Source organism: Tenrec ecaudatus, chromosome 6, assembly GCF_050624435.1.
Source record: "Tenrec ecaudatus isolate mTenEca1 chromosome 6, mTenEca1.hap1, whole genome shotgun sequence".
Taxonomy (NCBI): domain Eukaryota; kingdom Metazoa; phylum Chordata; class Mammalia; order Afrosoricida; family Tenrecidae; genus Tenrec; species Tenrec ecaudatus.
The window spans coordinates 61,252,650-61,324,738 of NC_134535.1; the positions used below are offsets into that span (position 1 = coordinate 61,252,650).

The window sequence follows — 72,089 nt, forward strand, 5'->3', positions numbered from 1 at the left end:
GTTTGTTGTTTTACATCATGTTACTAAGTCACAAAAACAAGAACGTGTTTGCTTACGGGGTAGTAGCGAGACCTAGGTCTGCAGCAGGAACCGCAGCGGCAGGGACCCTGCAGACCCACCTGACCCAGTGATACGTGGGAATCTGATCCCCTACAGATGCCCAACTTCCTGCAAAACTACTTCCCTAGGCACAAGGTGTGCGAGAAGGTGGCCACACAGCAGCAGATAGACGTCGAGCTGGTGCTGCCGCAATACTGCGCCCACTACCTCATGCGGCTGGCTCGTGCAAGTCCGACAGCTTCCCCAACATCTTGGTCTGCAAGCACAAGCAGGACTGGGACTAGGGCAGGCACCTCAGACTATGTGAGACCCATGAATTGAGTCTGAGCAGGAGTGGTGGCAGCTGCAGGGAAGCAGCAATGGGAAACGAGGTAGGCGGCTGCAGCCAGGGGACAGGATGGGGAAGTAGCCCCGTAGGAACCTGTTGCCTGCCACCCACCCCGTGGACCAAATAAACATCTCTAGATCTTCTGAACAAAAAGAACTAGAAAACCTGCTGCACCCCCCACTCACCATTCTGCTAGTGAAAACTGACCAACCTCTGAACCTTTCCCAGTTTAGCCTACAAGAGAAGCCTTTTGAAATGCCGATCGAATTGTGATACTTCACCTTTATATGGCTCTTAGGACCATCTTTAATATGAAGTTCAAGGCCTAGAGTCAGGCCTGGCCTACCCTTCTGGAGCCCTATTTACAGACTACAGTTGTCTCTGCTTTAAATAGATTCCTAGAAAAATACAATCCGAAGGTAAAGGAGTTTTGCAAGACCTTGTTGAAGCTGCCTCTTGCCCAAGTCTCTTGGCAACCCTCCTTGCCCAGGTACTTCCCTGCCCCTCACCAAATTTTCATTCCTTCATGAAAAGCCTGTTGACTGGAAATTATGCTATATTCCACTTTCCTATTAAAAAATCCTGTTAAAGTACATATGTGTGTATACACTGGTTACACGCTGGTCTATGATTCCCAAGGTCAACACAAAACCAGCATGCTTCTTTAGAGAGCGACAGGGCTTTCCATTCCCCTAAGTTAGTCTCGGAAACCTACCGGGCAGTTCTTCCCTGCCTTAAAGTGATGCGACGAATCAGCATTAACTGGATGACAGTCAGCTTATACATGTAATAATGTATGGACACTGGAAGCTGTGGCTAACATTTCTGGTTTCATGGCTATGGTCAGTAAATAAAAGTGGGGAAAATGGGACAATCTTGCTTATAAACCATTTTGGGGGCTCAGGGCTCTCATTAAATGAAGTCGCTAACTCCAGTGAAGTTTGGTTAAAAAGGTGCTCCTAATCTTGTCTTCCAGTGAGATGTAAATGCTTTCTCCTTCTATTGGGGTGACAACTTATTCCAGGCAAGTGCTGATCAACGAATAAAATCCTCTTTAAAAGACAAAAACAATCTTAACGGGGGAATTGGAAGTGGTCCCAGCACCAAGATTTCTCCCATGGTTTTTAAGTTTGCAGGCAAGATGTTGAGACCTGAATATAATTTGTTACTGTTACAAATACTTTGCTTGCACCCTAGAAATATATTTTACTTGAGTCTAGGGAGGTTAATGCTCTAAGATTAGCAAATTTTTTCCCCTGAATTTAACCATAGCAAAGTATCCTAGAAATAAGTTTTTCTTATTCTAATTCTGTAGTCCACCCAAATGCTCACAATCATGAGAGGTTAACTTAAAACAGACAACTCAAACGTTTACTTCAGCCTATGAAGATATATGACAAGTAACTAAAAATATAAATTATTCAAAACCAGAAGTCACCAAACTATAAATCAAACAAAATAAGGACAAAACACAAAATATTATCAAAACTGTACTTTATTTTTCAATACAAGATAAATACCATGCTTGTTACTAGTGCAGTTTTAAGACCAACATTGGCCATATAGCAAACTGCTCAACAGTCACCTAAAGGCTAAAGAAAGAGGACAGAAAGAAAACATTAAACACAGAAACTGCAGTTACAAGTAAGTTAATCAATGGAATGACCTTTTTTAGAAGCTATGGAAGTCTAGTTCTCAGACATCCAAACAGATGCCTATTTAATCAAACATCACCTTACCTTTGCACAGAAATCTTATTGTGAAGTCACCATCATGTGAACAGCTACAATTCTAAGACTGTCTTTGGCCTTCTGGTATCAGACAAATTATTTATAAACTGATTCATAATAATTCATAGATACTGGTGATGTGATATTATACATTTTTTGTTGTTAAGGGCTTTCCGTTTAAAATTGTGTTAACAACTTTATAAGGCTGTACAGAGTTGTAAACTACTCTACTAAAATACCATGGGATGAAGAACGAATGAGTAAGAATAGACCTTTTTTAAGGCGAAAGTCATTAATGTTATAGAGCATTCCTTAGAATACATTATGATTTACCCAAAAAGGATCCTTTCCCATTAAATACCACCTGAGTACTACAATTTTCAAAGTAAAAAAATAAACGTGAATTTACCATTGTATTTTAAAATAACTTACAGAATGCTGAGAAGTGTTACGCAGTAACACCGTGGCAAAAAGAACACCTTTAAAATGAAATGTTTTTACTAACTGCAGGGTCTGCCCAATTATGAAATCAATGTAAGACATTTACACCCATGGTGGAGTTGTAGGACACTCCCACATGAAGAACTCTTGGTAGTATTTACTATCTGTAATTACCATTTCAAAATTTATGTGACTTCAATTAAATGCTAATTTTAGGACTCCCATCACAACGTTAATTGATAGAGCAGGAAGTCTTTATGAAGCTAAAGTATATTTATACCTAAGTATTTATATGTCCCTAACAAAAACCGTAGTAGCTGCATACTCAGATAGTGAATGCTAACCACCTGAAAATTTAAATAACATTAAGACAAACCTAAATCAATTTGAATAAGATACAATTGCCTGAATATTTTTAATATTCATATAAATTCATATTGCTTCTTTCTAATGCCAAGAAAGAAGAGTATAAGACCTTCCTCCCAGAAGCCTAGACATCAGTACGTTTTCTTATTTAACTTATAATAAAAACTTTAATCCTGAATCTTTAGGTTTCTCAAAGTAAGAAAATCTCATTACAAACACAAGGAATGCCATATGTAAGGCCACATCTTAATAAATTTATAATTTTTGGTTGCGTATAAGAAAATTAGTCTAAGGCTTCTCAGAGTCAAGTTGCTAAAAAACAAATACACCAGTGTTTAAACGGCATAATTAAAAAAAAAACCACTGTAAAAGATCAGAATAGAATGATTTGCTACAAAAATCCCACTTAATATATTTTAGCACAAAAAACATCTAATATGTACAATGGATAAGCGTGCACAGGGGTACATACAACTGGAGGAAACATTCACAACAGAGGGCTGTGGGATGCAAATGAACTTAATGAATAGAATTTGAAAAGCAGTTTTCTATAAAACAGTGAGAATCTCAGTAAAGAATGAGAAAATAAACTCCCTCTTAAAAGAATGTAAGCTGAAGCTTAAACACAAATTTTAGCCATCTCATAAGATACAGAAAATGCAATGATCATTGAGGTATAAAAAAACCAAAACATTAAGAACACTCCAACAGAAAAGTCTAGTAGTAGCATATCATTGTATAAAACAGTATGTATTTAGGTTACTGGCACATTTAAATACATATGGGAAAGAGAAAGTCTTTGCCCTTTCAACAATTTACCTCCTTTACTACAAAACAGTATACAACATTCATCAAAACCTCCATGTTTAAAACTGACCTTAAACTATTAAAAAAAAGTAATATTCTCCACAGGAGAATTAAATAAAAATATCGATACAATCCAAATAAGTTCTTTGAGGGCCTCTGAAATTGCAATTAACTGCTTAACTTTCTAGGTAGAAGAGTCACCACATGGGGTAAACTATTATCAATAGCCATGGCAACTTAAATCAAATCTTGCTTATGAAAATGGAAAATAAAGAAGCACTTTCAAACTTACACTGGAATATCCTTTCGACAATATACTTCCTTTTACCAAAAGCAGCAATTTAGAATCTACAGCACTGCTTCAGAAGCAATAATTATTCAGAATTTTACTGGTTGAAAGGCATGTGTCTTACACACCTAACTCCGTGTGCTATGATTTACAATTAAATTCGCTTTCATACCTAATAAATTATTTTCAATTAAAAGGTCTCTAAGACTTAATGTTTTGGTGTTTATGCAAGAATGTATCTCTTTGGATTGTTTTTACACATCAAAAAAAAAGGAGTTTTCATATAACACCAGACCATAAACAATGGAAGGGTTATGCAAAATTTTTGATTTTTTTTTTCAAAAAGGCTTACAATTTTCATCTTTACTGGTATACATTCATCAATTAATCAGGGAGAGAAAGACTTGGCAAAATTACTTGGTTAAACCCAGTTCTTTCTTTCTGAAAACACTAGGAACCATTCTAACTCCTCACATTGTCTGAAACAAAAGTGATGGAATGAGAACGACCAAGTGGGGAAAGGAGTGTCGGAGGATGAGCAATTAAAAGGTTGCACTGATACAAATGAGAAGATAAAAGGTAAATGAAGGACTTAGCTAGCACAAAAATTTCCAGTTTTCATTTCAAGTTCAAGTGCAGTTAGATTTTTGTTATTCCACTTTAAAACTGCTCAGAGAAAAATTTACTATAATGGACATTTTACTTACCTGTTAATTATTAACTAATTTCCCTTGTTATGTCCATACTTCCTCCCATTATATTTTTAATTAAAATATGAGAAAGCCAAGAAATGCCAAAAACTATCAACACTTACACACAAAATCAATCACAACTCTCAAAAATGTTTAAAAGGGGAGGAGGGGAAATTGAATTGCTACCAAAATACTTAAAATCACTGGCGAGCAATAGTTCTAATAAATACCAATATATAATCCAATCACAAATGTTTTAAAATGAAACCGACAATAATATGGGCAGTTCAAAGCCGTGATTTTTGTGGGAAGTCGCTTTGAAGGAGACAGGATGAGATTAAGGACTGTGGTGCAAACAGCTAACAAGCTCCTTCTATACAGATGCATGTTACAACAGATGCATGTTACAATTCAGGGGACTTTTAAGCACTAAAAAATTGGCTACTCTTTCAAAACCAATGTGTGTTATCAGAAGATCACTCAATCTGATCTTTAAAACAAAGGACCTTCCTTCAAAAATGCTTAATTAGGCTGATGCTGTTAATTTTGCAATTAAGAACACGTGCTATTGGGTGCTTTTAATATGGACTTATGAGTCTGAAAAAATATTTTTAAAAATACTAGCATGAATCAAACAAATCACCTATACACAAAACTCCTTATAAACTGTGGAGCTACAGTGCTCCTATGATCTCCCATTACAAATACAAGAGTATTCAACCCAATGTTATAAACATGACACCCTCCAGAAATCTATAGCTGCTGGAAAACCACACTCAGGCTCTCTTTATTTAGCCTTAGTACCCGCTGCACAGCTGTTATCACCTTGCCTATGGTTTTAGAATTCAACCACAAGCATCATCTAGGAAACAGCAATTAACTGCAGCATCAAATCAGAACTATCAAAGCAAAATCTGCTACCAGCTTACAATTCAGTATTTCATACATCTGTGTTTCCATTAAGCTGCATGGCTGTAGCAATTAACATACAAGTTTTTGCTACAATGTTAAAACCACAAATCTTTTGACCCCAACACATTGACTGAATTGTTAATCCATCAAATTTCAATTTTTACAAGCGAACATACCATTCAGCAAAGTCACAAGCTAGCTAGATAAAAATAGCTAAAAAAGCAGAATATAGAAATGTTAAATATCCATGGAATCACCTATTCTAATATCAAAATCAAGGGCAAAAGACACTTAATTAGTATGTTTAATTCACTGAACGCAAGATTAGATTGATGCATATCCAAAAAACGCTATTGCAATGCTTTTTAAAGGACAGTATAAATGTTGTCATAGTAACATTATCTTTAGATATTGCTGAACACAAGACTTTCCCTGAGGTGTAAACATCAAATAACTTGAACAGCTTTACACATCAGCCCCATTAAACAGTTTATTACAACACTACATCTATTGTAATCAAAGTGGTGCTGTTTACAGACATTATCATATGAACATTTTAACAAGAACAAACTACTATAAAAACAAGCATTTACTCGACTTTTTGTTTCCAATTGCTTGCACATTATAATGGCCAAATGTATATAACCAGTAATAAAGTTGCAAAAGCTTTAACTTTTTAAATCACACAGGTATCCTTCAAATAAAACAGTTAAGCAACATATAAAGTAAAAGTAGAGCTACTGGTTACCATTTATGCAGATTTGCTTTATTCAGATCTATTCCTGTTCATTTTATCCATGAATCCTTACAGGGTCAGTTCAATCACAAGAAGCAAACTGCTGCACAAGCGTCATTTCCCCCATGAAGACTGTTTTGTCTTGGAAGGTGTTCCTCTTCCTTCAGCTGTAATGTGTCAAAATTTGTGATGTAGATTTTGCTATTCCCCAGAATACACAGAAAAACGCTGGCTTAACCATACATACATACATACATACACAAGCCGTGCATCTACTTCACTTATATATTCTAACACATAATAAGGATTATCTGAAGCAGTAGCTGCCTTTGTAGTGGAGAAATGCTCCCAATTTATCTGGTGCTTTGATGATAATGGAGGCATTGTGGAATCATTCTTCTTAGAGACGATTGCCTTATCAATTTAGTGACTAAAGCAAGAAATGAAAAAAACAGCTACTGCTTCTGTGATGATGGAAACATTTATAAGTCTTTTTCTAGAGTGTTGCACACTACAAAATTAATGGAAATAAGCTTGGATGACTTTAATGTAAATAATTTTCATTCACCCGCATATCAATTCTATATTAACTCTGAACAATTAAATGTTGAATTGAATGTAAAATGTAGCAAGTTATTTTACAAATTAGTTGCATTTATTTCACACCATACAGGAACTTCTCCAATAATAAATCAAATGTTACAAAATTTGTAAGTGAAATTGATAAATAGGTAGCTAAGTTTGGGCATTTAGATAAATGACACCCACATACAAATCTTTAGATATCATACACATCTTAAAACACTTAATTTTCCTCAACTTCACCTATCTCAAAGTGCCTAGAATATAAAAACTCACCAAGAGCAAGCTACATGTGAATCTACAGTGATATCTCATTGAAACGTCCGTAAAGAAAAATATACAAGATATATTTGATAAACTAAAATTTCAAGACTACATAAATATGCAGATTTCATTAAGAAGTTCACAATTGAAACATTCCATTAACTTGGATATAAAAGATACCTGAAACACATCAATGACTTTAAGTGCAAATTCCAAGAACATTTTAATAAATTTGAGTCAAAATGGCCCATGGTCAGTGATAATTTACCATAGGAATTTAAAAACATTTTGTTCTATAATTAACGAATAATTTACCACAACTATAAGTCACATTTTATGTCCTTTCCTATCTGGCCTATATATAAGCATCAGTACCCATATGTATCCTCAATTGTCCAAAAAAACCCCTAAATTTGATAACTGGGAATCAGAATCCTGAATTTCTCTCTTAGTTTTGGGGTACCTGTGTAGTTTTCAGAGATACTTGGACCATGTTACCCAGCTCTTACAATGTTACCCTCATATTATGATAAGGAAACTACTAATATTTTAAAAGCTAAAATGGCAGCATTCAAATGTTTTGGTGCTTATACTTCTTCAAACTGATAAACTATTAAACAGAGACAAAGTATATATCTGTATCTGACAAAATGACTACTGGGAATTCAAGAAACCTTACTGCAAAACACTGCTATCATCTCATATTAGCTTAAAATTTATTGTGCTACCAGGAATTAAAAATTTCCAACCTTTCCCCCCAAAATACATACGGCCAAGTTTTATTATTCAATGCACCAATGGAAAATTTTACCTGTCTTGCTATAGCTAATTCTGTTCATTAAATTATAATACCCATTACCCAGGATGAAGATTAATCTTTTGCTTGATTATTCTTTAGGTACAAATCTTTTCTATTTATTCTCCCATTTTCACCACACAAACAAAATCTAAAGAATATTCCAGTAGTTTTTAAACACCTATTTCTGAACACTTCACATTTATCCATTTGGAAATACAAAATTTACAATCCCAAGCAGAAGCAAATTTGAAGGCAATACATCCCATTTCCAATAACCAAATTCTACAGTGAAGTCTTAAATGTCTAAGTAGACATCTACATAAAAAAGACATCAGAAAGAAGTTTAAAATGAACATACATTCAATGCCCATGTTTCCAGAATTGCCATTTGGTCAAATCTGTGCTGTCAAAGCCATACAATAACTTTCTTTAGCTCTCATTTATAAAAGATCTGTGTAAACAATTAAAACAACTAAGACAACAAATGGAATCTATAGTCCTTTAATGAAAACAGTAAACCTGAAGACTAAAATTCCAACACAGAAGAAATTCCTCCATTTTGATGCAATGCAAGACCAAGTCAATATTAACAGCTCAAATTATGAGTTTCTCCTAAGGTCACGATTGAGTTCATCTTTCATGTAAAAATTCAAATATATGGGGGACTTCAAAAGTTGATGGAATTAAAAAGACTGTAGAATTTTCTCTCGTTTTTGGAAGCTCCCTCACGTACTTGATATGGTTTGTAGGTTTCCTTATTAATAAATAGAATTAGTGGCGTAGCGGCTTACACACACTCAGCTAACTGCAAGTTCAGCACTTCAAAACCACTAGAAAGACATGGGTTTCCACTCCCATTCAGTTACACTCTCAAAAGCCCATAGGGGGCAGTTCTGCTGAGTGTTGCTGTGTCGGAATAGTCTATATGACAAGGAGTTCAGTTTGGTTATGTAATGAGATACACTTTAATCAATTTAATAAAAATTTTTTTTATTTTTTCCTATCTGAAAATTTCTCCACTTAATGAGGGGAACAGTGATGGGCAAAATAAACACTATCTAAATACAAGGGAATGCAATTCCTTCTTGTATGGGACAGGGCTTATTCCACAAACAATTTTATGTGGAGATTTACAAAAGTCCCTTTTATTATCATTTAATGTCTTCAGCTTTTTTAATTTGGACATAGACTTACCTCATTTTAACTACAGCACTTTATTACAGTATAATATATACATACACAACTGCTGCTTGACTCTAGGTAGTCCACTAAATATACTAGAAACATACTTCATCACACACAAAAAATTAGCTTTGCCCCAAGAGATTCATAAAATGGACCTTTCAAAACAGGCTGTTTTTTAGCTAGAATCCTTTGCAGTAGTTAAATTATGCTATCACAAAAATTAGTAAAGTTGGATAGCACAGGTGGTAACCTTAGCCTCATTTTTGGTAGTAAGATTTTATTTAAGCAACGGTAACTAAATGTTTATTCAATGCCTTCAAATTTACAAACTAAAGCAATGGTAGTGGATTTCACAATGAGATGAGGTGAGAGAGCAAGGTGAACTTCACTGGCACTGAAATAAATTTGTAAACAGGGAACATTAACCATTTATAAACAAAATATTCTTAAACCACAGTGAGCAAAACACTACACACATCCACTCAAGCAATCACTTCCTCTCCTCTTGTCACTTGAACTACATAACTGTGTACAGAGGCCGGTTAAGGAAACTCGAACTACACAATGCAGAGCTAGCATATCTAGATGAAGGCGTTAAAGACATACAAAACAGGGCCGGGAAATATTAGGATGGTCTTAGGTGACCCCAGGTGCAGAAATAAAAATGTAATCTTATTAATAACAATTACTATCAGTCATCAGGTAGTTAAGATAATTTTCACATAGGCTTTAAAAAATATTATTCTTAAGGAGATGAAATATCTAGATACGGTTTTAAAAACAACTTAAATCCTTTTTTGAACTTTTCATGTAACACTCACCCCAAAATTAATGCAAGGATACATAAGCAGTATCTCATGGCTGAATAACAAATGCAAAGCAGCCTAAATCTTGTGTATTTAACAATAAAAATCAAAGATCCAGTATAGTAGGCAGAAAGTAGAAAAAGTGAAGACAATCTAAAGCCCCAAACAAAATCTTTTAAAATTTTACCAAAGAAGTGGATAATCAATTGAGAGTAATATACAAAGCCCCAGAAAGCAAGGAGACTCTGAATAGAGCATTTAAAAATTTTTTCCTTTCATGACTTTCTGGTTCACAAAGCAAAAGCTGAACTGTTTAAAGAAACGTGCTGCGCTGGACTGTTCCAAAGAGGACACAGAGAAAACAGCTATGAAAGTAAAACCATTTCTGTGTACAGTATTACAGCACCGGACTACTTTTATTTTGCTCAGAGTGGTCTGAGAATAGTAGCAGAAATTACAGATTATGAAGTACATAGTATTTACAAACGGAAATTTACAATATTGCTATATTCCCAGGGAAATAGTATCTATGTGAACTTTAATAGTGAGTGGTTTCAGAAAAACTAATACATTTTTTTAAAGTTAGCGAATGCAATTAACATTACTAACAATCCAAACACAAAAAAATTAAAATGGGACAGACATTAACAACTTGCCAACATCATTGAATTTCAAGTTGAATGTGAGGGGAGGAGGGGTGCCCTTTTGGTCACTCATCATCATTTTAATAAGATTACATTACTGTTTTATTATATACAGATTTAAAACTAACATTCACTCTAGCTTTCATTCCAATTAGTCCATTTAAGATTTACATGAAAGCTCAAAAAGCCTCCTATTTTAAAACTCCTAAAGAGATCAACAAAAGACTGTATTGTATAGTTAAATGATAAAATTTGCAAGTGGTCCTTTGTTAATTAAGAGTTTTCATTTGAATATGTGATCCCAGTCCCCACCCCTATTCACATCTACATCCACAATCAATACTTCGTATAGCAAAGGTACAATTTTCGAGTGTAACAGACTCTTTTGCACTGGAAATGCGTATTATGTAACTTTTCTTAGATGAAGGCAGATAACAATATTACAACTCAATTCTGATTAATGTACAAACAAAACATGGGAATTCTGGCATGGTACATCAGTGAATCAGAAAAAAAAAGTCAACATATTGCAAGTTTGTAATTCATAGATAATGCCTGAATGTAATGCAACTCAAGTTATGACATATATAGTTAAGTGAACACCATTATTGAACTACAATGCTAGTTAATTGAAATAATAAAATTAACATTGGACTTTTCCCAAAGTGTTCAATTGGCTGGTAGTTTTACTAAAACCAATTTTAAAAAAAACACCTCAATAACTAACTTTGGGGATAAAATGGTTCACAGCCCCCCTGAAGTGCTCATGCACTTTGTATATGACTGAAACTATATGCAAGGTTCAACAGCATGCTTTGTTAACTAGAGGCTTGTGGACAGCTTACGAAGTATAAATAAAAATTCAAATTTGGGGGATGAGAGTAGGGCAGAACCTTACTATAAAAGGAATGACTGCTGTTAAGTCAAGCATTTCAGATGAAAACCTAGCCACAATTCACTTAGGCAGCTGATAGAAGCTGAGAAATTTCTTTAGAAGGGCTCAAACCTGCCCTCCAGTTCATTTCCTATGGATCAAAACACTGGTCAGAGTGGTCGTAAAAGGAGGAAAAGAAACACTGAAGCTGCCCCTCAGTGCTCTTGGAGCTCCAGCTAGTGTCAAACGGTTAAAAAAAAAGGACTCAAACCCAATTAATTGAGGGTGAGTAGGATAGAGGACAGATGGGAGGGATGTGAAGCTACATCTTTAAAATTTAATGTCTACTACATTTACATAATACATCTAATTCTCATACTAAAATAATTTCAATAAGCTTCGTTTTTAAAGTGAAAGATGGTTTGAGACTTATGTTTTGTAATGCAATACATGGAGAACTGGTTTAGACATTAAAATTTTATATTCAAGATGCATATTTTAAATGCAAGGAAAAGTATTTAAAAACAGCCTTTTTATATTAAAAAAAAAACCCTGAAAACTGCTAACAGTGTAATAATTTATCTGTGGTACAGAAAAGCCAAACTTACATATTTTCTAAATAGCATTATTCAGATAATTTCATCTGCTAAAATAAATGTTATGGTTAAAGAAACTGCTTTTCTGTCCCAATTACATACCCTCGGTAAACCCTTTGATTCTGCCAACAATCATTTAAATACTAAAAAATGAAAATGATCTTAAAAGGATTTTATTTAGCCTAACTTAATTTGGATAGACCAAAAACATACAGAAATATTTGTTTACAGAATAACCTTTATGTCACATGCAGAAACCTTGTGGTTAACACCTCCCTCCCAGTTTTCACATGAATGCTGTTTACAAATAGAAAAATAAAATTACACGTGAAAATGAAGTTTAAACAGATAATCCTCTTCACTTTATGAAAAATGTACACAAGAAATAATTTCAAAATACAGGAAAAAACACAATGATTATGATTTATGAATGACACAGCAAAGAAAAGTATTTGTTATTAATTTAGGGTGTATGGGTTGATACCATTTAAAATTTTTAGATAATGACTACTGTGACTGAACCCATTTTAATTCAATAACTTCTGCATCCGTTTTGCAACTTGCCCCCCTTTCTTTAAAACCAAATTGCCACGAAAATATTGCCTTTTCTAAAAAAAAGGAAAAAAGCTTTTTCAAAGTTAAGAAAGCATCCTCCTGGATTATAAAATAACTGGTTATATTTTCATTACAAATTCCAGGGACAAATAAAATTAGGTTAAGAATAAATTTATTTAGAAAATTCAAGGGCATAATTAAAGAGCTCCGTATTTTATATTTCAGTCATGTAAATTTTTATTACAAAAAAATCCTATTTTAAGGTTTTAGAAGTACACAGTAAGTCCTCTTGATTATTTGTTTGCTTCTTAACGACTATTAGTAATCTGCACCTAAAAGTAAAATAGCTCAGCAATAAACAAGGATGGTTAAAATCTTTACCTGCCATTACTTACCTGTCATTTTTCTCAGATGCTTCCAGGAGATTAAATTCATAACATGTAGTTGGATGCTTTAAAAGGTAGGTATATACTGCATAAACAACAGCCTTAGAGTTATAATTACTGTTCATAACACACAAGCCAAATTCAACAGGATGGAGGCATACCCACCTTCTCTAACGATGACGGTACTCGCGCTCCCGGTCCCGCTCTCGGTCCCGGTCCCGGTCCCGATCCCGGTGCCTCTCTCTTTCTCTGCTTCTCTCTCTATAGTAATCGTCATGCCGATCTCTACTACGGGATTTATGACGGCGACTCTTTTCTCGTGATCGACTATGGTCCCTTTCTCTTGATCGTTCACGTCTTCTAAAAGAAATTAATGGATTAATCCTCTCCATAATTTTACAGCTTGAAAGAGAATTAAATAGTTTGATGTTTATGAAAACCTAAAGCAGCAAAAACTTTTCAAAATCTACCACTAATAATCATAAGTTAGGAATTTCTTTTAAAGAAAATTTGTAATGAGGCACATTATGGTAATATATCATGTTATCTATCACAAGAATTCATCTAAAATATGTCATTATCTACTGAATAAGAAAACCAGAAAGACCAAGAGAAAATTTCAAAGCACCTATATTTCAAGCCAAATAATATCTAAGAACATAGTTGGGCTACCTTTTTTTTTTTTTTTCAGGAAAAAAAAATTACTCACACTGTGGCAATTAAAAACTTGTAAACTACAGCCCATCACTCAGGATAAAGTGTAAGAATCTGTTTTTGCAGCCCCCTCAGGAGGCATTATCACGCACTAAATATAAAATCTTAACATATAACAGAATGAAGATTCTTTTTTACCTACACCCAATGAGGGGGCTTCAAAAAATTCACTGAAAATGAAAAGATAATGGAATTTTCCCACAAACGTTTTGAAGCCCCCTCACATATATCATATTTATATAATCATAATATGGTTTACTAGGAACATGACTCTATTAAGACTAATAACTAGCAAAACCACCATTAGAATTTCAGGTCTAGAATACTGTCTGCTTTGTACTTAATAAGGAGAAATGTTTCATCAGTTTCTCTTATTTTCACCACGACTTAAACACAGACTTAAAAATTAGGATACTTTCCACTAACCTAGTCAAGGCCATCAGTATGATTTAGTGATAAACCCCAAACGAACACTTATGTTAAGGATTAGAATTCTGCTAAATTCATAAGGAAGTAATAAATATCTAGTAGCTTAAACAAGAAATATCTCAGTCTTGTATTTTTGTACCAGAAAGCTAGGTCCAGCAAGCATTTTTGTTACAAAGTTCCTTGTCAAGTTCCAATTGGTTACTTTGGAATCAAAAAGTTACAGACTATAATGTTCAGACACAATGGTTCTCACACTGGATCCCAAAAGTATACCTATAAAGTTAGTACACCTAAGACATGTTCCCTTTCTTAGTGAAGAAAACTATACCACTAATTAAGAGTATATTACGTCTCACATGAAGACTAAAGATTTTCCTTTTTAAATTATGTCAATTTTCAGATTAGTAACGCCAAAAACAAGCAAAAAGCCTGTCAAATAAGAAAAAAACCCTAGAAGCCGAGCATTCACACCTCCAGGGCCTATTCAGGCATTAGAAATACCAAGAGAGGTATAATGAATTATAGCGCACTAGGAAATAAACCAGGATGGCAAACCAACCAGGGGAAAAGCTCTTCCTAAGAAGTTCGATTGAGTTGGGTCATGAAGGATGAAAAGTTAAGGAAAGGGACTCCCATCAGAAGAAATGCAAAGTTTAAAATCAGCAAAGTAATCTAATCAATGGCTTGATGTGCCCGAGGAAAGAAGCCATGTACAATTGGAAAACCAGTAAGCAAGGGGTGGGGTAACAAGACGAAACTAAAATGATTGGCAGAAATTGCACTACAAAGTGGCTCTTGATGGCAATTTTATTTTTAAGAGCAAATAGAAACCCTAGAAGGGTTTCAAACAAATATCTAACATTGATTTAGAGTAAAAAAGTTAAAAAAAAATCTTACAGTTCTCCCAAGCACAAATTCTCATTTGTAAACTAGAAGGTTTCAATCTACATAAGACAGAAAAGTGTTACCTTGATCCAGAACCGTAAGACTTGGACTCAATTCCATGAAGGCAATCTTGCAAAGAGCTAATAAGGACTTTGCAGCGATCATCGGCAGATACTTTGGATTGTTTAATTAAGGAGATTGCAGTTACCAATGTCTCAATAGCACTCCCATAATCACCTGTGGCAGAAGGGGAAGGTAAAGTCGAAGAAATCTGATTTCCAAAATGCCACTTAGGTTAAGATTTAAATAAAAAACAATTTTCATTTTTTGCAAAAAGCTTTTATAGTACATACTCATACGTGTAAAACTAACCAATGTGTTACTTACTATTACTTTATAGCTGTGTGAAGCAGTTTAACATTTCAAAAATATAAGAATAAGTGAGCTGCTAAGAGTGGTGATACCGGGGGAACTGATTACAAGAACCTACATATAAGCCCTCCCCTGGGGGACGGACAACAGAAAAGTGTGTGAAGGGAGACGTCGGCCAGTGTAAGATATGACAAAAGAATAATTTATAAATTATCAAGGGTTCATGGGGAGTGAGGGGGGAAATGAGCTGATGCCAAGGGCTTACATGGAGAGCAAATGTTTTGAGAATGAAGAGGGTAAAGAATATACAGGTGTGCTTTACACAATTGATGTATGTATGGATTGTGATAAGAGTTGTATGAGCCCCCAGTAAAATGATTTAAAAAAACAAAAGACTAAGTGAGCTTCTGGGCCTAAGAACTAGAAACAAAACCCACTGCCAACAAGTTGATTCCAACTCATAGTAACCCACTGCAGCCTCATCATTCTAGCAGCAAATGACTTAATTCACTCTGCCACCAGAGCTCCTTGAAGGCCCCTAACTTGGGGGGGGGGGGGGGAATCTTTCGCTTATACTGAAATTTTCAATTCTTTTAAATTGTAGCACAGATAATTGAGTGCTGGTTGGTTCAACCCCCCTTAGAGGAGCCCAGGATGCCTGATCTGGTAATCTACTTCCTAAAAGTCACACAGCCTGACAACCCTACAGAGGAGATCTATTCTGCACACTTGGGAACTCAGCACATGGCCGTCACTGGCACTACCAACAATTTGGGAAGATTAAAAAGTCCTTTTGTATGTAAACAGCACAATGGTGACACAGTGAAGTATCAGATTGCTCATCCAAAGGTGGAGGGTTCAAAAGATAAGGCAGTCCTCTCAAACAAACCAAAGTCACTGCCTTCCAGTCAGAACTGACTCATAGTGACCCTGTAAGGCAGAGAACTGCCCTTGCCAGAGTCTAAGAATTTCACTGTTTATGCGAGGACAAAGCTCTCTCTTTCTCCGAAGGAGCTGCTGGTGGTTTCAAACTTCTGGCCTTACAGATCACAGCCCAACACATAACCACTGAACGGCCAGGGCTCCTAAAGAGATTTTAATCTGTCCTAAATCCATTATGGGTCAGAATTGACTTGATGGAGGTAGTTATGTAAATGGGTCACCAAATAGACTGCACTAAAATTTTAGGTCTGATGCAAGGAAGAAATAATACAAGCAGAAATATACAAACCAGCACTGGCATCAGACACAGCTCTTGAAATGGCACTGCTTGAGATTGCCCTATTTCTATTCATGATTTCTTCAAACTCAGCTTCACTCAATGGTGTTCTTGCCGTATCCATTTCTCTATGAAATCAAAATAAATAATACATTACACTCAAAACAATTTTCTAAGTTAATCATAACAATATGAAGCAGAGCCTTAGAGATAGTGATTACTTTTACAAACTGAAGCAGGCTAATTGTTTCTACAAAGCCAAATTCACAGTAGAGTGATACTACATGTCTGATTAAGAGAACATAAATTTCAAAAAGGAAAAGATCTTCTACTTTGTTGCCATTGCATCTCTAGAATGGAATATTTATTTTCTAAAAAGAGTAAACATCCCAAGATTTTCTAGAACGGCTGGACAATTAGTGACTACGTGTACAATTCAATAGGAGGCATGTGTTTTAGCCATCCTCTAAAACAGTGGTTCTCAACCTCCCTCATGTCGCGACCCTGTAATGCAGGTTCCTCATGTTGTGGTGACCCCCAACCATAAAAATTATTTTCATTGCTGCTTCATAATTATACTTTTGCTACTGTTTTGAATCGGGTGAGCCCTGTAAAAGGGTCAGTCCACCCCACAAAGGGGTTGCAACCCACAGGTTGAGAACCGCTGCTCTAAAACGTTATAAAGAAATAGCTAATTAACTTTGTACATGCTTATACACTATTACATATTTATATGGTATCTCTCAAATAATTTTAAATATTCCCAAATCCTTTCTACATAATTACTCGCAAATATTTATAAACATCCTTAACACATTGTGTTATTCAAAAATACATTTGTGGTTCCAACTAAATGTTGTGCCTTGTATCTATCTATCCCCCAATAAAACCTTAGGTAAAAATCTGTTCTCCAATTTACAAACAAATTAACATTCTTGAAAATCTGAAATTACAGAAATTCTCTATATGTTATGGAGAAATTCTGTGTTATGGAAAAGGATGAGAGTTAACAAATTTTCAAACCAACTCACATTAACATTCTCCTATACGGTAAGGGTAACTACTGATATGTATACTTTAGAACCAAAGTGAACACAAGTTATTCATTGCATCTCTAAAGCAAGGTAACTGTAAGTAGACAGTGTGTCACAATAAAATGTACTGATGACTCGGGCCTGTGCAAATTGTACAGAATTCAAAGACTCCAAATCTATTCCTGCAGGACAGTATCAGGTAAATTTAAATATAGAATAGTTTAATAATGGGAATTAAAGAAAATTAAAAATGGCAGGGAAGTAGGATAAAGAATGGGTACAAGAATGAAGAAAATGCTCTAATATTTATTGTGGTGGTGATTTATATATATTAAGTATATATTTAAAACAGATGAATTATGATATGAGTTATATGTCAATAAAACTTTAAAAAATGTCTCACCTAATAAGTTATTGCTTGGGACTTATTAAAAAAGTTTGTACAGTGGGTCCCAGAGAAGACATTTTATTCAGCAGCAGAAAAGACAGACTGATAGTTTTAAATGAACTTAGAAACCAGAAATAATTTTGTAGCTAAAATGGTATATACAGTGTCTTAGCTCACATCCTGATTTCCAAAATTTCCCTCACTGGTATTCTTCCATGTGTTTGTGTTGGCCCTTTGTAAGTTTGTAACTAAGGTAGAAAATGCGTTTGCTGGGATAAGGAGATCAGATGACTGGAAATGTAACACAAAACTAGCTGCTAGCTGAAGAGAAGGTTTTGTTTAAGAAGTTTCAGGATGTTACAATCTCTAAATACAAAAGATAAAATTTCTGATGCTTAAGCTGTAAGTATAAACTCTCCCCATTTCAAATGATTCTATTCTTTCAATAAAATTTTTGTTTTTAATTTTTAAAAAGAGGGATACTCAGAAGAAACAGACAGGGGTACTTGACATTTAAAGTTCTTCTTGAAATTTAAAGTTCTTCAGACATAATATAGTTTCTTTAAAATTTTGAGTATGGACGGCTTTTAAATCACTTTAAAAACAGGCTCAAAAAATAGGCTCAGATGATTTAGTTGAACAGTGATTCTACCCAGCTTTTCACTAAGGAATTCCATTATTTTAAATTTCCACAAAACCTCTTTTTATTTTTTTAAACAAGATTTTACCTACCCAAGTAATCTTATAACTTAAACATTTTGTGAAGTCAAAGTTCTTATTATGGCTGTTCAAGCCCTGTTTCTATAACCCCCACCTAATGACTGGGTGGGACGAGGCAAGCTGGGTATGTGAAACATTAAGAGGAGATTGGTTGACCTAAGAGCCATTTCAAAAGCAAAAACAATTCCTGGGACCACTAAAGATGAAATACTTCCTTTCATTATACGTGTCTTGGAAGTTCATTTGATTAGAAAAAAGTAATAATATGCAAACAGAAAAGATAGTTTTTAGAATATCATTAATTTAACAATTTTGTAGTGAATGTAATTTTTCTATTTTCCACTGGCATTTAAATCTATACTTTTATATGTACTTAATTAAAAATAAAGTAATTTATCTGTGTTTTACAATATTTTTTCAAAATGTTTCATTGGCAAAGTTTGACATCTATTTAGTAGCTAATGAATATATAATTTAACTTATCGTATATTAATTTGTATTAAAACAGAAGGGAAAGTGAGATGCAAGTTAATTTGAATTGTATTTTTTAAATTTGAGCTTAATATATCAAAGTGGGAAAAGGTAGACATGTCTAGATAAGATCTGATAGAATTGAAGTGTTTCTTCAGTTATGGTTATAAGTATCATTAAAATTCCAAATAACAATAATAAAAAAAGTTTCAACATTTTAAATTGTATGCATTGTAAAGGTGTGTGTGTGTGTGTGTGTGTGTGAACTTGAATGGAGCATTTAACCTGAAAATTAGTTTATGTGTGATTAGTGTAATATAAAAATGACACGCTAATAAACTTTGTAAAACTAAAAAAAAAAAAAAAGATGAAGAGCCACCAGCAGAAGCTATGCCACACCAAGACCAGAGGCCAAAGAACCACATTACTGAGAGACTGAAGACTGACTGGCTGAGGTGAGTAAGGTGTTGCTGTGGGCCAATGACTGTATCCTTAATGTTTTATGATACTTACTGGCTGATAGTAAATCTTTCAATGTTCCTAATAAAACCTCCTTAATCATTATTGCCTAAGTTGTGCCTGGCCCTTGCCAATGGACGGATTAATAAATCCAGCAGAATAAAGTGTCATAGCAGGAATGGTTGTTATAGTAGGGTGTGAAAACTGAAGGAGGGTGTGGGCATGTCTGACCTCTGCCTTGGGGCAGGCTGGCCTTAAGCTGATGTAGAGAATGGATTTTCTTTTTTCCTTGTGTAGCCAAAGAAAGTGAGACAGGGTCCCCAAGTTAAGCCATTTTTGCAAGTTCCCACTTAAATTAAAAAATTAGTGATCTCACAATAGATACTTCATTATTACGTTGGCTATAATCAGAAAATTGGGGCTGAGAGACCTTACACAAACATCTAAACAGTATATACAGAAACTGATTCATGGCTGGTGGAATTATAAAATGCTCAAATTTCTAGGTATATATTTCAAAGATCCAGAAGCATGGAAACAGATTCCTGCACACCAATGTTCTCTGCAGCAATATTCACAATTGTCAAAAGGTGGGAAAATCCAAATGTCCACCAAGAGATGACTGAACAAAGTATTATACAATGGAGTATAATTCAGCCACAAAGAGAAGTGAACTTAAAATGCATGCTTCAACATGGACAAAACTGGAAAACACTACACTGATTAAAATATGTCATTATAAAAAGACAATAATTATGTTTCCATTTGGGATACTTACAAGACAAATACATAGTGACCTAAGTTTGTGTAGTGTGGTTGCCAAGGTAGAAGGGAAAAGGAGCCCTAGAGGCCTAGTGGCTAGCTAGGCACAGGACTACTAACTGAAAGGTCCCAGTTCAAAACCACTAAATGGGGCTTTCTACTCCCATAGCAGTCTCAGAAACTCACAGGGGACTTCTACCCTGTCCTATTTGATTGACACGAGTCGCCACTGACTCAATGGCAGTGAGTTTGGAGGGTAAGAGTTACTGCTTAATAGGAACTGAGTTTCTGATTAAGGATACTAAATTAAAACATTAGAAATGAGGAACACAATGTCACCGAATTCTACACATAAAACTGATTCAAATGGTACATGTTTAGCTATGTATATTTTACCACTGCTTTTTAAAAAACACTCATTGGGGGGGAGCGGGGAAGGAGGGGGAAAAAAGAGGAGCTTAAGTGGAGAGTAAATGCTTTGAAAATGATTAGGATGTGCTTTATACAATTGATGTATGTATATGTATGGATTGTGATGAGTTGTATGAGCCCCTAATAAAATGTAAAAAAAAAAGAAACTGAAAAAAAAAAAACTCATTAGAAGTAGGATAGTTAGTCTACACAATTCCTGAAAACCAATACTATCCGCAAACAAACCAAGTGATTCCTAAAGCAATAAAACTTTAGTGTCTGTGATGATTCATCAATAGAAAATTAGATTTAGGCCTTAAAAGTATTCAAACTAGCATAAGGAGGGGTGCGACTTTACATTATCTTTATTAATCCCTTTTAATTTAAAAGTGGAATTGAAACCCTAGGATTTAGTAACTTGCCCTAAGTCACAAGGCTACATAAACGCAGAGCTTGACCTATTCCTGACCCTGGTCCTTTGCATTCAAGGTAACCTGCTGCCTTTCAACTAGAAAATACAAAAATTAACTATCTAGGGCAGGGGTTGGCAAACTTCACCTTGAACACCATATGCAGCTCTTGTTATGTAAATGTGGATCTGAAGTAAAACTGAATAATTTTAAAGGCTCATATTCAGATAATGGTGATTTCATTTATTTGTAAAAATATATTTATGGCTCTCAAATAATTTTCAAATTGTTGTGAGGGACAAGATTGGCTCTTGTGTCTCAAAAGTTTGCCAGCCTCTGATGTAAGGAAGGTCAACTTTAGGGGATGGAGGTTAGAGTACATTTCACTAATCAAAATGACTAAGTCTACTTTCAGATCATATTAACTTACCTTCCAGGGGGCCCATAGTCACCCCTATCATATGGTGGAGGTCGGCCATATGGGTCTGTAGGTGGTGGACCCCGGCTATCTGACGTAGGCATACCGCTGTTAGTTGGCGGAGGAAAGAAAGCTGGGTTCACATGTGGAGCTGGTGGAGGGGCACCTGGAGGTGGTCCAGGCAGATGCGGAGGAGGAGCAAGTGTAAGGGGTGGCCCAAGAGGGCCAGGTGGACGAGGTGGAAAGGGGCCTGGAGGTGGTGGTGGTCCCTGTTGTGGAGGTGGTGGGCCAGGAGGGGGGCCGTAGCCTGGAACTGGAGGTGGAGGACCAGGAGGAAGTGGACCCAATGGAGGCTGCCCAAAAGGTTGTCCAGGAAAAAGAACTGGTGGTGGAGGGCGATCTCCTCGATTAGGAGGCCCAGCTAATGGAGGAGGCAGAACCTGACCAGGAGGTGGGGGACCTGGTGGACCAGGTGGGCCTGGAGGACCTAATGGCGGACGTGGTGGAGTCTGTCCAGCTATAGAATAAAGGAGAAAGAAAAAGAAAAGAAAACTTCAATAAGATATTTAACCATTATGCAAGATTAATCTCTTAAAAGCATAACCCATAGACCAAGATTCTTTCTCTTTAAATGAAGCCCATATAATAAATGCTACACTATCAACTACTCAGATGAAGTATATCCTTACAAATTTAACTAGCTCAATTTATCCTTAATAAATTATAATAACAGTTTAATTAAGAAAATTACATTGTTTAGAGTTATTTTCCATCTTTCAGTGTATACACACTTCTTACAGTGAAATCACCCACCTTATATTCTACTCTGATGCCAAGCTAGAAAGTGAAATAAGGAAAATTGGTCTTGAAAGGATTTTTTAAGAGGTAAGAAAATAAGACGGATGTAAATATTCTATATATAAGTCAAGCAAGTTTGGAGAAAAATAAAGACCTTTTAGGCCAAAAATGGGTATTTCCTCTATGCTGTGCCCCATATGCCATGGAATCCTAGTTTCCAGGAACAAAGGCCGAGTTCCTTTAACAAGATGCTTGATCAAATTTCCTGGATTCCAAAAATAGCATAACAAGGAGAGTAAGTCACATTAATAATGCATTGCTTGAAAAAGAGAGAAAAGGAAAAGAGGCATTAGGTAGACATGTTTTATCCATGATAATTTAAGTAAAATTTTACCTGGAAAAGGTGGGGGTGGCCCGCCTGGTCCTGCTGGCCCAGGAAATCTGTCCCCACCGGGAACAGCCCCTGGAAAACGGCCCCGTCCTCTACCACCTTGTGGAAATGCTGCACGTGAACTGCCTCCTGGAGGACCAGCTTTACCTTCCCCAGACATTTGTCCTGATTGTGTAGCTGCAAATATCCAAATACTCATAAATAGCACTTATTAAAATAGTTCTGTGAAATGTAACCACTGTTACTAGGAACAATTCTATTTCAAACTTCAATTGTACTACTACACATTAATTTGCAGGTGCCTTGGGCCTGTGCAAACTACATAAGAGTCATTAGGAAAATAGTCACATCAATTTTAAGTTCCTCTGAAGCGTCAAAATCCAGGTTTAGATGTATACCCAATAAGTAAATAGGGGTTACTTTCAAAATACCAGTACTTTGCAGCAGCCAAGACCGAAATTCTTCAACAGAAATCTTAATTTCAGTAGCATAGATCATTTAAATTTTGTAACATATCTTCAGTTAAGTCTTAAGTGCTAAAACATTAAAAGAAAAACAACTTCTTCAATTGCTGTTAATTACATCATTCATCTTATCTCTTTAAATGACAACATTCCTAAGTATGTCAATAGCAAATCTTTTCTATATTTACTTTACCAAGTGAAGTCTTGGTGCCAGGCAGGAAAATATACAAACAAACCAATGTTTTCTAGTTATTAGTGATCTCTCCCCAACTATTAACAAATATGCAAAATTCTCTTTAAATATAAGGATCAGAACATAGTTTCTTCCTTGTTCTAAGGTGGGAATAATGAGTCGAGAATGGTACTGAAAAACTTGCATGGTGTTAGGTCAGTAACATGGGTTTATAGTCATAAATCCTAATTAAACCAAAATCAAAGCATTGATCACTTCCCTAGCACAACACCTGGCAACAATAGTTAACATTTACATTTTTAAATAAAAGCGTCTGATGGATAGCTTACTTTTCCTGGACTGCATTTCAAACTGACTCAGGAACTGTTTATTACATGGCGTTACAACAGGATTCTGACCATGTAGTTCTCTTTTAGGCAACAAATCCATTAACTTTTTTGAGGATGCTTCAGATCCAACACCAACAAGAGCAAACCTAACAAGTTTTAAAGGGGTGAGAATAGAAAATGAGGAGGGATTAATGATGTTACTATTATAAAGGAAATAGTCTTCATGCCCTCTGACATACAAAAGGTTTAAAATGCTTAACACTGTACAAGTTCACACTTAACTTTTGCAGTCCTATCTCATTTCCTACCTTCCCTAAGCCTTACAGAAGCACTGGTCTACTTTTTGTCTCTATGGACTTGATTTGCCTGTTGGGATATTTCAGATAAATAGCGCCTGACTTCTTTCACTTAGCCCAATGTTCTTAAAGGTCCATCCATGTTATTCATGAATTAGCACTTAAGTTTTTCTTAGTTGTCAAATATTATATTGTGTCAATATGAGATATTTTATTTATGCAAGCGTGGTTGTTGGATCTTTGGGTTGCTTCCACTTTTTGGCATGAATAATGTTATGAACATTGGTGAAAAAGTTTGTGTGCTTTCTTGGGTATAAACTTAAAGGTAACTGTTTAAACTTTCAAAGAATTGCAAATTTGTCCTCTAAAGTGGCTGCACCATCTTACATCTCCATCAGCAATTCACGAGTTTCCATTTCCTCATTGCCAAAACTTTATTTTCTGGTTTTTTAAATTATATCTATCCTAGTGGAAATGAAGGAGTAACTCATTGTGGCTTTGATATGCATTTTCCTAATGCTGAGCATTTTTCATTGGATTATTGGCCATTTATCTTCTTTTGAAAACAGTTTATTCAGATCCTTCACCTATTTTTTGAACTGTTTCATTATTGAGCTGTAAGAACTATTTATATATCCTACATACAAGTCCCTTAGAAGAGATTTGATTTACAAAGCTTTCCTTCTTTTCTGTCATTCACTTTCTTGATAGGGTTTGCTGTGACCAAAAGTGAAAAATTCTGAACATGTCCAATTTACAAACTTTTGGTTTTTGTATTTTGTATGCATATGCTCTTATTAAGAGTGGATTTTTAAAAAATTACTATGACTTAAGTTAGACTAGAAATATATCCAAATAACAGACGTTTACTTCGTGATTACCTAAGGTGCCTGTATCCCTTATCTTTCTGGAGCAGAGTGAATACAACTTGTGACCCTGTGCTTAACTAATGATGTTCTAGGAATTAATGAAGATACTCTCATGGTGCCACAGGACATGCCTTGGACTGCTAACCACAAGGTTGGCAGTACAAGCCCATCAGTCACCTTGGAAGATAAAGATGAGGCTACTTGCTCCTATAAAAATTTCAACTATGAGTCAGAATCAACTCAATGAAAGTCAACTCAAGCCTTTGCTCCACACACTTTAAAAATCCCCAGAATGTATGCTTGTAGAGATACAAGGAATATCATAGCCAAGTTCTACCTTGTACCACCTGGAGCTAACCAGGGGTCCAGTATATAATAAGCGTTAACTTTTAAAGAAAGGTAAAATATAACTAATTAAATACAGTGAAGTATTTAATTATACTTATAGTTAAATAGAGCTAAACAAATATGCAAAAGCAGAAAATAAAACCATATGCAAGGTTAGTTGATTATGAACTCATAGGGTTTCCAAGACTGACTGTCTTATCTTTTAGGTAGCGGTCAAGCAATTCAATCACTGTACCATCAGGAAATTCTCATCTATTTTTTTATAATGGGAAAAAATTTTGAAAATCAAAACAAATCTCTTACCCTTTTGATTGGCCATTTGCCCGATTTTCAAAAAATTTTATCTCTAAAATATCATTTACTCCCAAAGAATGAACTGCTTCAGTTAAGTCTTCATCTGTTGTCCACTGCAAGACATTTATCTCTCATTAACCATGAAAAACATTATAGTTTGAATTTTTTTAAATGGATGAACTCAAGATAAACAAGAAAATGCTCAGTGAAAATTAAAGGAAAGTTACTGCCTGTCAGTCTCCAAACTCCAAATTGCACAAAAGAATCTCAGAACATAATTAACTTCATTCCCTGATAAGAACTTAGAAGGTACACACCTCAAAAATAGATATTTACTCTTAAGATTTCCTGGGGAAGCCACTACCAATTTTAAACTACCATGAATTTAAACTGCTAATAAAACCAATCTCATTTATTCTTTTTCTCTTTAAAAGACTTTGCATCTTACTTTGATGCAATTGAGCCGTTAAAGAGCACTGCCCAAGGTCACAAACGAATAGGGGGAGTAGCTAAGATTCAAGAACTGTACTGTCACTCCCGTTAAACAAGAATGTTTAGACTAGGTGATAAGCATCAATCACAATTAGTTTTTAAAATATTTAAACAAGATATTTATAAACCAAAGATACTAAGGATAAATTTATTTTGCCTATAAACATAACATTTCCTAACGTTCAAGTATATGTAATAGATGTCTCCAATTAGTTAAGATTTTCTAGGACTATTTTTAACAAATATTTAAGATAGAATGCAACTAAAAAAAAATAAAGACAATGAATAGTTAAGTTCCCCACCAATAATCATGTCTAGTCTGATGGATAAATAAGCAGTACAATGTATATGTCATAGCAGTGCTTCCCAAACTCAGGTTTTAAGGGCAAAACTAAAACTCAAGAAATTCGTAATATAAATTGGAAAACACAAATTGTCTTTAAATGATGTGTTCTTTTCTCTTGTACGCTTGTGAAACTGGTTTGAGCACGAAATTATCATTTTTCAAAGTCACATTGGGATAGGCAGAGTAAGGGAGGGAGCAGAAAGTAAAATGGACAAGCTGGAGGTAAACTGATTAGGCTGATCAATCATGCAGTAGAACTGTATTAAATGGTACCTTAAGTTGGAAGACCACAAAGTTCAAAACTAAGAAAAATAGAATGAAAAAGTACTTTTTACAGCATAAACAAGGATATACAGAAAAGCACACTGAATGACTTCAAATTTATATATTGAGGGGAAAACAAAAAACAGCTGACGCAGTCCAGAATCAATTACCAATAATTTAATTAATAGGTTACCTCTACTTACCCAAGTAAGATTGCCAATATATAAGGCAATTCTCTTTCCAGTATATGTATAGACAACATTCGGTGCTGATCCTTTCCCAACATCATCGCCAACAGTTGGTGGGAGGGTATCCATATAATCCCTGTCTTCGGGGGCATCTCCATTATTTGCAGATGGAGAGATGACATCATCATACAGATCTATCTGATCATGCCCACCATACTCAGCTTCCTGAGGTACAGAAATAATGCTCTACATTATTATACACTTGTCAGAACACTACTAAATAGCCACGAACATGGGTGTCCACTTAACTCGTGTGTTTTAAAAATCTGACAGAAGATGGAAAAAGGTCGAAATATTTCAGGACAAATCTCTTTATGCAATTGGTGTACTCATAAATGATGCCTGTAGAGTAAATTTCTGCATGAGGAATCCTATTTTCCCACTGATTTTCAGTAAAATAATAAGGTAGTTTCTGGGGAGGGGGTGATTAAGATGAAGACAAAACAAAGCAACAAACCTTCCTTGGGAAATAAAATACTCCTTTAAGTAAAATTAACAATATTTATCAGTTGGGCTTTCTAAAAGTACATTTGACATTAACAAAACATCACAAATAAAAAACAGACCCATTCATTGTCTTTAATGCAACCACGGAAAAATACAACTAATATTTATTAGACAAAAGAAAAATCACACCTAATATTTACTATGGTATTCAAATCTGCTTCTCAACTCTGAAAGCTGTTTTAGAAAAAAGGGGAATAACCTGTGACTTAAGCCAAAGAGAAGCAAACATATGCTGAGTATACAAATAATTCAAAATGTCAGCAAATGAATAAGGGAAAGAGAATGAAATGTACATAAAACCAAATTATTACCGCAAGTTCTATTATTCAGTCTGCAAAGCCAATGCTTAAATTAGTAAAAGTAACAAATAAGAAAGGCTATAATAAAGTTATGTCACCGAGTATCACCAGAACAATTAGCATAATGCTAGTAAATTGTCCCTTACAACCCTAGACAAAAAGCAACAACCAGGAAAATGGAAAAGAGGTGTGAACATGTTCGCAGAACAGTGTTTACATTGCCTTTGGTACCATATGGGATCACAGGCTTGACTGATCATGCAGTAGAGGAAAACTCCATTTCTACCCTTTTTCCTTCCCACCTACTGGCCTTTCTACCACTAGTACTTGATTCAGTGTTTTAGCAAGTACTTGGTTTAACTCCGATGGAGAAAACTTGAGACAGGGAGAAAGAAAGAAGGAGACAGTTAATAGAACAGTGAAGGAAGAGTGCAAAGCTCCTATCGTCGACCATCGGTCGAGTTCACTAAGAAGAGGCTATGCAGTGACACATATAAGGAAGAGTAGTTCCAGGAAACAACTGCTGCACTGACAGAGAATGACCCCCGAAAGGCATCTGTAACTACAAACTGATCCAACGAAATACTGTTCTATAGGCCTCAAGAGAACATGATTTGTTATTCAGAAGGGAACCATAGTAAGATTTTTTAAAAAGAAAAACAAAAAACTTGTACAGGTTCACACTAACTATACACATAGCCAAAGGAATTTTTTTTAATAAATTCATCTTTAGGTAGTTATCTGCATACACTGAGTTATCCAATTTGCTAGTTATATAACAGACTCAATATACCAATTATGAGGTAGAATGCATTTATAAAATGTATTAAGTAAGGGGCTCACAACCTCAAGGTAAACGAGAAAACAATGCCATCTTTAGCTATTGGCAGGAACTAAGACCACAAGTCACTGAAAAATGCCGTAATTTTTGTTTGTACAGCAATACTGAAAGAGAATTTTTAAAATCGAGACAAAATAGCATGCTGAAATTGCAGTGACAATAAATATTAAGAAAAAAGGAGGGTGAGCTTTATTATGAAGTTTCAGTATAGCTGAAGCTTCAGGTGATGTAGGTCAGCACAGTGGTTCCATACAGCTAAGATATTAAAAAGCTTCCCATAGGGGGTAGTGGACCCTTTAACTCTCTTGCAATCCGGCTCTGTACATCAAGTAGAGTTACTATTATTATTCAAAGGGAGTTGTGTTGCCATCCTCCTCAGCAGAAACTATAATCACAATATGTGGTCTGAGGGAGAGTAAAAAAGAATGCAAGGGTTATTAACAGCAGGACTTTAATAAAGGTATTTAAACTTATGCTTTCATGTACAAAAAATAGGTTAACACATTGGATTTTCCATTAGTTGTAAATTTCTGAAATTATTTACAGCAGACAATAATTTACAAACATTAATTGCAGCTACACTAACCTGGTGCAATACAATCACTTACTATTTTTGTCCGTCCATGAATTCCTATGTTGACATCAACCAATTTTCCACATTGATATGATTCTACCAATATTAGGATCAGCCATTTTGTCTGGTAGTTGAATTGCATCCAATTGGTTGAAGTGTGATGCTAATTGAGACCATGGTCCTGAGGTTTAGCTCCATGTGGACTAGTTAGCTTCACTCTGATCCAAGGCCACAGCCTATACTCCTAGCCCCAACAGTACACGCATTTGGACTTGGTGAAAAAATATTAATGAATCTGGATACATTTGCCACCATTACCAAAAATGCAACTCAACAGTCTTTTGTAATATCAAAATTTCTAGCTTCAGCGATCACACCTATTCTTCACATTAAAAAAAACAACAGCAGAGCTCATCCAACTTTCTATTTCAACTGTAAATACTGTAAGAAAACACCCTTAGTCACAATTAAGCAAAATGGGTATCACATATATAGATGAAATAAACTCTGAAAGCCTATTAAGCAAGCAAACAAAAAAGCTTCTATTTTGTCAAAGAGAAAAGGTCAAAGGCGCCAAGTCTGTATGCATAGGTATTTTCCACTATTACCTTTAGATGTTAATGCCTTTCAAAAACATGAAAATGTCAACGGTACCCCTCTAGTTAGTTATCAAATGCTGACCAATCTTAACTATTTGCTTTTCTTAGTAACTAATCACCAAGAGCTATACAGAATTCTTTAATAGTTCCTAAAATTTGTTCATGAAGCCATCAAATAATTTTTTGTTCCCTATTATTCTAAATCAGCATAATCATTCAAAACGCACAGACATTGTCTCAAGATTAAACATAATACAGAATTGCTGTCAAATCCAAGAGAAAGCACTTAAAATGAGTAGTGAAATGACCGAAATTCTATTTCTTCAAAGCAGTGTTTCTCAACTTTTCCATTATCCTTCCTGTTGCCCCCTATCCCAAAGAATATTTCTAGACGTTTCCCCCTAACCATTCACCCATGAAATTTAATCGCAGGTATGCTACCTATATCACTATTGGGATAATGACCGTGGACGAGTTGTCTAAGTACAGCTCTTCTGCCATTCTGCTTTTGGCAGTCCTAAAGCTGTAACTAGTACCATTCCTGGATTACCTGGTGCCACCCTTGGTATATAGGCAAAGGGGTACTTGTTTCAAAGGGCCTCGACTTTTAAAAATAATGAAAAGTGTTAAACAGCCATGTTCATTAAGGGAAATGCAAGCAAGGGAGAAAGTCACAGGTTGCACACACAGATTGCACTCTACCAAGGAAGAGGAACACTAATCATGCAATAGCCAATAGCAGCTACTATTATTTTTTAAAATATTTCATTTCCTGGTTTTGTCCAATTATGTTCTGAGGAGATATTAATTTATAATACCTATAGTAGCTCAAATAATTTGGTACTTTAAAGTGTATCAGATACAGTGAAAATTAGGGCAATTCATAGACAATTTAATTACCTAAAACTACTAAAGCATGCTAACTCTCCTAAACATTTCTATCGATGTTTTGGAGCCAATAGTTTTCTGAGACATAACTTTTGTAGAAACCAGCTTTCACTACTTGTTCAATAAAACTTATTTTTCTTCCATAACTGACTAAAATATTGGATAGTCATAAATAAGAATTATGACTCACGTAATAAAGGTAGACTGCCTTATTTGAATGTCTAGGCCCATGGTTTTAAATACATTTTTTCTGGTCACTATCTTTACACACCCCTTCATTTTAAAGTTGGCTGGTCAAATTACTAAATTGACAGTGCTTTCAGGGACTACAGACCAGAACTAAATTCTACAATAAGTGCTTTTTACCCACCCACTGCTCGCCCACTCAAAATAAACAAAATACACACTACTTCAATATACATTGTAAGTTTTCTGGAATTCACTAGGTCTTTTATTTTCAAGTCCCCAGCAAAAAATTTTACAAAGAAAGATACACATCATACATGTACAGTTCAGTAAGTTAGAATTACCTGGATGTCTCTCATTCCTACTACAGAGCATGCTCAGGTAAGGACCCTTATAGTCAGTCCTTTGTGTTGGCATATAGCACACTTGTAAACAGTTGAAGTTTTCAAACTTAAGTTTCATTTGGGGAGGAAAAAATGTTTTTGAAGGTGCTATAACCACTAAATATTAGGCTAACCACCACACTGAGAACAAACCCCAGTTGAAACTAAACTGATACACCATATAACGAGACAGAAAGTGCTTTCTTCTCAACTTTCCTACTCAAGTAATGTAGGAGAGCTGGAGGCAATTCAAGTTCCCCCTCCACCAGGGCAAATGTTCTCAATCTCTATTTGGTGGCATCCAAAGACCTAATTTATAAACTAAAGGGCACCCATAAAGAACAGCCTAGTCCCTTTGTGCCTTCTCCCCTTCTCTAGCCATTTATTCCTTTCTTAAATTCACCTGATGAACAAAGTGGCGTTCTACTACAGTTTCATTTGTCTTATTCGGACCCTTTTCAAAAACCAATTAAAGTTTCTCCTAAAACAATTGAAAGATTCAATATTTCTTAAAGACAATAGTGTGCATTACCAAGATATGCACCTCCTAAACTTAAGCCTTACTTTTAATTGTAAGAAAGAACACAAATGCAATGAAAAACGCAGCTCACAATGAAGACCAAAAATATTTAAAACTGTTTAGTCATTTGAAAGCCAAAAAGATGACTGGCTAATAATTTGTAAGCTAAGTTTTTCAACCACAATAAGCCCTATAGTTTAATGAAGTAACTGTAGTAAAAAATAAGGTCATCAACTAGTAACAAAGAGGGTAGTACAAATTAAATCAGTAATTATTTTGTGGTTGCTTCTAATTCTGATAAAAGTTACGGAAAAATACTTCAATGATCTCACTCCCTGCCATCAAGTCTAATGATAACAGCATTAAAAAAAGAGATGAACATTGAAAATAAACATACTTTTGTGGACATTAAAAAAATGTAGGTCATTACAGCAAGCAGGTCACAGAAGCCAATGAAATGCAAAATGTAAAAGCCAGAGCCACTACTTAATAAATTTGTCACCCTGTTTGCCTCATTCGTTTAGAGGTATATTTTACCCATAAAATTATAGAACCACGTGTGAGATATAATGCTACAGTTACAAGTGAAAGCATAGGTTATTTTAAAAAGAACCCCATAAAATAATCCCTCATCAAAGTCACAAAATTTTCATCTTTTCTTACCTCCTGTTCAATCACCACTTACTGCACAGGGTTAAGAAAGCACCACTCCATCCAGTAAAGAGTTATGTCCCTCCCAAATTAATATGTTAAAGATTAACTGTATCTCAAAAAGAGGGCCTAAAGAAAGCTCTGATGTCTAAAAAGATGCTGAAACCAATGAAGACCCTTCTGAAAACCAACTGTTCCTGTACTTGCAAGTATGGAATGTTAGTCTCCTTCAATAAAGAATAAAAGAAATTTCCTAGAGTTCTTTGTCTACTGACCGTAATTTTAAACAGCATTCATTGTGGAGCACTGAGGGAAATTTTCTAATTTTCAAATGACAAACTAAGACATCACATACACCCAAAATGTAAGCAGAGTAAGAACATGTTTAATAAGGTGATGGCAATGAGTTACATTTAGATATGCTCAGTTTTTATGACAGTAACAATTGCATGTTTTTTTCTTTCCTAATATTAAAACCAGGGAGGCACTAAGCCACTTTTGACAAGCCAAAGATAGGACTTCAGTGATGTCGTTTTTAAAACTCTTGACCCCATAATCACACCTAAGGTCCATAAGGGGTGGGGAAAGGTTAGACACACATTAAATTGCAGAATTTTATTAAGCTTCTCATACGAACCTGGAAAATAGAAAAAAAGAATCACGCTTTTAGGTGCTCTACATTTCGTATTTCGTTAGGCACAATTTAACTCGTTCAAAGGTATTACCACACAAAATACAGCATGGATGTGAATGGCGGGCTTGGCGTTTAAACGTCACTACTGACTAGATTTTTTGCACGGCTGCCCGCCATCCGGCATCATTGCCCTGCGGTTTATTCTTCCGAGGCAACCGCGGCCTGTGGGATAGTGGGAAAATAAAAAATAAACCTTGCCGCCTCGCTTTCTCTAATCCCTCCCACGTAAACGCAGAGTTCACGGAAGGCATGTTGGAGCATTTTCCTTTCGGGGGGAGAAGAAAAAAAAAAGACGACACAGTGACGCGTCTTGCTCACAACACGGCGTAAGAAATTGGGGCGAACGGCTTCATTTTCAATCCGCTGCTCGCTCCCCGGGTAACCGCTGAGGGCGCTTCCATCTTTGTGTTCCTTCCCGCCGGGCGCTTCGAGTCCCTGGGCCCAAGCCGTCCTCGCAGGTATTGCTCACCACAAAGGCTAAGCGCCCCCCGAAAACGGGCCTCGGCGGCGCCCGCGCGTACACACGACCCGCGGCTCCCCAAGTCAGAGGACTTGTTGCAAACGCGCCCACAACGAACCCGCCTTCGGAGAGCGGGAGGGGGGGAGGAGGAGGAGGAGGAGGAGGAGGAGGAGGAGGAGGAGGAGGGAGCCACGCGGAAACCTGTCGCAAACGCGAGCAGGAGCGCCCGGGAAGCGGGCGCGCGCGATACAAAGGGCCGTGAACGCGGCCTTCCAAGAGGCGACCGTGCGCAGGGAGGGAGACAAGATGGAGCGACGGGAGGAATCGGAGCCCGAGCGGCGGGGTCGCGCGCCGCGCCGGGGCTTCCTCCTCAGGCCCCGCGGCGGCTCGCTCTGCCCGCCGCGCACACGCGGCCCCGCCGCCCCGGCCTAGCGCGGCGGGAAGCGCCCGCCCGCCCCTCCCGCGCTCTCCATTGTTGGCGGCGGCTGCACGGCGGCAGGCCGCAGCGCCCGCGGCCTGCGACACGACACGACGCGGCCGGGCGGGGGGCGGGGGAGGGGCGCACGGCCGGGCGGCGCGGCCCGGAGGCGGCGGCACAGGGCGCACGGTCTGCAGCCCGCCGGCTCGCGGGCCGCGGCGGGCCCCGGGTCAGCGTCCGGGCGGCGGCGCGGGCCGCTTCGGCGGCGCGGGCCCGGGGCCCTCACGTACCTGGTTGAACTCTTCGCCCACATCCGCGTAAATGTCTATGTGGTCCACACCGTCCGCCATCTTCCCTCGGCCTCGGCCGCCGCCGCCGCTGCCTCCTGCAGGTCCGCCCGCCGCGGCAGCAGCAGCGGATCTGGCGGCGGGGGCGGGGCGCGCTGCGTCACTTCCGAGGCTCAGGGGACGGGGGCGGGGGAGGGGGCGGGGGAGGGGGCCGGGGAGGGGGCGGGGGCGCGCCCGCAGCCCGGGCGCTGGGCGGCGGGCTCGGAGGAAGCGCTGGGCGCCGGGGGCCACCGGGCAGCTGCTTTTGTGTGTCGGGGGGAGGCCCGCGGGGCCGAGGGCGCGATCCCCACATCCTAGTGGCGCTTCCGCCGCGCCGCGCCGTCCCCGTTGTTTCCAGAGGTGGCCTTTTCGCGGACGGCCTGTGGCACATTCAAGCGTTCTGTTTGGTCAGATGCATTTTTCAGCTTCTCGGCCCGTGCGTCCAGAGACGGACGTTGTCGGTTCCGACGGTCTGCGATACAATCCTTAGGCTTTCGGTGAGCGCCTTGAGAGCAAGAACTGGGGCTTATCGCTGCATTCTTCAAAGACCTGCGGAGTTTGATTAACCTTATAAACAGGGGCTATTCTCTTTTGGTTATCTTGAGTGGTCTGCAAACGATTAGGCTCCTTTTTTGTTATTGTTGTTTCTCTTTCTAGCTCCAGTCATTGTCTTCTCTCGTAACCCCACCTCCACCCTCCATTCATAGCTCCTCACTTTCCCCTCAGATCTGCACTTGGCTCTTTCTGGAAGACGTAGTTCAAATCTTGAGCCAAAGGACTTCTTTCTTAAAAGCTCCCCCCCACTCCCCCGCAGTAAAGGAACCGGAAAATGTGTCATGGGGTCCAAACACCTTATTTTAAAGATGAGAAATGTGAGGCCTAATAAAACCTGTGTGATTAACATGGTCAATCAACTATTTAAAAATATCGCTTGAGTTTGAAGCCATCCCCATTCTTTGTTTTTAACCCATTAAAAAAACACTAAATTAAAATGTGTTTCCTAAGTTACAGACTAGCCAGAAGTCATTCCGACGGTGATAAATCCAAGGAATATTTGCCCTGGATGTGGTGGCAAATCCTTAGACATTAATTGGACAAATCTGGTGAACTGAGTAGAACTTTTTCTCGGATAGTTTAAGAGTTAGATGACCATAAAGTCGCATTGCATAACCTCTCTCATCTTCAAACTTAGACTTTACTGTTGGGGTGATTACGTTTACTTCATGAAGGATGATGGTGAGTTAAATGAGATAATATGTGAAGTGCTTGCGTGGTGCTTTTTGGAAGAGCCCCTCCCGATGAAAAATGAGAGCAGTTTTTAAATTAATGTGTCAGCAGCGCCTAAAACCTTCCATGGTACCTCCTTGGCTTAATCAACTCCACATTTCAAGCACTGCAGTTCCTCTGACCAAATTTTGTTAGATTGAACCTTAGGAAACGGCAGTTTTTAATATACCATTCAGAATGCACCCAGCTGCAATAAACTCACATAAACAAAAAGGGAATGCATTGTAAGAACATCAGTGATCAAGCTCTGAAACAGCGGGCCAGTAACAAACGACCAGCACAGTGGAGGAGCTTCTGGATCTCATTCCGCCCGCTCACCCGGATGAACACATTCATGTGAAAATGCTAAATGACCCAGAGCTCCGACTAAGATTGCATGCTTATGATCGGCATTTAAATACATGATATTGGGTGATGTGGAAGAAACTGACTACTATGGAAATTGATGCAGAGACGTATGAAGAGATATATACAACAATGGAATGGAATATTCAATGCTCCAAGTGCTGGTGACTGTGTTGTGCTAATTGCCACTTTGTTGATAGTTGGCTGAAGCCAAGAATCTATTCAGAGGGGAAAACAGTAGCCTCTTGAATGCAGGCTATATTCTGAAGAAAACCCTACGTAAACTTGTAACCAAGGATTCATCCATTCCTGAAATGTTAGTTTGCTACTATACACTAAATGACATTTTAATCTTTATCCCACCCTTCCAATAAATGTAATCACAAAAATGCAGAGTTCCTTTAGCAAATAATTTTGGATTTCTTTTTCTTTAAAATAAATGTTTCTTTTCCTATTAAAAAAAAAATCAGTGAATTGACTGAAAGGCTTAGAACCAAGCTTGGAAAAAGGCGGAAACCAAAGTTAGTGAAACAGATCAAAATATCGGCATAAACTACTTAGGAAAACTTTCATTGACATTATTGCCACTGGACACTTGAAAAGCAATTTGTTATCTTAGTTTCTAACAGTGATTACTTGAGTGAAAATGATGTGAGAATTCAAAAAAAAGATACAATGGACATACAAAAAAGCATTACTTGCCACTAGTGATTTTACTTTGTACTAAGTTTTCAACCTGTGGGTTGCTACCTCTTTGGGGGTTGAAAGACCCTTTCACAGGGGTCATCTAAGACCATCGGAAAACACTTATTTCCCATGGTTTTAGGAACCGAGACACCGCTCCTCTATCCATTTCCAGGTGGATCCACCCACATCCGGATAGGCCCACATGCAAATAGCCAGCATAACGACACTTCATTAATTATAATTACAGGGTAAATGTAAAATCATGAACTGCAAAATCATCTAGTGAAAAAATATATATTGGGGGGGGGGTGAAAAAATTTAAGAAGAAAAAATATATATTTATATCTGCACCATGGGAACTTAATCTGGATGCTGATCAGTCTTTGTATATTCAGCTGTGGTTGATGTGAATACTACCCCTTTCTGATAGTAACAGGTATGTAAAAACAACACAGAGAATGGTAATTGTAGGAAATTTTAATGAACTGTATTGACTAAACTATGTCATGTATCATCTTTTGTATTATTAAAACTATTATTATATATTATTTTATTAGCAAACCATTCCATGACAATGGGTCATGTAGAGAAAAACATTAAGAAAATATAGTGAGGATTTTTTTAAAATCATTTTATTGGGGTATATTACAGCTTTTATAACATTCCATCCATCAATTATATCAAGCATATTTGTACATTTGTTGCCATAATCATTTTCTAGGCATTTACTTTCTATTTGAGCCCTTGGGGCCCTACTATTTCTTCTGTGATTTCTTTTTTTAAAAAAACATTTTATTAGGGACTCATACAACTCCTATCACAATCCATACATATATCAAGTGGGTAAAGCACATCTGTACATTCTTTGCAGTGAGGATTTTTTACAGTGTGGTTTCACCTCAATAATGACAGCAGGAATTGAGAAACCACGGTGTGTTTTATGTTGTGGAGTTCTATCAGCCAAATCTATGAAGCCAAACTCTCTAAAATGCCATTTTGATAGCAAGCATCAGAGCTTTGCCAGCAAGGGTACCAACTATTTTAGAAGCAACGCTGATGGACTCAAAGCCAGACTTGACATTGGTGGCAAGTACCACAAACAAAATGCAGCAGCTGTTGAAGCTTCATATTTGGTGGCACTCAGAACCACCAGAGCGATGGAACCTCATACCATTGCTGAGGAACAGCCAAAGATATTGTTTAAGTTATGATTGGAGATGAATTTGTACGAAATTGAGTACAATTTCATTATCTAATGACACTGTCTGCAAAGGAATAGATGCCATGTCTGCTGATATTCTTGATCAGGTAATCCAGGAAATTAAATCTGCTCCACTTCTAATCTTTAGCATCTAGCCATCTGTTCACGGTTACTGGTTTACGTGAGGTATATTCGTGATGGTGAGTTTAAAGATGAGTTTCTTTTTTGCAAACCTCTTGAAATGATAACTACTGCACGTGATGCATTTGACACAGCTGGTTCATTTCTTAAAGAGCACAAGATCTTCAGAAAAGGTTTGTGGTGTTTGCACAGATGGTGCTCCAGCTATGCTAGGATGTGGATCTGGATTTCAACGTTTGGAACTGAATGAGTCACCAAAAGTCATCAGAACTCACTGTGTGATTCATCGGCAAATATTAGCAATGAAGACACTGCCACAAGAGTTACAAGAAGTAATGAAAAGCGTCATAAATTCTGTCAATTTTGTAAAGGTGAGCACTTTAAACAGTGGACTATTTTCGCAACTGTGCAACGAGTGGAATGCACCAAATAATGCTCTGCTATTTCACACTGGGAAGTGATATGGTTGTCGAGAGGAAAAGCTTTAAAATGTGTTTTAGAGCTTCGTGATGACCTCTACACGTTTTTTAATCAGAAAGCAAGACCGCAGTTGTAAGCGCTTTTCAGTGATAACCGTGAACTGCAGAAAAGGGCTTACTTGGTTGACATCTTTGCCATCTTGAATGAGTTCAATCGATCACTGCAAAGATCAAATGCAACATGCTTCGATTTGTCTGAAAAGATCTGATCATTCCCAATGAAATTTCAGCTTTGACAAAACAAATTGGATGAAAATAAATTTACATGTTGCCTACCTTATCTGCTTTCTTTGAGAAACATTACATTAAACCAGACAAAAGAATTGCAATGATAATTTCTGTGAAAGAACACTTGCACATGCATGTAGATGAAATTTCATCATACTTTCCAAATCTACCTGACACCCCATTTGCACTTGCCACAAGCCTATTCACAGTCAAAGTTGAAGATGTTCCTGAGAGAGCACAAGAGGAGTTCATTGAGCTTATTAACAGCAATGCAGCGAGAATTGATTTCTCTACAATGCCAATCACAAAAATTCTGGATCAAGTGTTTGCAGTCATATCCTGTTCTGTCTGAGACTGTGTTTCACCTTTTTATTCCATTTCCAGCAACATATCTTTGTGAAACTGGGTTTTCCAGCTTGTTGGTTATCAAATCTAAATACAGAAGTAGACTTGTGTGGAAGATGATGTTTATTGTGCTCTTGCAAAGACTGCCCTGAGAATTTCTGATCTGGTGAGAAAGAAGCTATCTCAACCTTCACACTGATGTTGACTTTTTATGCTTACTGTCTCAAAATGTCGAAATGTAGTTTACTGTTGTTATATTAAGACTGTTTCCCATGCTACACCATGCTTCAAGGTGAAATTTAATTTATTTGAAATTAGAAATTAATATTTCACAATATATAATTACATATTGTTTTGTGATTAATCACTATGCTTTAATTATATTCAATTTGTAACAATGAAAATGCATCCTGCATATAAGATATTTACTTTATGATTCATAACAGTAACAAACTTACAGTTATGAAGTAGCAATGAAAATAATTTTATGGTTGGGTGTCACCACAATCTGAAGAACTATATTAAAGGGTCATGGCATGGGGAAGGTTGGGACCCACTGTACTAAGTGTTTCTGGAAATTGCTAAGTTGAAATGCCATGTGAGGGGTAGCAATGTCCCTATGAAGACCGGATCTCAGCAAGGAACATAACTATATCCTGGAAGTATTTTTCAGCATAAACAAACCCTTCTCATGGAGTGAAAGAGGCTCAAAATTAGAACTCCTACAGTTTCCCTTTCTTGAAACTTGCGTGATAACAAATATATGAGTGGTAACAATTTATTTCACTCTTCAACAGATACTTTTTATGTAACTACTGTGCGGAGACTACCACTAATAGTAGTCAGTGCTGAGAGATATAAATGCAAAGAAAATTATACCAAGCTGTAGTGAAAAGCGAAGCCTTGCTGGTGTAGTGGTTTAGCATTGGGCTGTGATCTCAAAGGTTGGCATTTTGAAACCACCAGCTGCTCCATGGGAAAAAGACAGGGCTTTCTTTCTACTCCTGTAAACAGTTATAGTCTCAGAAACCCAAAAAGAATAGCTCTATCCTGTACTATGGGCTCCCTATGAGTCACAATTGACTCAATGGCAGTGATTTTGGTTTATAGTGAGAAACTGAATGATAATATACAATGAAACATCTTGCTTTAAGACTGTACTGTGCCATTTGCTGCAAAAGTTGTTAGTTGCCCGCAAGTCCATTCTCACTCAGCAACCCCAGTGTACCATATAATAAAACACGGCCTGGCCCTGTGCTATCCTCAGGAGTTGCTCTTTGAACCCATTGCTGAAGACACTGTGAATCCGCCTGCTTGAAGCTCTTCCTCTGTTTCCTCTCATCTTCTATATTACTAAACAGTATGTCCTTCTACAGAGACTGGTTCCTCCTAATAACATGTCCCAAGTATATGAGAGGAAGTCTTGTCATCCTCACTTGTAAAAAGCTTTTTCCAAGATTAGCTTGTTCTCCTAGTAGTCCATGCTATATTTTACATTATTTGCTGTCATTGGTTAAACTATGTCCCCTTAAAATGTGTCAACTTCACTGAGCCATAATTCTTAGTAGTTTGGCAGGTATATAAGGTGTCCATGATGTGAACTGATGTGATAAGCCTATGAAAGGATTAAGGATGCGGTGTTGGGCAGGGTTCTCTAGAGAAGCAAAACCAGTGATGCTTATATATGTGTGATGCTTATATATGTGTGATGCTTATATATGTGTGATGCTTATATATGTGTACATATAGAAAGAAATCTATGTCAAAAAGATGGCTCTTAGGGTAGAGAAGTGGGTAAATCCAATCTGATATCATATCTGTGGGTCAGATGCTAAGCTGGAAACTTCTCCTAACTTGCATAGTTCGGGGGCCGATGAAGCCACGATTAGGAGGAATACCATATACTGCAGAGGAAGATGAATCCAGGGTCAGAAGGTCAGGCTTCTGACTAAAGAGGCCAATGAACCCAAGTTTGGCAGGTTATACAGTAGGCTGCTGCTGATTCCTGGAATTGGCAGGTAATTTCGTAGGCTATTGGCTCAAATCCCAAAACTGGAGATGGATAGGCCAGATGCAGGATCCAGACCCAGACAGCAAAAAGTAAACCAGCTTCCCCACAGCATGCACTTATATAGTCATCGAGGCACAACCTGAAGAAGATGCCTTTCAATGGCCTCAGGCAGTGAACTGAAGAAAGAGGTTACATTCTCCCAAGTCTTCCAACACTGCTTGACTGTTCGCAGCAAATCCCACCACAAAGTTGATTACATTATGTTAGGTTCCATCGTAGGGGATTACTAGGCCAAACCACTGAAAATCCTGGTCCGGCCAAGCTTAACTATCCCAGATGGGATGCAACAAGCCCTAATCCAATGTAAGGGAAGTTTCCCTGGGATGAGGCCTACAACACCTTTCACTTTAAAAGAGGTGAACGGACAAAGAAAAGAGCAAAGATTGGAAAAACCAGAAAGAATCAGAAATGGAATTAGTTCTATGGATCTGGGTCCCTAATAGGAAGCTCCTAGGTCCAAGGGAGGAAATCCCTAAGGAATGCTACACCTACAGATGCCGAAAGCAAATATGGACCTTTTCCCAGAGCAGAAAAAGAAAGGTTTTCTCCATGACCAGCACTCAGAATTTGGACTTCTAGCCTCACAAATTGTGTGAGAATACATTTAATTTATATTTTTGTTCTAACAGCACTAGATAAGTAAGGAATTTACCAACACCATAATTCAAAGTCATCAGTTATTCTGTTAGCCTTCTTTATTTATTGTCTAGCATTTGCATATGTAAAGGTGTTTGAAAAATACCATGACTTGGATTAAGCACACCTTGGTCTTCAAAATGGCATATTTGTTTATTTATGTAACTTCAGTGAGACCTGCTGGGGAAAAATGGGGGCAATAATACCTACTTCAAATCGGGAATAAAGTTGGCAGTTAGAAGAATGGAAAGGAACCAATAATTATTAAATACATAGTAGTCTGTGCCAGCCTTTGAGGCAAAGACTTTAAAAGCATAAACTCAAAGACTCTGTGTGTGTAGTGTGAGAACTGGGGAAGCTAGTAATTCTTGGAAGAACAAATAATACTTCAAGTTTCCCTGTGAATATGTGTCAGTCAGAAGTTGGCAGAAATAGGTGGCATACTCCATGGGAAAATGGAGGAGAGTGTAATAAAGTAACTGCTTATAAGGCACGGTTAAGAGAAGCTAATCCGGCTGGAGGAAGCACTGCAGAGACAACAACAGAGAGGAATGAGAAGGGACGCAGAGAACAATCAGTTTCCAGTCCCCGAGATGTGTTGGTAGCCTTCAGTAGAAGCACACAACAGAGAGCCTGAGGAGAAAATATTTCCCTCTGGCATTATTTCCCTCTGACTTGCCATTGGTCTGCACAGGCTGTTAGCCTTGTAGTTGGTAGTGACACTCGGTGGAAGAAAAGTCTGGCCAACAGCTGGCTTCCTTAAAGATGACAGCCAAGAAACCCTGTGGACCAGACATACTCTGTAAGACATGGGGTCACCAAGAGGCAGAATCAACACCACAGCAGTAGGCTTTGACCTTCGCTTCCCTGAGCGAGTCCCCTATTCTTGAGCCCAATGAGATTTCAGAGGGCAAGCGCTCTCAGCTATGTCATACACTAAAGTAACCCTGTGGAGGCAAAAGAGCAGGGCAGAGACGGCTAGAAAAGTGGATCTAGAGGGGCAATAGGGGAATGTCCAGTTCAGAAACGCCATACAATGGATAAGCTGACGTCAGATAAAAAAGAATTGAAATGATCAAAAACAACAGTGAAGGCAAAGTAGTAATGTGTCTTCTGAAAAATTTTGGCATGCGTAAAAAGTATAAAGAAAATAAGTAATAAAATATGAGTATTTTCCTTTGTCTTGTTTGTTTTCCCCCCAGATGGAAAATAATTGTGCATTTTTTTCCAAGAGCAATTGATATTGAGTAATTATAGAAAAATTTACACAATGCTGAGGTTTCAAAAAGGGGAGTGTAAAAATTCACCTTATAGACAGGGATAATCTTATAAACATTCCACATATCCTTCCAGATATTTCATTGCTTCAAAAAGTTCATGGAAAAATGAAATGAAAAGATAACAGAATTGTAAATATTTAAAAATACAGTTGCTTTTAAAAACACAGGATCATAATGTATCCTTCCTTTTAATCCAAGGATATAATGTAAATATAATTCTTCATCAATAGATATTGTGGTGGTTACACAATTTCATATCAACTTGAAGATACAGGAACACTTGTAAGGATGGAGTCAATCAGGTGGCAGCTTAATGATGTCCCCTGGAGGTGCAACTGAGACATATAGCTCTTTGGAGGTCTCTCTCTCTCTCTCTCTCTCTCTCTCTCTCTCTCTCTCTCTCTCTATCTCTCTCCTTTCTCCTTCCTTCTTGCTTGCAGTTCATCCCCTTAGAACTGCTAGAGCCCCTCGATGTTTTCCACTGACTTTGAATCCGCAAGACTTTGCACCCACAAGCCTGTGATCTTCCTGCTGTCTGCATCATTGCATGTCACTGGGTGAGTCTGAAGAGGAACTTAGGGAATTGAGTTGGACTAGGCTGGGATCCTTTCCTGATATGTAATTAATTACTGCTTGAAATAAAGTTCTCTCTTACACACATATGAGTATCTCTGGATTTGCTTCTCTAGTCAATCTACCCTAACATAGATATGCTTTTTATCACTTTAAGGAATATTATCCACTCTGTGGTTTTTACCTCAAGTTTATTTATGCATGTGTATTATTTTTTTGCCTTGCTTTTCCATTTGCTACAAAATAAGAAATTTTTGCTGTTGTGAATAATTATTCCTAGAGATATATTGGAATGCTCAAATAAGGTTTGTTTAGTGTCCTTTGAATAGTTAGGTTGCTCACAAGTTTTCACTTATGATGCTGGAACAATTGCTATTTTTTTTGGAATAAGTTGTTAATGCGATATGAATCTATTTTTTTCTTGAATGATTCTAACTACAAAGAAAGACAGCAAATTATTCATTGACCATGTACTGATTATATTCTTCAGAATAGTTTTCTTCAAAAATCTATATCTATAGAACAATTATTTCATTGTTACTTCAGCAGCTTGTTACAAGTTGTTATGAACTTTGTAGCTCTTTCTTCACTTTTAAATTATTTTACAGTTTGAGAGGTTAAATTAAAAATAGACACAAAAGCAATGTGTCATCAGGTCTGTGTTCCATTTTTGCGGCTACAGGAGAGACTCTTTTTCTTTACCTTTTCCCGTTTCTGGAATCAGCCCATGTTCCTTGACTCGTGGCCCCTGCCATCCATTTTCAAAGCCAGCAATGTGGGTGGGTCCTACTCTCATCATTTCACTCTAAGGTCTTCTTTGTAGTAAAAAATCTCTCTCTGCTTCTCTCTTCAGCCTCCCTCTTACACTTGGATATTCTAGGATAATAGTTCAATCTCAAACTCTTGCATGTAATCCTTCATACAAAATGTTGTCATTTTATAAGGTAACAAATTCAGAGCCTATGGGGATTAAGATTTAGCCATAGAGGGCTATGTGTTTTCTGCTTACAACAGCTATCCTTGGTGATGGATAGATTCCTGAGTAATCATGACCTCCTAGTGAACATAATGATATGGGGATTCAATTTATTTTTAACAAAATATTCAGAACTTGGACCACCAAGGAGAAAGTAATGTGTGCAAGAAGCATCAAATTTTTTATATTATTGCTATGGTAGTTATATAATTTCATATCAACTTGATACATAAGTAGAGGGGTGTGGTCTAGTCCGTCAATCAGGTCACAGGTTGATGATACCTCCTTTTAGGCTTGGCCTTCTAATGAGGATTCTGGGAACTTCTTCTCTTTCCCCTGGAGGTGGGTCACGCTCTTTGTCTGCTTCACCTTCCTGTTGAGGAGCCAGACTCAGAACTGGAGGAGCCAGCACTGAGAGGCTGCTACAGGCATTAGATCCACAAGATTTTCCACCCTCCAGTCTGTGATCTTCCTGATTTTTGGCATCACTGCTTGTGCTGTGTGAGTTTGAAGAGGAATTTATGGCTGAGTATCAGACAGATAGGTTAATATCAGACTCATGAGCTTGATCTGGACGAGGCTGGTATATTTTCTAAATATACAATTGTTTTTTGATATAAAGCTCTCTCTTACACATATATGAGTGTTCTGAATTTTTTTTCTCCAGTCAACTCGGTCTAACATAATAGCACAGATTATTGGTGCTTCCTATATCATTTTTTCTTATTTCATTATCATTATTGTTGTTGTATGTCATTGGGTTGATTCCAACTCACACTAATCTGATAGGACGGGGCAAATCTTCCCTGTAAGATATCCCATGTTGTAATCTTTATGCTCTGAAAGCATTAGCCAAAAACAAAGACCTAGGAATTGATGGAATACCAACTGAAATGTATCACCTATGACAGCCAATGAAACACTTGAAGCACTCACTCATTTTATGCCAAAAAATTTGATAGACAGTTATTTGGGCAACTGACTGGGGGAGATCCATATGTGTACCCATAGCAAAGAAAGGTGAACCAAAAGAATGCTCAAATTATAGAACAATGTCATTAATATCACTTGAAAGTAAAATTTTTCTGAAGATCATCCAACAAGGTTTTAGAGGTACATTGACAGAGAGATGCCAGAGGTTCGGGCCAGATTCACTGAAGGGCCCAGAAAAAGGATGATCTTGGCTGAAAACAGAGAATACCAAAAGAAGTTTACTTGTGTTTTTTTGACTATGCCAAGGCATTCACCTGTGTGGATCGCGACCCACTATGGATGGCCGTGAGAAGAATGGGGATCCCAGAGCACCTCACTGTGCTCAGGCAGACCCTGCGCATGGCAGTTTGTCTAACAGAACAAAGGACTTGTGTGCATAGTTCAAACTCAGAAAATGTGTGCACCCCGACTGTGTCCTCTCACCATTAATCTGTCTGTATGCTGAGCCAATAATGAGAGAAGCTGGATAATGTGAAGTAGAATGCTGTATCAGGATTGGAGGAAGGCTTATTACCAACGCTTGATATGTAAATCACACACTCTTGCTTGCAGGGAGTGAGGAAGACTTGAAGCACTTGCTGATGAAGATCAAGGATTGCAACCTTCACTGTGGATCACAGCTGCATGTAAAGAAACCAAAATCCTCACAACTGGACCAATAAAGAACATCATGAAAAACAGATTAAAGGTTGAAGTTGTCAAGGATTTTGTCTTGCTTGGGTCCACAATCAATGCTCATGAAAGCAGCAGTTGAGAGCAAAAGATGAGTGGCATTGGGAAAATCAGCCACACAAGACCTTAAAGCAGTGGTTCTCCATCTTCCTCATGCCACGACACTTTAACACAGTTCCTCATGTTGTGGTGACCGCCAACCATAACATTATTTTCATTGCTACTTCATAACTATAATTTTACTACTGTTATGAATCATAATGTAAATATCTGATATGCAGGATGTATTTTCATTGTTAGAAATTGAACATAATTAAAGCAGAGTGATTAATCACAAAACAATATGTAATTCTATCTTGTGAAATATTGATGTGTTTGCTGATGGTCCTAGGCTGATGGCTGTTTGACCCCCAACGGGGTCGTGACCCACAGAACCCCTGCCTTAAAGTATTGAAAAGCATGGAGTTTACTTTGAGGACTGAAGTGCGCCTGACCCAAGCTGTGGTATTTTCAAACGCTTCATATTCACGTGAGAGTTTCACATTGAATAAAAACAAAAACAACTGACAAAGAATGGATGAATTGGAATGATGGTTCTCGGGGAGAATATTGAAGGTACCATGGACTGCCAAAAGAACAAACAGATCTATGTTCAAAATACAACCAGAATGCTCTCAAGAAGCAAGGCAGCAAGACTGCCTCGCAGACTTGGGCCATGTCATCAGGAGAGACCAGTCCCTGCAGAAGGACAACATCCTTGGTAAAGCAGGGGGCATCAGAAAAGAGGAAGACCCACAAGGAAATGCATGGATGCAGTGCTTGCAACAATAGATTCAAACATAGGAACAATTGTAGAGATGGCGCAGGACCTGACGGTGTCCGGTGTCTTGCCCTATTTATCGGGTCACGCTGAGTGAGAACTGACTTGTTGACCTCTGACAACACCAACAAAGAGTCTTTCAAGGAGCAGACCACCTGGTCTTCTCTCTTGCAGAGCTGCTGGGTGGCTTCAAATCACTGACTTTTTTGGTTAGCAGCCAAATGCTTCACCATTGTGCCACCAGACCTTTTCTACCGTAATAGAAATCTTAGCTAGTCTTGAACTGCCCATGATAAATAGTACATTTTATAACTCTGTGGTCATTAGCAGAATCCCTATATGAAACTCTGGTCAATAAGATGGGAATGGAAGTGAAATGTGCAACTTCTGTGTCTATGAAGTGGAGCAGCACGTCCTCCTGCCCCTTTCCCACTCTCTCCGGGCCTCAGGAGGGGCATGATGAAATGTAGACGTGTTGGTGAGCTATCTTGGACCAGAAAGACAAAGATGACGCCTTGGTTAGACCTTATCTTCTACAGCCCTGGTTCATGGAAGACTATGGTGTGCAGTGGGATCCCCAACTTCATTTTGAGTCATGACATTAAGGTCAGACACCATTTGCCCCAAAGCTTGCTGACAATTAAACCAGCCATGTGGCTCTGTGTAGACAAGTTCAGGGAGGAACATCTTACCCTTGGGCAAATTGAAAGTAGATTAACTCATTGTTGTGGCTAGGTGCCACTGGGTTGGGCGGGGCAGAAACTCATGACCCAGGTTCACAATCCAGGGGCTGCTCGCCATTCTGAAGTTGCTCATTCAGCCTCTTGGCCGCTGTTTTCTTCGTCTCCAATGTAGGATCTGCCAGAAATACGAATGATGGCTTCACAGGTGTGCAGGCAGCTTGCTGAGGCTGCCAAGTGGTGCCCGGGGCTGGCAGACGGCCTTCAGCAGGAGACAGATAGATGGAAGCGCCGTCGGGCAGTAGGAACTCATGGGAGAGGGGCCGAGACAAGCGAACGTCCTCACGTCCTGGGCGCATTCTGGCGGTTCTTGTTCTTCTGGCAGGTTGCGGTGCTTTTAACATTCTCCACCAACCGCGTCATTCAAAAGCATCAACTCCTCTCCGGTCTTCCTCATTGGTAGCTTGTAGGAGATGAGAATGGGCGACTCAATGTTAACAAATGTCTCTGCTGATGTAGAACTGTATGTGCAGAAAAGACTCCTGACCGGCCAGACCTCACCAGCCAGGCAGCCCCGCAGGAGCTGCTCTTTGTTCCTGGCCAAAGCCCCGTATCGCTTTTGCACCATTCCGTCACGGGACCCCAGCTTCTTTCCTATCAACAAAACCGAATTTTCCAACTACTGGGCTTTCTTGTTTCCAACTTTTGCATTCCAATCACCAATAATTATGAATTTATCTTGATCACAGTTTTGATCAGTAGCAGACTGAAATTAGAGTTCTTCAATTTCCTCATCACTAGTTTTTGTATACGTTTGAATAACAGTTGTAGTAATTGGATTTCTTTGAATGCTGATGGATACAATCCTTTCACAAACAGCACAGTACTTAAAAATTTCTTTTGAAATGTAATTTTTGATAAGGAACACAATATCTTTCATTTTAATTGTGTTAATTGTATGTAAATCATATGATTTTAAAAATTCAAAATAGCCAATATCAGTCTCAGCTCACTAATGCCTAGGATGTCAGTCTTTATGCATTCCATCTCATCTTTAAGAACTTCCAATTTTCTTAGATTCATACTTAGCACATTCCAAGTTCTGATGTTTAGCAGATTTTTTGCAGGTGTTTCTTGCTTCCTTTTTGTCTTTTCCTAAAGGTCTTATTATTGGGGGCTCTTGCAGGTCTTATAACAATCTGCACATCAATTGTATCAAGCATATTTGTACGTATGTTGCCATCATCATTTTCTAAACATTTACCTTCTATTTTAACCCTTGGTATCAGATCCTCTTTTTTCCTCCCTCCCACCCTGGTGACCCCTTGATATATTATAAATTATTATTATTTTCATACCTTACACCGACCTCTGTCTCCCCCTCCTTCCCCCACTCCTGGTTTCTGTTGTTCGTCCCCTTGGGTAGGGTGGTGGTGGTGGTGGTGGTTATGACCTCCTGGTATCGGTACTCCCGTTCCTGTTGCTGCATTCCATGTGTCGTGAGCTCTTATCTTACTTGTACCTGTGTCATGTTCCAGTCTTGCCCAAAGTGAAAGGCAGGACTGGGGTCATGCAGCTGTTCCTTCTTACCTTTAGTTGTGCCCCATCAGTAAACAAAGATTACAAAGGCTCCATTTCCACAGGTTTTACTCCATTCACGCCCCTATGTGGTCAAATCTACTCGGAGAAAGCTCAACTCCTCCGACACTTCTGGAGTGTCTTCCAGCCCAAGAGGCTCATAGTCTAGCACTCTCTCTGACAATGGACTTGCTTCCTTTCATTAGGCCTTCAGTCTCTGGCAATGTTCCAAACCTGGGCACAAGGTTGTCAGTGGCTCCTTCCTCTGAAATGGGGAACTAAGGCCTTCTTTGTTGTCTGTTCTTAAAATTGAAGCTCTGCTGAAACTTGTTCGTTTTGAAGGACCCTGCTGGTGTTTAAATACGAGCATCACAGCAACACACAAGCCACCACAGTACGACAAACTGACAGAGAAGGGTAGAATGAGCCAAATCATACCTACCAACATCCTGTTGACTTTAACTCCTATCGACCCAATGGGGAAGCGGTATCCCTGATCCAGTCTCAGCACTGACACAGGGCAAAGGTAGTCTCTTGCGGGGGTGGCCTGCATCGCTATACATGGATGTATTGGGGAAATTCTCTAGCTTTTAAAATTTGTTTTGTTTTTGTCTTCTTCTCTAGTTTTTTGCTCATGTTGCTCATTCTAGAATTTGATATGGTTCCCATCATTTAACCTCTGCTTCTTGGGAACTGAATTATCTGTCAATCTTGGGATTTGTTCACCTATTTAGCCTGTGAGTCAGTAGAATACCAGCTTAGCTGTTAATGTTGGATTTTCCAGCCTCTACCAGCCCATCACCCAGTAGCCTTCTAGCTGACCCGATAATTTGGGGACGTTCTTGCCTTTAGAACTCTACAAACAAAATTTCCTTTATATAAATTTCTCTCTCTATTTAAAATGTATGCGTATGTATATGTATTTCACTGGTTTTACTTCTCTAAAGAACACTGCATAAGACAATGGTTGACTAAGGACCATAGTCTTAAGGGTTCAATCAATCGAACTAACCAGTTAGCCTGGTCTTTTTAAATAATTTTGCTTGTTTGTTTGTTTGTTTGTTTTATTCCACATTTTCCCTCTCACTTTATACAGGACTTCCTTTCTTTTGTTTTTGAACAGCTTTATTAGCACTTTATCCACATGTCACACAATTCAATAATTCCATCACATCAAGGAGAGTTGTACAATTGTCATCACATTCAATTCTAGCAATTTTCTTCTTCCTTGTAGTCATTGTTATTCATGTAATTATTATTGCTTTTTCTAATTGTGGCAAAAATATACACAGCAGAGCATTCTGCATTTCCACACCTTTTACTTGTATAACTCAGTGTCACTGATAATACTCTTTGAGCTGTACAGCCATTATTGATCTCCTTTTCCAAATTATTCTACCACCATTGACATAAACTCAATGTCCCCTGCACAACAACTCTTTCCCCTTCACTTATGGTACAGTTGGGTTAGGACTTTCTATGTTGATTCTTTCACAGCAGTAGGTAGTGGTAACCAGCCTCTTCATACCTGTGTTAGTCTGGGTAGACTAGAGAAACAAATGCACAGAAGTTCATATATATATATATATATATATATATATATATATATATATATATATATATATATATATGTTTTATATATAGGGTACATTCAGAATGCATCCCAACCCAGTCTAATCCAAGTCCATATGTCTGACACCAATCTACAAAATCCTCCTCAAAGTCACAAAATACACACAATGACACTGAATGCAGGAGGATCACAGGCCAGCGGGTAGAAAGTCTTTGAATCTAGTGGCGGTGTAAGCATCTCAGCACTGGCGGGGGTCTCCACGTGGCTTCTCTAGTACCCAGGGCTGCATCAGGGTGGGTCCATGTGCTTCTCCTCAGGGAAGTGAGCCTTGCCAGTTGAAGCAGGGAACTGGCTAAGGCAGCTGCACCCTGGTCAGAGAGCAAGAGATCAGAGAATCAGAAAGTTGAGGCTCATGGAGCCATTTATCTCTCCACCTTTCAATTAATCCCATATGTGTTTATCGACCAGGTTGGCACAATAAACCTTAACTATCTCAATACCTAATCCAACTTTTGTTGTTTGCAGGTTTTTGTTTGTTTTTTTAAAAAATGTTACTATTAATGCTGTGGTAAAATGATGTCTCACTGTTGTTTTGATACACAACTATTGAATGACTAATGATTTTGAGCATTTCTTCATGTTTGTTGGTGGGATGAATGTCTTCTTTGGTGAAGTGTTCATGTCCCCTGGCAATACTTAAAATTTTTTGTGAATTAGGTGGCAGTTTACATATTAAAATTTGATTTTTCATTTTACCATTTTACACAACTTAGCGACCCTCCCAGTACCTTGTTCTGTACCACTCCCTGTCTCTCTTACTCTTATAGTGTATTTATTGTCTTCCCCTTCATCACAGTTAACACCTACATTCCCTAGCTTGTTGCTTCCCCTTTCCACTTCTCCTTTTCCAACCTTAGTAACAACCAAAATCTGTCTTTTGGTATGAAAATATTTTCTTGATTTCTTTGAATAACTGTTATATCAAAATTATTTGTACTTTGGTTTTGACTAACTTCACTAAGCATAATGTCCTTTAAGTCCATCCATGCCATGAGGTGTTTCACAGTTCCACTATTCCCTAATATGCTTAGAATCCCATTGTTTGTTGGTACCAAAGTTTATTTATCCCTGCTTCTACAATGGGCATTCAGGTTGTTTTCATCTGTTTGCTACTGCGAACAATGTTGTGATGAACATAGATGTGGACATATGTTTGTGTTATTTTTCTTCTTCTGTAGGATATACACCATGTAGCATTATTGCTGGGTCATATGGGGCTTTTTTTCAGTGGTGTGATTCAGCTGGTACTCAGTGGTTTGGCAGAACTGATACCTAAATTTTTGTTGGGTTTAGTGAACCAGTCAAAATGGCACTTGTAATCAGGGTTCTCTCCAAAGCTGGCAGCTGGGCACAGTCCCAGTGTGGAAATTATAAATTTACATTTTAACTCTTTTAAAAAATGTTTATCTCTGCAACTGTGTATTCTAAGTGCCTGTAGAAATGTTCATTTGGTCCATAGGTATAAGAAAATAGAACAATGTATGTAATATTGATTTATTCACTTCATAAAGCTCATTTTACTTTCAATGAAATACTACCTTTTTATTAACTTATGTTTGTTACTCAGTAAACAAACAGACTCTAAAGAGAAAAATGCCAAACAACCAGAGGGCTACATGCTGTCATTCTTTTCAGCTTTGTGTTAGGTCCCAAATTCCCATCAGATAATGAGTGAATGATGCAATTCCTGAAAGTGTTCAAGGAACCAAAAATATTGCCAGAACAAGTGCTGTAAGCTCAGCAGAAGTAGCAAGGGTGAACACAATATGTTCAGAGAGGAGAAGTCACCTAACAGTTTCTAATATGCTTGTATATCACCCATCCAAGGAAAATAAAGGATGGTATCCAGTTAAATCCTTTACTAAGGTTGAATAAAGGATGTTCCCAAGGAAACAAAGGGTGTGGCTTGGTTCACACCTTCTAAAATCAAGCTTTCTTCCCACCCTAATAGAGAATCCCCTACAAAATGGGACAATACCACAGGCATATAAAGTCCAGAATTATATGATCTCACATAAGGAATTATGACTAGAATGGCCATATTAATTGACTACAACTCATCCACCATATAAATGAAACAAAGGCAAACTATGGGATCATCTCAGTTGATATGGAAATGGCATTTGACAAAATCCAATATCCGTTCCTGATAAAAATTCTCAACAAAATAATAATGGAAGGGAAATTTCCCAACATAATAAATGTTTGCAAAATCAATGTCCAACATCTCGCTCAAAGCATTCTCTTTGCCAACAGAAGCCAGACAAAGGTGCCCTCTATCATCTCTATCTTATTTAATATTGTGCTGGAAGTTTTAGCTAGAGCTGTGAGACAACAAAAAGAAATTAAAAGCATCAATTGGCAAAGAATTTAGAGTCTCTCTACTGGTCTGAGTGCCTGAAAAAGAAAGCAAAGTAAGACCAAAGTGGACTTGGGGTCTTCAGTGACATACAGTTCATTTCAAACATATGGGTGTGTGCGGGGTGGGACGTAGTCGGCGGGGAGATATGCTGAAAGGTAGCTTACCGTTTCACACAGTATTTAAATAAGAACAGGAGAGGTACACAAAACTAGATTATGTTTTAAAATATTAATAAAAATATTAAATAATACCTGACAAAAACACAACATTTTTCTTTAGATATTTCCGTATTGTTTCTTGATTGGTATCCTCACGTGCAGTTCTCATGCACTGGTACCCCCTCACAGTTCTACTACACGGCATCTCACCTGGAAAGCCATTCTTCTATTTCCTGACTGAGCTTTGGTAGAAGTAAGAAGACCTGCCGTGACTTTTGGGCATTTGGGGGTCTTGGCTCTTGACGCTGCGTTTGGCTTGCTCCTGCCTAACATTTGTATTGAGGACTGAAAAGCACTCACAATTGCACGAGACATTGCCTCAGAGTTTTGGGAGTTTCTGTGGGACATGAAAATAAGTTGCAGAGCTCAGAGAGACGAGGGAACGTACTCAAGGGAGGAGCAGGGGAAATTGAGCAGTAGAGCATCTTGAAAGAGTTGGATATTTGGGACTTCTTTTTTTTTTAATTGAAAGATCATTTTATTGGGGGTTCTTACAACTCATAACAATCCACACATCAATTGCATCAAGCATATTTGTACATATGCTACCATCATTCTTTTCTTTAAAATTTTAAAAAAAATTATTTATTTACTTTCCCCCATCATTCTTTTCTAGACCTTTACTTTCTATTGAGCCCTTGGTATCAGCTCCTCTTCCCTCCCTCCCACTCCTTATGACCCTGTGATAAATTATAAATGATTTTTATTTTCATACCTTACACAAAACACTGTCTCCCTTCCCCCATGGTTCTGCTGTTTGTCCCCCTGGAGGGGGTATGTCATTATAGGGACATTTTTAATATCCAACTCCTTGGGACTGATCTGGCATTACTTCTAAAGAAGTGATTGCCACAGTAGATTACATTGATTGTTTTTCTAACGTGGAACTGTACTTGCATACCTGGGATAAACTCCACTTAGTAGTTGTAGCTATATACTATTTTATTATAGATATTTATTATATATTGTATATGATATAAAATATTACAGATAATATTTTATTGGATTCTATTGGCTAGACTTGTTGAGAATTTTTCATCTCACAAAGATATTGGTTTGTAACTTTTCTACTCTGGTGATATCTTTGCCAAGTTTGAATATCAGCATATACTCCCTTTATAAAATGTATTTAGTAGTCGGCCTTCTTTTTCTAAGCTCCAGAACAGTTCTAACTGACTCTGTGTCTGGTCTTTGGATATGTGACAGGGCCACTTGGTGAAGCTCTCTGGGCCTGGATTTTTGTGCTGTTGTGGGGAGATTTTAATTGACCAGATAGAATTTCTATTTTATTATAGGTCTGTTCCCTTTAATTTAAAAGGTACTATTGGCATATATTTCACATACTGCACAATTCAATAGTTCAATCATATTAAAGGGAGTTGTATAATCATCTTCACAATCAAATTTATTACATGTATTGCTTTATTGTACTCACTGTCATTAGCTCCCCACCTCCCCAAACCCTCCCCACCATACTCCTCACCCCCCACCCTGCAAGAACCCATCATTGCAGTCTCTGTCTCTATAGCTCTCCCCATCCTGGATTTCATATAGAGGAAAACATCGAAAATAAGATAGAGGAAAACTAAACCAAACCAAACACTGCACTCCGTTTGATAGCAAGACCATTCCCATCCCTGGCCCATAGTCAGAGGGGACTCACTGGAGGCTTAATCCATGTGGGGACCCTGCTCATGACTTTGGGGCTCCCACTGTCTCTCATAGCTTTCTGCTAACTGGGTGCTCACAATTTGATCTCTGATACCATTCCCTCTTTGGGGTTTTTTAATTTTATCACTCACCATTCTTGAATCATACAGGCTGGTGTACTTCTTCCATGTGGGCCCAGCTGATGCTTAACTGAGACTATTATTTCTTTTAAAGTATCAGTCTGTATTAGCTTAAGTAGGTAATGTGTTTCCAGACATTTGACCATTTCGTCTAGGTTTCCAAATTTGTTGGAGTATAGTGCTTCATATTATTTTATTATTATCTTTTTCATTTCAGCTGGTTCTGTTGTGATGTTGCCCAGTTCATTCTTAATCATGATGTTTGTATTTTCTTGATCTTTTCATTTGTTAAGGTTGGCAGTGGTTTGTCAATTTTGTTAGTCCTTTCAAAGAACCAACGTCTTGTTGATTCTTTATGCTCTAATCTTTATTACTGCTTTTCTTTGGCATCTGAAGATTTATTTTGCTTCTCTCATTCTAACTGTGGAACACATTGAATAAAGATGTTAATTTTTGTTCTTTCTTCTTTAATTATGTGTGTGTTTATTGCTATAAACCAGCGGTTCTCAACCTGTGGGTAGCAACCCCTTTGAAGATCAAACGACCCTTTCACAGGGGTCACCAAAGACCACCAGAAAACATATTTCTGATGATCTTAGGAACAGAGACATCACTCCTCTATCCTGATGATCTTAGGTGAGTCTGCCCACATGCAGATATGCCACATATGAGTATCTGGCAGGAAGACTGTTAGCCATGCTACACCATGCTTCAAGACAAAATTTCATTTATTTGTAATTAGAAATAAATATTTCACAATATATAATTACATATTGTTTTTAAGATTAATCACTATGCTTGAATATGCTCAATTTGTAACAATGAAAATACATCCTGCATATCAGATATTTACATTACAATTCATAACAGTAGCAAAATCACAGTTATGAAGTATCAATGAAAATAATTTTATGGTTGGGGTCGCCACAACATGAGGAACTGTATTAAACGGTCGCGGCATTAGGAAGGTTGAGAACCACTGCTATAAACTGACCTCTGAGTACTAGTTTAGCTCTGTCCCAAGGGTTTTAGTACGTTGCATTTTCATTCTCATTTGTTTCAAAGAATTTAAATATTCATTCTTTACTTATTCAATTACCCAGTAGTTTTTAAGCAGAGGATTCTTCCGTTACCAAGCATTTGATTCCCCCCGACCCCCGATCTTCCTACTGTTGATATCCAATTGTGATCTCAGAAAAAAATAGTTTCTAATATCTCAATGTTTTTAAATTTCTTGAGGCTTGCTTTGTGGCCTAACATATGGTTTATTCTAGGAAATGTTCAATATGTGTTAGAAAATAATGCATACAAGGGGTACCAAAAAGAACCTGGAATTTTTTTTGGTTCAAAGCTATATATTTAAATATCTTTTTACAAAAAAATCTGATCATCTTCAAAGTCCTCTCCATTACACTGAGTGCATTTGTCAAATCTGTAACTCCATTCTTGGAAACATTTTCCCAAATCATCTGTTTGGATGGCTGTCAGGACCTCCCTCTGTTTTTCTTCACCTCTTCTATGTCATCAAATTGCTGATCTTTCATGTCTCTCTTCGTTTGCAGAAACAAAAAGAAGTTGCAAGGAGTAAGGTCAGGTGAGTTAGGTGCATGGGGCAAGAGAGGCATGCTGTCTTTTTGCCAAAAACTGGTGCACTGAGATGGCTGTGTGAGCAGGTGCGTTGTTGTGGTGGCAAAACCAGACATGCACACACACATCTGCCATAAATGAGGCATTTTTTGTTGTGTAATCTTTTTAGAACCTCTAAATAGAAAGCTTGATTAATAATCTGACCTGATGGAATGAACTCCAAATGCACTATCCCCCTCATGTCAAAAACAAAACAAAACAAATGAGCATTGGTTTGGAGGCTACCCCCTTGTATTGTGCTCTTCAAATCTGTAAGTTTGATTGATGTGTTTTGAGACTAATTCAGTGCATAAATATTTGCTTTGGTTATATCTTTTTATTCAATTGTCCTTTTGATAATTATGTAGTGTCTTTCTTTTTCTCTCATGATGAGTTGTGGCTTGAAATATATTTTATCTGAGACTATTATTGCTACTTCCACTTGATTTTTTGATTGCCATTAAATTGGTGTGCATTTTAAAAATTCTTTGATTTTTTTAGTTTCTTTTTTCCTTTGTGTTTAAGGTGTGTTTCTTGTAAGTAGCAGACTGATGGAACCTGTTTTATTTTTCATTTTGTTACTCTCAGTCTCTTGATGAGTTAGACAGGGTTCTCTAGAGAGACAAACCAGATTGCTAATAGCTATATATATATTTATAAAGATAGATATGTAACACAAGGAAATGAACAGTTAAATTATAAAGCAGTACAAATGGCTCAGTGCAACTCACTCCTGTGAAACAGTTGTGAGACACTGGCAGCAAACAGCAAGGCAGGTCACCAACAGTTAGTCCCCAGCTCAAGAGATGCAAATTCCAATTGTGTGGCGAAGCAGGTCTTGAAGGAACCTCAAATTACAGCAACATAGTCCCCAGGTTAGGTGTCCCACAGGTAGTGTAGCTTGCAAATCAAGGCACAGAACAAGCAAGGCAGCCACACACTGGTCCAATGATCAAAGAGCAAGAGACAAAAAAGGTGAGGCTCGCCGAGCCATTTATCTCTCCACCCTTCAATTAATCCCACATGTGTTTATTAGCCAGGCTGGCACAATAAACTAACTACCTCAATCCACCCCTTGCCAACCTGGCACTGTACACAATTCTTTAGCCATATATAATTATATAATTTCTGGACATCAATCATACATATAAATGAAAACACACCGAGTCCAATTGTATCTGATATATCATACCTGAACAAAGGAAAGATATGAAATAAGCACATAAAAAGAAAATACATTGACAATTACAAACCTTGCCTTTGCAATTGATCACGTGGTCGTAACTGATAGGTAGAACTACCTTCTTCTACTATGCATTCTGTATTACCTTTGCCCTCAGCAAGCACCTCAGCTGGCTGTGGTTTTTTGCCTGGTGGGGTGACCCAGACCTTCATTCCTGAGGGGTCTGGGCCATTATAAGTCCTGTCAGGATTGGGTTGCTGTAATTTACCATTTACTTTAATCACAGGGCATGATAGAACTAAGAGTTGGCCTATGGGATCACCTAGATTCCAGACATATTCTTCTTTACCTCCAGTATGTAACACCAGTCCAATTTCTCCTTGGTAATCAGGATCAATCACACCACTTAGTACAGTGACACTCTTCCTGACCTGTTGATCCAAAGGCAAGAGAAGCCCAAAGTGCCCAGGAGGCATTCTCAGCTGCCAGTTCAGTGGAATCCGTGCTGCGTTTCCAGGTGGGAGAGTTCCTATCTTCGGGACCAGGACCTCCAGGCCTGAGGAACACAGGGTTGCTGGGTCAGGAAGCAAAAATGCTGCAAGTGGATCAATAGGAGTAATAGTGAGTGGTGCCACTCCACCTTCCACCCCTTGGTTCCTGGACCCATTTCCATTCAATATTATTACTGATAGACATAAATTTATTGCTGTCATTTTGATATGTGAGGTTTTTTTTGTATTGTTGATTTCTCTCTATCACATAATTTTCTGTGCTGAATTCAGTTTATTTGTGGAGGATCTTTGGTCTTCTCCCCACACCCTAATTCCCCATTTCCTGTTGTTTTATTGTTTACGCTTTGTGATGTTCTTCTTTTTAACCTGATAAGGTTTATCTAATTTCTTTGAAGTTACCTTGTCATGTATTACTTTCTTACAAAAATTAAAGTACTTCAATCTCTTTGGAAAGGTATTTGACTACCTCTCTGTTCAAATGTTTTGTATACATTATTTCCACTATTTATTTTTGAAATATCTTCAATGTAGGTTGGTATCCCTGGCTTCCTTTTTTCCATCTGGTAAGTCTTTTTCACTTTGATCGCCACAATAATTGGGTTGTAGTACAATAATTGCTACAATAATTCCAAGTGTTGTTGTTTGGTAGGTTGATATCTGCTTGTGCTAGTCTGGGTTGACTAGAGAACCAAATCCAGACACTCATAAGTGTGTAAGAGAGAGTTTTACATCAAAGCACAATTGAATATTGAGAAAACATCCCAGCTTATTCCAGATCAAGTCCCTAAGTCCTATGTTAGCCCGTAAGTCTCATGTTAGTCCATAAATTCCTCTTTAGACTCATGCAACACATGCAATGATGCCAAATACAGGAAGATCACAGGTCAGTGGATGGAAAGTCTTGTGGATCCAGTGGTGATAGAAACATCTCAGCGCTGGCATGGGTCTCCATGTGGTTCCTACAGTTCCAGAGCTCTGGCTGCCATCAGCTTACCTTCATGTGGCTTGTGAACAGGAATGTGAAACAGAGAGCGAGTGTGTCCCCCTCCAGGGAGGAACTTCATAGGGCCCTCCTGGTGGGTGTGACCTTGTGACCTGATTGGCAGGCTGGACTCCACTCCTACATTCTATTTATCAAGTTGACATGAAATTATGTAACCACCACACTTCTGCTGCTGTTGAACTTCCTTTAGTAATTTTTGTAAATTTGATCTTATCATTCCAAATTCTTTTAATTTTTCCTTATCTGGAAATGCACTTATTTCATATTCGAGGTAGATGTTGTTAGATGTAAGTTTCTTGGTTGGCAATTTGTTTCTTCCTTAGTCTTATATATGTCACACGATTGCTATCTTGCCTGCATTTTCCTGCTGAACATCAGAGCTGTCTTTTTGGTTCCCAGTTGTAGGTAATTCTCATTTTTCCTGAGCTGTTCCTAGAATTTTTTCCCCCATGTCTTTGATTTTGGAAAGCTTGATGATGATGTATTGTGGTGGTTCTTTGGGGGTCAATCCTATTTAGGGTTCTTTCAGCATCATATGTGGTTATTTTGCTCCCTTTCATGATATTTGGGAAATTTTCTTGCAGTAAATTTTTAAAGCAGTTTTATTGGAGCATAATCCATTCAATCATACAATTCAATAGTTCAATCATATAAGAAGAGTTGTACAATCAACCTTCAGGAGATCTTGAACAACGTTCTGGGGGCTTTTCCGGATCTGGAATTCCTATCACACATGTGTTCTTCCTATTCATGGTGTCTTACATAATTCTTACACTTTGGATTTTTTGTTTTGTTTTATGCATCATTCTTCTTATAATTTATTTCTCTAGAGAACACTGCCTGAGACACCAACTGTTTAAGTATTTAAGAATCATTCTGAATTTTTCCTGGTAGTTTAATACTATATCTTTCTTGGGAAGGTCTTTTGTCTCTGAAGGTCTTTTGGCCACATGTTTCCCCTTCTGTTTTACTGGTTTTAAAATAGCCTTAAACTAGCACGGTCAGGCCCCAAAGTTTTGGTTTATACTTTAAAGAGTTCTTTTGCAGTAAATTTGCCCATTGCAATGTGTCACTTGATTTCTTGACTTCTGATTCCATGGGCATTGACTGTGGTGGATTCCCGTAAAAAGTCTTTTCTTTATTTACTGTGATGCTGTTTGTTTGTCCAGTTGTGAGGACTTTGTTTTCTTTATATTATGATGTAATCCATTCTGTGAGCTGTGATCTTTGTCTTCATCAGGAAGTACTTCAAATTCTTGTCTCTTCCCACAAGAAAGGTTGTGTCGGATGCATATTTCAGGTTCATCAAACTTTCCTCTGATTCTTAAGCCATATTCTTCTTCATAGCTTCTCAGATTACTTGTTCACTATACAAATTGCATAAGTATGATGAAGGGATGCAAGCTATCCTGACACACTTATTTACTGATTTCAAACCATTCAGCAGTACTTTGTTCATTTGAATGACTATTCCTAAATCTATGTCCAGGTTCCACATAAGTACAACGAAATGTTCTATAATTCCCATTCTTTGCAACACTATCCATAGTTTGTTATGATCTACACAAGCAAATGTGTTTGCATAGTTAAGAAAACACATTTTTATATAAACATTTTGAGTAAACATTTTTCTGTTATTCTCTGGTTTTAGCCAAGATCCATTTAATGTCAGCAACAAAATTCCTCTTTCCATGCATTCTTCTGAATCTGACTTGAATTTCTTGCAGTTCTTTGTTGATGTACTGCAGCACACATTTAAAAATAATCTTCAGGAAAATTTTGCATCCATGTGATAGTAATGCTATTGTTTGATAATTTCTATATCTTGCTCGATAACCTTTCCTTGAAATGGGAACAAAAATGGTCTCTTCCAGTCAGTTGGCCAGGACATTGTCTTCCACAGTTCTTGGCCTAGATGAGTGAGTGCTTCTATGCTGCATTATGTTGTTGAAACATTTTAATTGGTATTACATCATTCCTGCAGCCTTGTTTCTTGCTAATTCTTTCAATGCAGCATTGATTTCCTTCAGTACCATATTTTTTTAAAATCAGATACTACCACTTTTAATGGCTGAACATTGACCAATTCTGTTTGGTATGGTGACTCTGTGTATTCTTTCCACAGTTTTTTTTGGATGCTTCTGGCATTGTTCAATATTTTGCCCATTGAATTTCCTCAATACTGCAACCTGAGACTTGAATTTTATCTTTTATATTTCAATTGAGAAGTGTCCATGTGCTTCCTTTTTACCTTCTAACTGCCGTGGGGATGATTAGACCAGCTATGCCGCATCAAGCTGCATCTGAAATGAGGCGTGTGGATGAAAGGAAAAGAAAGAGACATGTACAAAGGATGGGATTGGGAGGACAACCGTCTGATGGACCGAAGTCCCGAGTATATTCAAAGCTTGTTTTTATACTCTTCTTACAAGGGAATGGTTACAAAGTAAACATTAAAGCACTTGCTCTGAAAACATTCTGAACCTCTTATCTATGTAAACATTACTCAACTAGGCCCACTGTCTGAACACTTGAATAATAAAAGCACTACATCCTAAGATAAGCACAATGGCATGCAGGGTTTAAAAGAATCTTAAAGATGTCATAAACAACTGAGTTATCTCACAGTGTTTTTGGGTGCTAGGTAAACAGAGGCACAGGGGACTAATTAGTCACCCATCAATAAACTCCTTGTCCAGCTGACCACCTCCTACACTCTAGGTCTTGCAAATTTCATTGTAATACTTTATTTTGTCTTCCTGAATTGTGGTTTGAACATTTCTATTCAGCTCTTGTACTTCATCATTTCTTGCGGTCTTTGTTCAAAAACAAGTTTCAGAGGTTCTTTTGATGTCTGTTTTGGTCTTTTCTTTCTTTCCTCTATTTTTAATGGCTTTTGGCTTTCTTCATTTGATGTCATCCCATAACTTCTCTGGTGATGTTTGTCTGTTAAAATAAATTACTAGTCACCTTTAACTGATTTTTCTTTGTGTGGAAAGGGGAATCTCCATTTCAGAAAAATGGAAGCCAAAATTCTATCTCTGGAAGGATACTCTTTCTTTTGATAAGTAACTTTCCAGGAAATTAGCTGAGGTCACATATCTTGTATAAGGTAAATAGAAGGCATTTCACTCGAAATATAAATATTAAAACATAATTTATAGACAAACTTTAATTCAGAGTAATACAGTTCGTTAAAATTCCATAGGTAAGGGCCTAGAGAGGACATGCATTTCCATTTTGATGTAAGTACCAGGCGACTATTGTTCAGAGACGTCAAAATGGATTATGAAGCATTTATGAATATTTGTATTAACAAAACAAATATCACTTTTGGACTCTCTGGGGCAATGTTTCCAAAATTGGGCAATACCACCTCCTGGGGGGCAATAGAATGTTCCAGAGGGGCTGCAAAAGCAGATACTTTATCCTGGATTCTGGGTTACAGTACAGAAGTTTTTAATTACTGAGAAGTAATGATTAATTTTTTTTCCTGAAAAGGGAGTGGTAGACCAAATACATTTGGAAACCTATTCTGTAGGGTAATAAGATTATCCATCACAATTGTGGGACTGTTTCAAGGAAGGAAGGGCTGTCTCTTGTTTCTAGATGCCATTGAGTTGATTTCTAGCCATAAACATCCTTAAGTTCAACAGAGTGAAGCACCTTCCAGTCCTGCACCATCCTCGCAGGCGTTCCTGTGTTGGAGTCCATTGTTGCAGCCACTGTGTCCGTCCATCTCCTTCAGAGCCTGCCTTTTTGCTGCTGCCTCTCTACTTTACCAAGCATGATGTTCTCACCCAGGAAGTGGTTTCTCCAGACATATGGCCACAGTACATGAGATGAACTCTCGATTTTGGCTATGCTTCTTCCAAGACAGATATGGGTTTTCTCTTGGCAATCCATGCTGCTTTCAATATTCTTTGCCAACTTCAGCAATCAGATGCACCGATTTTTCTTCAGTCTTCCTTATTTAATGTTCTCTTAGGAGGAAGATATGTAGATAATAGATATGTAGGTATGTAGAAGGAACTCCTGCTGGGCCCCAAACTTCTGGACCAACTTCAGGCACTTTGTTACCTAGAAGGCAAAGAGTGTAGCTTTCTCCTCTTGTCGGTTCCCACTGACCCATTCTTAACACAATATCTGGCTCATAAAAGATGCTTGATCTATATTTGGAAGTGAATGGACCATTAAAGCAGACAATTGGGAGACCTACGATAGGGTGAGCACTTAGAAGGCTCATGTGTTCATTTATCTCTCACTTTATTGTTATGTTCTCTCCACTCACAGAAGGAATATGAAAAAGTATTTAAGAATACATATGAGACAATAGAAAATACACATAATAAATAAAACCAGATCATAGGAAATATATATTAGGCAAAAACAAGTTAGTGGAGTGGAACAAGATATCCAAGCGATAGGGCACTAAACAGTTATTTTAAGTGTATCGTCGATTTGGGCTTGAGTTTTCTGCTACAAACAAAGAAGGTGGCCAAGGATAGTTCTCTTGATTACAAAAGCAAACATTGAAGCTTTTTAATGGAGTTTAGCTCTAAAGTAAATCGCTGGCATGGAACTCTGTGGGTGAACAGCTTTCTTAGTGGTGTTCTTCCAGCAAATCCAACAGAGCCTTGGAAAGCAGTGTCTTACAGTGGGCTACCCGAGCCACGACTCAGTGTAAATCATTGAAAGTAATTTCCTGGAAGTCAGAGACATATGGTTTAAGACAGACACTTTCTAATGATTTGGGTCGATCTAAGAATATACCTAAAAAAGCCAAAGGTGTGCACCTTCTTCCAGCACTTCTCCATTAAGATCATCTCTCTGAAACGCTTTGATAGGAGTTGGAAACTGGTCATTGGGGTTTCTGTTTCCCGTGAAGCTCTGAAGGGTGGTTGGTCTCTACATGCGATGAAGGGCGGCAGCACAGACTTCTGTTATCATCAAATGAGATCTTACAAACTTATGAAAATTGAAGTATAAAATAAAACTGTTTTTGTTCTGCTTATATATTGTTGCCCAACCCTGGTGGTGTAGCGGTTACACACTGGGTTGTGATCTACAAGGTCAGCAGTTCAAAACCAGCAGCAGCTCTGGGGGAGAAAGAGCAGACTTTCTACTTGCGTTAAGAAGTACAGTCTCAGAAGCCCACTGGAGGTCATTATTAGTCAGCATTGACCGGATGGCAGTGATTTGGATTTTTGGAGCCCTGGTGGGTAGTGGTTCCCCAGTGGCTGGCAGTCTGAGAGGAAGGTCAGCAGTTCGAAACCATCAGATGCACGGAGGAAGAAAGACTGGGCTTTCTTTTTTTAAAAAACTTTTTATTAGGGGCTCATACGACTTTTATCACAATCCATACATATACATACATCAATTGTATAAAGCACATCTGTACATTCTTGCATAGCTGTAACCCAGGTGGGGACGGAGTTTGATAGAAGACTGGCCTTTCTACTCGCTGTAAACAGTGACGGTCTCGGAAACTCACCGGGCTGTTCCACCCTGCCCCATAAGCTTGCGCTGAGTCAGAACGCTGAGTCGCCAGTGACTTGATGGCAGTGAGAACAAACTGGTGCGCCCTGGGGACACAGTAGGTTATGTGTCGAGCCGCTATCCCGGAAAGGTCAGCAGTTTGAAATGCTGGTAGCTATTAAGGGGTCCATAAGAACCTGGCACCATTTTAGCCAAAGAGAGGGACCAGGTTGATTTGAGAAATCCTTACATTTTATTCCGGCAAGTGTTAGGTAGATCAGGGACTAGGATGTCCATTGTGCATGCTCAGAGGTTTGAGCTCCCTGCCAGGAAGGCATGGTACACCTAGGTGGGCAGTACACCTGGATTGGCCCCATATAGGCTAGGTGAATTGGTTGACCAATGAGGCCAACCAGTATCGTGGACCACGCCTCCCAGCGGAGGACCTGAAAAGGCAGGATCCGGCGCCTGCACCCGGCTTGAGCTTCTCAAGCTGCTACCCTGAGGCTGTGCAACGATCTCTTCCGGCCTGGTGGGTGAAGGGCCCTGAGGGTGTCTGTGTAAACCTGAAACTTCCTCTATCCTTTATGAAGCCGACTTGGACCACAAGCCAGGCTGTGGAGCGAATTCTTTCGAGAGAGAAGCCCAGGTCCGAGGTGTCTCTCCCACTAGAGAGATCTAGCACAAGCACTGACTCCAGTAAGTACTGACAGAAACAATAAAATTTCCACCTGCAGATGGTTTAAAAATCCAGCAAGTTATATACCTTAAACCATATGAGAGAAAGAAAGAAAAAAAAAGCAAGCTTTGCAATGGTCCCAGGAGGTAATTAGCAGGATTTACAAAGCTCAGGGGACTTTCAGGCAATGCAACAAAAGAGAGGAAGGTTCACAGGAAACAGTTTACATTTCCCCAAGGGATTATCAAACCCTCAATTGTCTTCATTACCCAGGGGCTGTTAGCCCAGGACTTCCTAAAGGTTTCCTCAGACTGCACCCTTCAAGTTGTTGGCTCCTTTTCTTATCTGCATGACCCTGCTTCCCCTTGAACAATTAGCAGGTTGTGCAACAGGCCTAGACCTTGAATAATGAACAGGTTTAAAGGGAATTTTTTACTCTTGGGGATGGTGTTACAACTTGGGTCCCTTTTTAACAAACTAATTCTCAACCCTGCCAAATCCCACATTTCCAGCGTTTGATTAACAGAAAGGCTAACTCTCTCACTCTCGCTATCAAAAGCCCCAGCTGCTCAGGAGAAAGCCCCAGGGCCACTATGAGTCACAAGGTCTCAACAGCAGAGAGGTTTGGGTTTTTTGTAACAAACTACTGCAAATCTGCAATTTAGTGGCTTAAGTTAACACAACCATGATCATTGTTAGTATTTCTCAGGGGTACGGGAGTTCACTAGGTTCAGTTAGGCAGTTTCTTAGTCATCTTTTCTTTCTTTTTTTTTTTAAATTACAGTTTTGTTGGCACTTCACATATCATACAAGTCAGTAGTTCAACCATATCAAGAAGAATTGTATAATCACTTCCACAATCAATTTTAGAACATCCCCCGCCTTACTCATTGTTATTCATGTGGGTTTTTTCTTCTTCAATTTTGGTAAAAATATGCACAACAAAACATTCTCCAATTCAACAACATGTATAATTCAGTGCTATTGATTATAGTTTTAGTGCTGTATGACCATTATTGATATCCCTCTACAACTTGTTCACAACCATTAAAATGAACTCAATGCCCCTAAGCAAAAACTCTTCCTCCTCCACCCACAATAACCATAGGCCAAGTTTGGTTTGTTTCTTTTCTTTTTTTAAAGTAGTTTTCTTGATATAATATTCACATACCATACACTTACACAATTAAACTGCTTCTAAAACAGTTGTATATACATCATCATAATCAGCTCTAATTCTCCTTCCCACTTCCCAAATCCACTGGTGGTTCCCTAATTCCCCTCCCTCTCACCTCTCTTCCCCATAAACCCTTCACCAGTTATTGTCTCTATGCACCCTGTGCTTCCTAAACTGGGAGATGTAACAGAAATGATTAAAAAAAAAAGAAAAGAAAAGTGAAAAAAAAAACCAACAACAATAATAATAAAGAGTAAGAAAGAAAAACCACTAACAACAATTAAAAATCCAGAGAATAAATTTCAGCTGAGGAAAAGTGAGAACTACTTGAGCCTAGAGCAAATTCAGGTTGGGCCAAGAGAGAGGTCAATTGACCAAATATCATATTATACAATAGTTATATCCACCATAATCAGGTTTATAATAATCTCTGAGAGTAAATCTCAGAGAGCCTCTTGCCTGTGACTAGAGGGCTTCTTCCAGACATCCAATCCGACCATGCACTCTACAGATGGATTTTTGGATTCCTACTGTCCTCCAAAGCCTTCTACAAACTGGGTGTTCACAATTTAAGCTCTGATACTTTTCCCTTTATCATATTTGGATTTTGTTATATTCATCTTTGGATCACACAGGCTGGTGTGCTTCTTCCATGAGGACTTAGTTGATGCTTCACTTAGATGGCTGCTTGTATGAATATAAGCCTCTAAGATCCCAGACACTATTCCAGTTGCTAGCTGGGCACTGTCTACTTTCTTAACCACACTTTGCTCTGGCACCCTTATCTTCAGTGATCTCTTCATGAAGGGAAGTATCAATCAGGGCCAGGGCCATGTTATAAGAACAAACTGTTCTTGGATTAGGGCTAGAATCAAATGGGAGTCCAGAATCCATCTGCTTGTTCCCAGGTTATGGTTTACTTTGGCAGTCACATTATGATGAAAACCAACAACAACAAAACCCCAAACAAACAAATCTATATGGTGATTCTCTGTCTCCTTTTACTGGACACCCACTAAGCCAGAGGTCCCACCAAAGGTCCAACAACTGCCATTTCCACAGTCTTGGGGTGCCCCATCCTTGCATCCTCTCCCATCAGGGCATTTCAGTCCTAAGTCCAAGGGCATATGAAGTTTTGAGGTAGGGATCATTTTGTTCAGTCAGGCTTCTGTGGTGGCCCCTGTCAACTTTTCTACCTAATGGAGGCTGTGGCTAGTCATGGGAAGGGTGGGCTAGGGAGACTCCATTAGCTGGGGGCTAGAACAGCTGACCTTCCTTGGCAACTATCTTTATGTAATTTCTGCAGTGGTTTCTTCAGGTAAACTACATTTCTTACATGGTGGCTCCAGACTCTGAAGGCATGTATTTGAAAGTGTCAAGTACAAGCTACACCCCTTTTATGACCTAGCTTGGAAGTCATGCACTGTGGCTTCTACTATATTGTATTCATCAGGGGGAACAAAACCCAGCCCAGTTCAAGAGAAGGATATGCAGGCACTCGGTGTTGTTGGGGAAGTGATCGGGTTTGGAAGTGTGTGGGAACAACCAAAAATATTGCTGCTGTCTTTATAGGAACATGCAATCTGTTACACATTCCTCATTTCAAAGGTCCACACAGGGAGCACCTGTAACAGAGCCAAGATTACTTTTAGGGGCCTTTCTGAGTCCTTACGGCATAAACAAATTTAAGCTCCAAGGTCTTTATCTTAGGGAATGATTTAGATGACAAGGTTTCCAAAGTAGCTCTTATTAATCATTCACCCCAGTCAGAAAAAGCTGTGTAACAAACCCATGAAAAACACTCCTAAAGGCCAACACATAGTCCTTGAACTAGCTACAAGCTTTTCTTTCTTTTTGTTGTGTTTTTTGTCATTGGCTTGTTATTGTCTTGTTTTATTTCATTGCTTGGTTTTCCTCTATCTTGTCTTTGTGCATGTTATTATGTCCGTGGGTCTTTCTAAATAAGATAGACTGGATGAACAATCTGGAGGAGTAAACAATGGGACCGACCGTTCTGGGGGGTCATGGGAGAGGGGGAGGTGGGAGGAAAGGAAGGGTGTTAACAAACCCAGGGACAAGGGAACAACAAGTGATCCAAATCAGTGGTGAGGAGGGTGTAGGAGACCTGGTAGGGCATGACTAAGGGTAATGTAACCAAAAGGAATTACTGAAACCCAGATGAAGGCTGAACATGATAGTGGGACAAGAGGAAAGTCAAAGGAAATAGAAGAAAGAGCTAGGAGGCAAAGGGCATTTACAGAGGTCTAAATTAAAGGCATGTACGTATGTAAATATATTTATATATGAAGGTGGGGAAATAGATCTATGTGCATATATGTATAGGTTTAGTATTAAGGTAGCAGATGGACATTGGGCCTCTGCTCATTATGCTCACCTTCCCGACACAATTGCTGAAGACAAAGCAGGTACATAAGCAAATGTGGTGAAGAAAGGTGATGGTGCTCGGCTATCAAAAGATATAGCTTCTGGGGTCTTAAAGGCTTGAAGGTAAACAAGCGGCATCTAGTTCAGAAGCAACAAAGCCCCATGGAAGAAGCACACCAACTTGTGCGATCACAAGGTGTCGAAGGGATCAGGTATCAGGCAGCATCAGAACAAAAAATCATATCATTGTAAATGAGGGAGAGTGCAGAGTAGAGACCCAAAGCCCATCTGTAGGCAATTGGACATCCCCTTATGGAGGGTCGCAGGAAGGAGATGAGCCAGTCAGCATTCAGTGTAGCAATGATGAAATATACAACTTTCCTCTAGTTCCTAAATGTTTTCTCCCCACCCCCAACTACCATCATCTCAATTCTACCTTACAAATCTGGCTAGACCAGAGGATGTACACTGCTACAGATAGGAACTGGAAACATAGGGAATGCAGGACAGATGAAACCTTCAGGACCAGTGGTGAGAGTGGGGATAGCCAGAGGTTGGAGGGAAGGTGGGGTAGAAAGGGGGAACCGATTACAAGGATCTACATATAACTCCCTCCCTGGGGGATGGACAACAGAAAAGTGGGTGAAGGGAGACATTGGACAATGTAAGATATGACAAAATAATAATTTATAAATTATTAAGGGTTCATGAGGGAGGGGCAAGTGGGGAGGAAGGAGGGAAAATGAGGAGCTGATGCCAGGGGCTTAAGTGGAGAGGAAATGTTTTGAGAATGATGAAGACAATGAATGTACAAATGCGCTTTACACAATTGATGTATATATGGATTGTGATGAGTTGTATGAGCCCCTAATAAAATGATTTAAAGAAAAGAAAAGAAAAATCCTCACTGAGCAACACTGAGGCCACTCCTGTGTCATGTCTGTAACCAAAACCAAATCCAGTGCCATCGAGCAGAGGCCAACTCCTAGTGACCCTCAGAGGACAGAGGAGAAAGTCTCCGTGGCTTTCCCAGACTAACCTTTTTGAGGTGTAGGAAGCCTGGACCTTCTCCCTCAGGGTGAGTGGTGTTTTTTTACTGCTGACCTTTCGGATCACAGCCCAACCTCCGATCACAGGCCAAGACGTGGACACACAGTTACCAGTCTGGCAGGAGGGAATGCCTCCTGGCAATCCAATAATTTCTTCTCATGTGAAGAGCTCTTTAGGAAGAGTGAAGCTAGGGGGAGAACACAGACTGGTTTTAGGTTCTTCAATATAGCTATCTTTTCTACCAGAGGACAGCTATATCACAAGTCAGATTCTGGGTCTTGCAAAAATATAGCTTTTACATAAGAGCCAGCTAAAGGGGAGTTAATATGTGTTCAGGTAATTTAGTTCAGTCTTAGACATCTTATCCAGGTTAGAGGCAGAGGTGAAGTTAGTTGAAAACCAACATGAAACACTAACTCTGCAATTTATTTAAGTTTTAAAGTTATGCTTTTATCATTTCAAGAAGGACATGAGACAACTAACAATCTCTTATGTTACTTTTGAGAACTTTTTTTTTTTTTTTTAGAAATAGGGGAATATCTGTGCCTGAATTGTTACAGAATATTGGCCCAGAAGTCCTCAATCTGATATATTTTAAGGAAAATCAGACGCAGGGTTTGGAACATTCAGTACAGTTCCTCTTTGCTGAAAGGGGGTTTGTGTTTTGAAGGAAGTTGTTTGGAATAGGACCTGGATAGTTTTGATAGTAGCAAATCTTCACTAGCTGGTTTATTAAATTAAGTCTTCTAGCCAAATAAGAAGATAATTCTGGGTCCCAAACTGTGAAGAACTAAATTAAGCCAAACCCACAGCTCAGTTGAGTGGATTCCAACTCATTGTCACTCTCTAGGACAGAGTGGAATTGCTCCAAAGGGTATCTGAGGCTGTAAGTCTTTTATGGAAGCTGACTGCCTCATCTTTCTTCCTGGTGGGTCCAGTCTTTTGGTGAGCAGGCCAATGCGCAACTCTGTGTGCCACCACCAATCCTTCAACCCTTTCCTTCTAAACCAATGGCAACGTATGGAGACCCCATATGCGCAGGGGAGAACTGCTCCATAAAGTTTTCAAGTCTGTGATCTTTGGGAAGTAGTTTTCTAGGGTTTTCTTGTGTGGCACTTCTGTGTGGGTTCATCCTGGCAACCTGTCAGCTAATAGTTGAGTCATTAAGAATTTAGCCATCCAAGGATTGCAAATACTTTTATATTATGGAGGGAGCCCTGGTGGCGTAATGTGTTACACGTGGGGCTGCAAGGTCAGCAGTTAGAAACCACCAGCCTTTCCTCAGGAGAAAGGTGAGGATTTCTATTCCTGTAAAGCTTTACAGAATGGCCACCATGGCAGTTCTACTCCTTCCTACAGGGTCACCGTGGGTCGGAATCCACAGGATGGCAGTGAGTTTGACTTATGGTATCAGTGAAGAATATTGAATATACTATGGACTGCTAGAAGAACAAACAAACCTGTCTTGGAAGCAATACAACTGAAGCGTTCCTTAACAGTGAGGATATCGAGACTTCCCATGTTGGAGACTTCTCATGTACGTTGACATGTTATCAGGATGGACCAATCTCTGTGGAAG

At 38.3% G+C, this 72,089-nt stretch overlaps 1 protein-coding gene across 6 annotated transcripts; it reads right to left on the minus strand.

The window, feature by feature from the left end:
• Positions 1-1,889: 1,889 nt before the first annotated feature.
• Positions 1,890-34,518, minus strand: CPSF6 (cleavage and polyadenylation specific factor 6). Of its 6 annotated transcripts, none has more exons than XM_075551306.1 (11): positions 34,387-34,518; positions 27,032-27,241; positions 25,736-25,839; positions 23,920-24,065; positions 22,937-23,110; positions 22,697-22,807; positions 21,757-22,261; positions 16,684-16,799; positions 15,164-15,317; positions 13,218-13,409; positions 1,890-6,528 (listed from the first exon to the last, which is right to left on the minus strand). In XM_075551306.1, exons 1-10 carry the CDS (start codon positions 34,444-34,446, stop codon positions 13,223-13,225), a joined length of 1,767 nt encoding a protein of 588 aa, XP_075407421.1. In that variant the 5' UTR covers positions 34,447-34,518; the 3' UTR covers positions 1,890-6,528; positions 13,218-13,222. The 6 variants fall into 6 exon arrangements, with proteins under 6 accessions (XP_075407421.1, XP_075407417.1, XP_075407423.1 ...); XM_075551302.1 differs by having other exon boundaries at positions 13,218-13,412; XM_075551303.1 differs by lacking the exon at positions 1,890-6,528 and adding an exon at positions 6,535-12,408 and having other exon boundaries at positions 13,218-13,412.
• Between the last annotated feature and the right edge of the window lie 37,571 nt (positions 34,519-72,089).

Excerpts from the sequence above, each read along its gene's own strand:
- CPSF6 (XM_075551302.1), bottom strand. The coding sequence starts at position 34,446 with ATGGCGGACGGTGTGGACCACATAGACATTTACGCGGATGTGGGCGAA. Across the intron at positions 16,800-21,756 it reads GACTATGGGCCCCCTGGAAG|AGAAATGGATACGGCAAGAA; the intron begins GTAAGTTAATAT and ends TTGATTTCATAG. Across the intron at positions 15,318-16,683 it reads TGTGTCTGATGCCAGTGCTG|GTGATTATGGGAGTGCTATT; the intron begins GTTTGTATATTT and ends CTTCTGCCACAG.